Source organism: Diospyros lotus, chromosome 10 (assembly GCF_014633365.1).
Source record: "Diospyros lotus cultivar Yz01 chromosome 10, ASM1463336v1, whole genome shotgun sequence".
NCBI lineage: Eukaryota > Viridiplantae > Streptophyta > Magnoliopsida > Ericales > Ebenaceae > Diospyros > Diospyros lotus.
In genome coordinates this window covers 12,672,285-12,744,373 of record NC_068347.1, presented here as the reverse complement: position 1 = coordinate 12,744,373, position 72,089 = coordinate 12,672,285, and the positions used below count along the sequence as shown (strand labels likewise).

Genomic DNA, 72,089 nt, shown 5'->3' with positions numbered 1-72,089 from the left:
AGTTTTGATCTCTGTTATCGTAAGCTGTATATCTGATAAGAATCCAGTCATTCGAATAAGCCTTGAGTCATTCGAATGAGTTTCAAAGCATCCGAATAAGTTTCAGTGTTATCGTAGGCTTTTCCCCTATAATATTCCAGTCATTAGAATGAGTTTTTGGGTCATTCGAATGAGTCATGTGATTATCATATCATTCGTATGTATTTTTGAGGTTTTTGACTGTCATTCGAATGAGCCTTGTTGTCATTCGAATGAGCCCTTGAAGATGTGAGTAAGTTGTTGCTTTGTATAGCTTAGCATTCGAATGAGCCTTCTTGACATTCGAATGACCTTCAAATTGATTCGAATAAGGTTACTGTTGCATTCGAATGAGTCGAGTTTTGCCAGTTCAAAAGTTGAAAATTTTCAAAATTCATTCGAATGAATTTGAGAGTCATTCGAATGAGTCCCAGATCAGATCCGAATAGCCTTGAAATATCATCAGTCATTCGAATGAGCCTTCTGTCATTCGAATGAGTCTCTGTCATTCGAATGAGTTTTCTGCCATTCGAATGAGCTTGCTAAAATCCATTTTTTTTCATTCGAATGAGCTGTTCTTCATTCAAATTTCCTCCTTAGACTTTCTCAATCATCCAAATAGTTTCAAATGGCATCCAAATAGCTTCCAATAAATTCTTGATTCAAGTCTTAAATTTAAAATAAATATTCAATTATTCAAATATTGAATTTTTATGCCAAGATAAGACTAAATCCAATATGCCATGCCTATACTTAGAAATTTCAGAATATTTGAATCTCAATATTTCTAGTAAAATCATATACCATGTTTATCAGTTCATTATGACATGGTCAGCATTATTTTGTGAGATTATGTGCATACACATTGTATGAGCATTGAGCATGACTTATGTGGAGCACTACATATCGTGTGCCAGCATTTATATGAGCATTGCATTATGCGCGCCAGGCGGCTTGTCCGCGGGGATCCCACTAGTATCAGTACAATTATATCTCAGTTATGAGTTGCTCGCCTGATGTCGACCAGGGAGCTAGGGGCATATTGCCCAAAGTATGTGCTTACAGTTTTTATGTTTGCAGGACTCAGATCAGTCAGGTATGTGTTACAGTTATGTGGGCCTATGGGCCAAAGTTGCATATCTGCATTTAGTTTACAGCTTATGTGCATTTTATCTTATAAATGCCATCCAGTGATTATTATATCTCTCAGTACAAGTTCAGTAAGTATTTTTATCAGTATCGATATTCTTCGATTCAGCTTCAGTTATTCTTTCCAGTTTATTACTTGCTGAGCTTTGTAGCTCACCTTGTACTCTTCACCATTCCAGGTCCTAGTGGGGGAGTACCAGACGTGGGGCCTAGCAGCAGTGTCCAGTAGTGTGTGTACGTGGAGCCGCTCAAGACCAAAGATGTCTGGGAGTTATTAGTTGTTAGTTAGTGCTTGATCAGTTTAGATTCATTTTAATTTCTAGTTTAGGGAATTTCCTTAGATGCAATTATGATTTCAGTTTTTGATGACTCAGAGTCTTATTACAGTTAATTGATATATACAGTATTGGTATCAGAATTCAGTTATCAGTTGGTTTATTTTATTATCCCCAGTAACACCTCTTCTCGGGCAGTTCTAGGAGAGGGGGTGTGACCAGCGATTGTCGAACCGCTCCAGAATTAGAGATCTATGAATCTCTTCTCTAGTTTGCAGCAAAGTGCACCCTAGGTCATCTCTCACAAGGAGCCTCACCTTCTTCTACCAACAAAGAGAACCAATGCCAATAACAGTTTGTTTAGGGGGGGGTTGTTTTGACAGAAAACTAATTGGCAAAACAGAAAGATGAAGATGGATGAAAAATCAATAAGAGGAGTGCAACCGGCTGTGTATTTGTCTCCTATGTGAAATCTTCCTTGTCCACTCTATATATCTTGGTTTGCTAGATGCTTTGATCTCCGGAAAACAAACTCAAAGTATCCCCAACAACCGTCCAAGGATTAGAATGATTGGAACAACAAAATGGATACAGAAATCTCTTGTAAACAAAATGCAACCATTCACTCTCTATTCAACCTATCCGGACCTATGCAAGAACAACCGTTCAAGCACATAATATTCATTTCCGAGATGTTATACCAACCGGCTATAACATTCTGTTCTCTTAAGCACTTAACAGAATATGAAACCATGCAAATTCACACAAACCTGCCATGAACTCCATGCATTCACAAATCTGCTCAAACTAAACCAAATAGAAATGAATAAGAAACAAACAACAAACCAGATTCTTGCAGCTCATCCGGGACTCAAATTCCACATGGATTCAAGACACACAACCGGTTACAAATGCTCTAGCCTATCATTACAGAAAGGAAAACAAAATGGAACAAAAGATGTAAAAAACAGGAAAGTGCTACAACAACAAAAACGGGCAGAATCCTCTCTATTTTCTCCTCTCTATCTATATGATGATATTCTGAAAATTAATGCTAAGAGGCCTTAAATACATGGCCAAGAAAGGAAAGGCTAGGGAGGCTAGGGTTGGGCCTAGCCCAACTGAAAACAAGTGAGCCCAAGTCTGCTCCTTGAAAGTAGGCCCAAGCTCCTTGAAAGTAGGCCCAAGCTCCTTTAGTTGGGCCATTTCTCTAGCCCATCCAATATTCCCTAAAGCCTGGATCCATAGAGTAGAGGTAAGATAGAAAATAGTGTAAGGACAATTTGAAGCATAATAAAATAGAAACAATGAAATATCAGCAAAAATTGCTTCAAATGGCCTAATAAGAATGAGGTGAAATGCCAAAATATGGTATAAATATGCATGCTATCAATTCCCCCATACTTAGACTTTTGCACTCTTGGGCAAAACACTAGACGCTATGACTCAAGAATAGAAATGTGGAAAAACACAAATTAGATGCAAGGTAGGTAAGTCTTCAAGAATTCATCATTCAAAGGTCATCTTTCCTCTACTTCCAAGAAAACAAGTGACATGGCAATTCATCCAATAAGACAAATCAAAAGTGGAAGCCTCTCACAGGGCAAGTGTATGCTCAAAAATCTCTCAAGAGGTGGTGGTGACTGTTTCGCTCAAATTCACCCAATCACAATTCCGCTACCATAAGCTTGTTTATCTTCTCAATCTCCACTATCCATGTCAAATGCATGCCACAAATCAAAAGGACTTATTCAGGGTTGTAATGTGGGGAAGAAAGAAATGGAAAGACAACAATGAAGGAAAACATGCCTTAGGTCGAGAAAACATTTCATGCAACTCTAAGATCAAGAGATAGAATTTCCAAGCGTTATGAAGAACATTGCATCTTTATTTGGTTGAGTGCGTTTTACGCTCTGTCTCAACTTTGCTTTCTTCTTTTTCTCATCAATTTTCAAGTTTTTTTTTTTTTTTTTTTTTTTTTTTTTTTTTTTTTTTTTTCGAAAGAGGTGAGTGCGTTTTACGCTCCTTCTCACCCTTCTATCCTTTTCTTGCTTTTCTTTTTCTTTTTCATGGATGCAAATGGCCTTTGGCCTTATGACTTGCTCGATGAATTCAATCTCTCTCACTAGAATGCACTTACTATTCCTCTTCCTAAGGTTGGAAGGTCCAAAAAGGGTGTATGAGAATGAAGGGTAAAACTGATGGCTCTAAGTGGCAAGCGAAAGGGATTGATTGAATTTTTTTATTTGTTTGTTTGTTTGTTTTTTTTTTTTTTTTTGTATAACAAAATGGCTAAATGGGGACAAGAAAGAATGCCTTAATCATGTTTGAGTCATGCATGAACAAATATAGGCTCAACCAAGAATCAAAACAAGTTCTAGACTGGAAATCATGATAGGTGAATGCACACACAAGAAAGACAATAGGCTCAAAATCCTCACGGCTGTAGACTACCCAATCAATCTATCAAATTAAACTCATTGCCAAGTCACTCGAAATTAAGGAAGATAAGATCGAAGTTCTAATCATGATGGGTTCTTTTAGACTTAATTGCTTAACTTGCATTTCCACGCAAAACAAACTCAACTAAACCCAAGGAAAAAGAAATATGAAAAGATAAAGAAAATGTTGCCAAAATAAGAATGTTGCCTCCCCCCACACTTAGACTTTACATTGCCCTCAATGTAAACATGCAATTCCAATCAAGAATAAGACAAGTAAATGTAAAATACTAGGGAGAGAGAAACAGCCTGATGTATCAAATGTAGGTGGCGTTGAGGAGATGCAGCTCCTCCACAATATGCTCCTGAAAGCTCTCGTAGAATGGCTTAAGCCGCTGCCCGTTCACTGTGAATTGCTTTGCATTGGACTCGTCCTTGATTGCAACTGCACCAAAGGGAAAAACATGAATAACTATGAAAGGACCAGTCCAACGAGAACGTAACTTACCGGGCATCAACTTGAGACGGGAATTGTATAGCAGAACTTTCTGGCCAACTTCGAATGTCTTCTTCACAATAAGCTTGTCATGCACAGCCTTGGTCTTCTCCTTGTAGATGCGTGAGTTCTCATATGCGTCCATCCTAATCTCCTCAAGCTCTTGAAGTTGGAGCTTTCTTTGGGACCCCGATTGACTGATGTCCATATTGCATTGCTTCACCGCCCAATATGCCTTATGCTCCACCTCCACCGGCAAGTGACACGCTTTTCCAAAAACCAACCTATAAGGGGACATGCCGATGGGGGTTTTGTAGGCCGTGCGGTAGGCCCAAAGTGCATCTTCTAATCTCGTGCTCCAGTCTTTCCTATTGGGCTGGACAGTCTTCTCCAAAATCTGCTTGATTTCCCTATTTGAGACTTCAGCTTGCCCATTAGTCTGTGGATGATAAGCAGTCGCCACTTTGTGTAATACCCCATACTTACGAAGTAGGGTGTTCATCTGTCTATTGCAAAAGTGGGATCCTTGGTCGCTGATGATGGCCCTAGGCATGCCAAACCTGCAAAAGATGTGAGAACGAACAAAATCTGCAACCACAGAAGCATCATCAGTCCTGGTGGCTTTAGCTTCCACCCACTTAGAAACATAATCCACAGCTAACAGAATGTACAAATAACCAAATGACACAGGAAATGGACCCATGAAGTCAATGCCCCAAACATCAAAGATTTCACAAAACAATAAGGGTTGTTGAGGCATTTCATTCCTACGTGATATAGTGCCTGTGTGTTGACAACGTGTGCAATTCTTACAGAACTCATATGAATCCTTAAAGAGTGAAGGCCAATATAATCCAGAATCTAGGACTTTCCTAGCTGTACGTTGGGGACCAAAGTGACCACCACATGCAAGTGTGTGACAAAAATTTAAGACAGATGCAAACTCATGGTTAGGCACACATCTCCTAATGACCTGGTCACTACACATGCGCCACAGATAGGGATCATCCCACACATAATACCGAGCCTGACTCTTAAATTTATTTAGCTGTTCCTTCTTAAAATATGCAGGTAATTCAGAAGCAACTAAATAATTTACCAAATCAGCATACCAGGGCTCAACACCATGAATGTGGTATAATAACTCATCTGGGAAATCATCCCTGATAGGCTGGGAGTCCATGACTGTGGAATCTGAAGAAGGAGGGACTCGGCTCAAATGATCAGCTACTAGGTTCTCGGCCCCACTCTTATCTTTTATCTCCACATTGAACTCCTGAAGTAGGAGCATCCACCGTATCAACCGGGGCTTAGCATCGGGCTTCTTCAATAAGTATTTTAGGGCTGCATGGTCAGAAAACACGACAACATTAGAACCCAGAAGATAGGAGCGAAATTTATCTAAAGCAAACACAATAGCTAAAAGCTCCTTCTCAGTCGTGGTGTAGTTTGCTTGAGCAGCATCCAAGGTGCGCGAGGCATAGGCAATGACATGTGACTTCTTCTCCACACGTTGTGAAAGGACGGCGCCCACTGCAAAGTTGGAGGCGTCGCACATCAGCTCGAAGGGTAACTCCCAGTCGGGTGGCTGTATGATGGGTGGAGAAATCAATCGACTCTTCAGTTCCTCGAATGCTCGCTTGCACTGCTCATCAAAGTGGAAGGTCACTTCTTTCTGGAGAAGGTGGGAAAGTGGAAGTGCAATCTTGCTGAAATCCTTGATGAACCTCCTGTAAAATCCTGCATGGCCAAGGAAAGAACGCACCTCCCTCACAGAGGTGGGGTAAGGCAATGAAGCAATAACATCAACCTTAGACCGATCCACTTCTATACCCTTCTTAGATAGAACATGCCCTAAAACAATTCCTTATTCTACCATGAAATGACATTTTTCGAAATTTAAAACAAGGTTCTTTTCAATGCATCTCTCTAGGACTCTACCCAAGCTAACCAAGCAATCATCAAAAGAAGTGCCATAAACTGAAAAATCATCCATGAACACTTCCATGCAATGCTCTATAAAATCTGAAAATATACTTACCATGCATCGCTGAAAGGTACCTGGAGCATTACATAGACCGAAAGGCATTCTTCTATAAGCGAATGTGCCAAAGGGGCAGGTGAAGGTGGTCTTCTCTTGATCCTCTAGGGCTATGCAAATCTGAAAGTATCCGGAAAAACCGTCAAGGAAACAATAGTGTGACTTACCAGCTAACCTCTCCAACATCTGATCAATGAATGGGAGGGGGAAATGATCTTTTCTGGTTGCTTGGTTCAGCTTTCTATAATCAATGCAGACTCTCCAACTGTTCTGCACTCTCATGGGGATGAGCTCATTGTGCTCATTTGGGACCACCGTGATGCCCGTCTTTTTTGGAACAACCTGCACGGGACTCACCCACTTGCTATCAGAAATAGGGTAAATAATACCGGCTACAAGTAATTTACTTACCTCCTGTTTTACCACATCAAGGATGGTTGGGTTAAGTCTTCTTTGAGGCTGCCTTGCTGGTTTTGCTCCTTCCTCCAATAAAATACGATGCATGCAAACAGATGGGCTGATTCCAGTTATGTCCGCTAAAGTCCACCCAATTGCTTTCTTATTAATTTTCAGCACATCCAGCAACTTTCTCTCTTGGTCAGGCTGCAAGTTGTTTGCAATGATGACTGGCAGCTTCTCATCTTTCTCCAAGAATGCATACTTGAGGTGCTGAGGCAAAGGCTTGCACTGAATGGTGGGTGGCTGCTGCAAAGAGGGGGCTGACCTATTTGACTGGAACTCTAACTCCAAGGCACTATCAACCTGCTCAACAAGGTTAGCAGCACTATCTTCCACTTGGGAAATGTTAGCATCAAAATCAAACTCATGTCTATGCAAAAATTCAGCAATCTCTAAGCATGCAGCACATTGACTCTCTCCATCACTACAATTAGTGCAAATAATCGTATCTGGGAACTCATGCACAGTGGGGATTTTATCAATTAAATCAGAAGACTCAGAACATGCTTCATTCACTAACAGGTCAACTCTATTTACTTGAAAAGTGGAATGATCCCCGGCAACGGCGCCAAAATTCTGACCAGCGATTGTCGAACCGCTCCAGAATTAGAGATCTATGAATCTCTTCTCTAGTTTGCAGCAAAGTGCACCCTAGGTCATCTCTCACAAGGAGCCTCACCTTCTTCTACCAACAAAGAGAACCAATGCCAATAACAGTTTGTTTAGGGGGGGGGTTGTTTTGACAGAAAACTAATTGGCAAAACAGAAAGATGAAGATGGATGAAAAATCAATAAGAGGAGTGCAACCGGCTGTGTATTTGTCTCCTATGTGAAATCTTCCTTGTCCACTCTATATATCTTGGTTTGCTAGATGCTTTGATCTCCGGAAAACAAACTCAAAGTATCCCCAACAATCGTCCAAGGATTAGAATGATTGGAACAACAAAATGGATACAGAAATCTCTTGTAAACAAAATGCAACCATTCACTCTCTATTCAACCTATCCGGACCTATGCAAGAACAACCGTTCAAGCACATAATATTCATTTCCGAGATGTTATACCAACCGGCTATAACATTCTGTTCTCTTAAGCACTTAACAGAATATGAAACCATGCAAATTCACACAAACCTGCCATGAACTCCATGCATTCACAAATCTGCTCAAACTAAACCAAATAGAAATGAATAAGAAACAAACAACAAACCAGATTCTTGCAGCTCATCCGGGACTCAAATTCCACATGGATTCAAGACACACAACCGGTTACAAATGCTCTAGCCTATCATTACAGAAAGGAAAACAAAATGGAACAAAAGATGTAAAAAACAGGAAAGTGCTACAACAACAAAAACGGGCAGAATCCTCTCTATTTTCTCCTCTCTATCTATATGATGATATTCTGAAAATTAATGCTAAGAGGCCTTAAATACATGGCCAAGAAAGGAAAGGCTAGGGAGGCTAGGGTTGGGCCTAGCCCAACAGAAAACAAGTGAGCCCAAGTCTGCTCCTTGATTGTAGGCCCAAGCTCCTTGAAAGTAGGCCCAAGCTCCTTGAAAGTAGGCCCAAGCTCCTTTAGTAGGCCCAAGCTCCTTTAGTTGAGCCATTTCTCTAGCCCATCCAATATTCCCTAAAGCCTGGATCCATAGAGTAGAGGTAAGATAGAAAATAGTGTAAGGACAATTTGAAGCATAATAAAATAGAAACAATGAAATATCAGCAAAAATTGCTTCAAATGGCCTAATAAGAATGAGGTGAAATGCCAAAATATGGTATAAATATGCATGCTATCAGGGTGTTACACTTCCCTTTTGTAAGATTCATAGTTTTGTTTTACTTTCCTCTTACTATAGTTTTGTTTTTTAAAAAAATGGATCTTTAGCTCTCGAAAATTCACAAATACTGTCCATCTCTCCCACAAAATGATTTGAAAAAGATTTATGCCACTAGGTGTGAAACACTTAGGCTTTTGATGTGTAAAAATATCTCTAAAGATATTCGTTGGTTGATTAAAGCAAAAGTTTGATTTCTTGGGGAAACTTCACCTAGTTTTAAGAACTTTCCAGGATTGGGAAAGAGTAGTTTTTCGAAAAAATGAAGAGCGAAAAGATTAAATGGTTATCACAAATGTGCTCGATGGACTTGTAACACACGATGCAAATCTGTGGGGTTTACTTCCATAAATCGAGAAGATAAAATTAGTTTCATAAAGGATAGACTGAGTAAGGAGTCTTTGGATGATATCTGATTAACTCTTGAGACGCATTCGTGTGGAATAGTGCAACGAGAACTTCTTGCTTTATGGACCCAATTCAGAAGTGACCACCAATGCTATAGTCTTGGGAATCTGATTATAATTGACCCTGTTTGCCAATCTATAAGAAAATTGGATGGGAAAACTATTCCCACTTCATAGAAGGTGTTTAAGCCGTTTCTGGACGTAAAATCAGAGGAAGATGTGAGCCACAATCACAACTACTTGTATATACGCATGATTTTTGTTTGTGTTTATTTATTGTTGAATTTCTATGTAACTACTTTTGATTGCCAAACCTCTTTAACCAGTTCTACTTTCAGGGCATACATAAAGAATTAACATAAATGGAAGGCCAACTAATTCATCGAATCAATACCATATGTGTACTATGTGGCTCTCAACTTGGGAGTGATATTTGTTACACATTTGTAGCAAGCGAACTTGGCCTAAAATTGGGAGAGAGAAAAATTAATTTGGTATATGGATGGGGAAGTCGTGGATTGAATGGATGTGTTTCACAAGCTGCACATCTTGAAAAATCATATATGGTAGGTGTAATGCCAATCCCTTTGGCTGATCCACAGATTTTTGGGTTTACACACGGTCAACTTATAAGAACAACTTCTATGTTTGAGCGCATGGCTTGTAAGATTTATCAGTTAGATGGCTTCATTGCTTTACTAGGAGGTTTTGGTACACTTGAAGAAATTTTTTGTATAATCTCTTGGGCTAAGAGCAATCTCCATACCAAACCCATTGGACTTTTAAATATTAACCATTTTTTTTATGGGTTGCTCTCTTTTCTTGATCAGGCTGTGGAACAAAAGTTTATTTCTCTTTCAGCAAGAAATATTCTCATTTCCGCATCCACTATTGAGGAGCTGCTAGAGAAATTACACGCTTATGTTCCACAACACGATCCTTACGAGTCTCGGATAGACTGGTCTAAGGCAATTGGAAGCAAGCGTCAAAGGGGTCCGATTAATTTAGATTTATCCGTCTAAGGAGGGGAAGTCTATGATAAGATGGCTGAGTAAGGAGTACTTTTATGTACTCTTAAGACGCATCTGTTTATTTTGACTTGCATGAATTTATTTTATGTTATGTTTAAAAAATTATGGAATGCTGTTAGGTAAGTCTATGATAAGATGGCTGAGTAAAGAGTACTTTTTGTACTCTTAAGATGCATCTCTTTATTATATGACTTGCATGAATTTTTCTTATTTCAATGTGGAAAAATATATATATATATATATAGGGTATTCTCACTCGTTTGTTGAAGATTTAGCAGTTCATAGTAAACTTACAGACTTGTGGAGTTACAGGTATTCCTAACAATCCTATTTTATTACTGTAATTCAAGTTGGGGGGAAGTAAGGTATATTTATGAATTATCTGGTCCATGTTTAACTGTGAATTTGCAATTGCATGTCTGTAATTTTGTGTGAATTATTTACTTTTATCTACTCCTATTAAAAATTTAAAAAATTATGTGTGCTTTAAATAACACTATCCCTAAAGCTTTGAAGTTATACACTAATAGCCAGTTGAATTTGCAGTATGAATCATGAATGCATTAATTTTTTATTTGAAAACGTAGATGTATGGGATTAGAATAAGTGATGTACATGCATCGGGTGTTCAATAATTTAGAAATTGGTTTATCGTTCATAAAGTTAAAGGCAATGGTAATTAGCTAATGAGCACACTGCATTATCCCTCAACAGAAGTGGAGACTATTACTTGAGTAAGTGTTTGAGCCTAATGATCGTTGATTCTGAGTGGAATAACACTTACTCTACATGTGCTTTATTATTGATCTCGACTTTTCAATAGTTTCAAAACATCAATTTGCTTTGAATGTCTAGTATGATAGCGGATGAATTTGGTTGGTTTCAAACTCTAAATTAGTTAACTAAGTAACATCGTTTGGAAGAAGCATGATAGGGTGATCAATTTCTTTCAATTTGGACCTATTAACCCTTTTCTTTCTTTACATTAACCTCCCTTGCTAGCCCATTTGAGCTGTTCTTACCACAATTTCTTTTCTTACCCTCATCTAAACCGTAACCACATGAAGTTTGTCTTAATCTTGTGTGTTTTTAGGAATCAGTCTATCTTGGCATTTTCATATAAAAAAAACAAAAAAAAAAGAAAAAAAATAAGGAAGTTCTCTTAGTTATTCAACATAAGTGTTTCAAAATAAATGTTAAAGAAAACATTATATCAAGTATGAGATTAGTGTCAAAAAAAAAAAAATTCCGATACACCCTTTGCACACTTTACCATTTTCCTTGATAACCCGTTTTAACCTCATAGCCCCATTACAACCTAGTCTGGTCCCTCTTGATGTTATAAATCGTGTGATCTCAGGATTCGAGTTAGGAGTAAGGAATTCTGTTTAAATTCAGAATTTATTTATCTATGTCATTATTCCAGTCATGAAGCTATGTTAAATTCCTTGTTCTTTCATGAAAATACATTCTTCGTATTTGGGATGACACCGAGTTTGAACTTGTTTTGCATTTACTTTTAAAATGGTGCACCCCTTTGTGTGTACGCCAGAGGAATCATTTTTTTTTTATTGGAGGGAAATCCATAGTAAGGTTTGAAGTCGAAACTTTGAGGGAGTAAGGTAGAATAATGGTCATCCTAATTGCCATTCCTAAGATTGTATGACCTTTGATTGAAATCTGATTTAGAATATTTGATTGTATGACAGATAGCTTGTTATGTTCTATGTATTTTAGTTTCGAATTTGAAATTTTTACATTCATGCGATTATTGTGAGTAAATCTGGCCAGTGTAAAGTCTAATTGCTATGGGACTAGCAATGTTTAAGTTGGAGGGTGTGATTAGTGATCAATTTTGTAAAAAAATTGTTATAATTTCACCCTTATTTTGATCTTAAAATGGTTTAAATTGAATACTATTATGCATTTTGTGATTGCATGCAGGTTTAAAAATATTAATATAAAAATATATATAAAATAAATATAATATATATAATATATGGAAGGCCCAAGTCTCACAAGTTGCTTACATCATCATTTACATCATGAGTTGGAATGATGTCATTGCTTACATCAAGTCACGAAATTTCAAGAACTACACTTTGGCCCTAACTTTTTAAGTAATTAGATATTTTATTTATCTTTGTATTTTTAAATTAGGTATTTTGTTTTTCTTCAGATATTTTATATTATTAAATTATATAATTGAGTGGTCTCCATTGCATTTTATGGCCTATAAATAAAGCACTTGGGGTGCATTTGTAACTATTCAATTTTTCTATAATGAAAGTATAGTTGTGTTCTTAGGATTTCTCTCTCAAATTTTTCATTTTAGTTTCTATATAGTTTTGTTCTTAGAATTTTTCTCTCGAATCTTCAACTTTTGTTTCCATATAGTTGTGTTATGTTATTCTTATTGTCTTTTAATTATACACCGCCTATATGGTCGGTTAAATATTGTCTTTTAATTATACACCGCCTATATGGTCGGTTAAAAATTATCTTTCAATTATTGTTTTTCAATTATACACTGTCTATATGGTCGGTTAAAAATTATCTTTCAATTACTGTCTCTTAATTATACACCACTCATATGGTCGGTTAAATATTATTTTTTAATTCCCCTCATTTAAATTCTTGCCAATTTATTTTCAAATGAAGATGAGTAACTAAATTCAATATTGGGTTAAGGCAAGGACATTGTCCAACGCCAATAATTCCCAAAGAAAGTTGCGCTTCAAATGTGTAATATTAATCTGATTCAATTTAAGTAGTGTGCGTATGATGTATCTTTGAATTTGGATTGGAGTATAAGCCTAACATAGAATTTCCATGCCATGTATGGAGATTGCTAGACCTGAAAATGTTTTCATACCCAAGCCCAAATGATTAATCAGTATCTATAAATTCTGTCTGTGGGATATAGTTCAATTTATGGTAATTGCCGAACTTAGAATTTTCATACCGTGTATGAATATTGCTTAAACAAGAATTATCATTATCTTGAACTAAAATCACTAGCAGATTTGCAAAACTTAATTTAGATAAATATTACCGATCTTTTCTATTAAATCGGGAATTAATTAGTTTTGGCACTGAAATTGTCTTAACCCGAGCTGTTTAAATTCAATGTTAGTTTAGTTTTAGTTCTTGACTTTAGATCATTTTAATCACCTCCTAAAATCAAATATTCTGTGACTTTTGTTTTCATTCATAAATAATCTCCTTGTGAACCGACTTGGACTCACCGAAATATAAATTTAAAACTGTACTACACGCACATTTGCACACTGGTGAGTATAATTTCTCTACACCTGCTTTAATAAGAGGATAGACGTCTGATGAATTTGGTTGTAATTTTGATAAATAAATGTGCAGGATAGTGTAGCAGTCAAGAAGCGAGAGAGAATAGGCTTTGTCGGGAAAAAATCAAAACTTCATCAGAGTTCGGACCAAACTAGTAAAAAAACAACAAGGTAAGTTCTGATCTAACTTGATATTCCTGTAGAGGGATGAAAGAGGAGTGTGTAGGAAAAATGGGGGTCGAATTAAAATTAAAACGAGAGAGTTATGGTCGAAATACGAAAATTGTGCAAGGCTGGCCGAAAAATAAGGGTGGCGTGTGGGCCACATTTCCCAGGCGCGTGTGAGAGTGTGGAGGCCCTTTTCTGTCTAAACTTTTTCATATGAACTCATCTTTTAATTCCCTACAACTCTGTGTAAAAATATCTTATTTTTAGCTTACAGGAACTGGTGTTTTCTATAGAAAAAACTGTCGAATTCGCCATTAAACAGGCAAACTTCTACTCCCTTGTTCCCTTGATGCAAGCTCCCTCTCCTCTATTTCTTTTATGCAAACTCTTAACTTTGTCTAAAGTTATTCTCTCTTTCGACTACATGTAAGTTACCGTTGTGAGTCTTTCTTATATTATTCTATTCGTTATGAACGGTTTAGTTCGATTTATTTATTTGGCCTGTAACATAAGTTCCGGTCGAGTCGTGTCCATACTCTAAACGAGGGTTTTGAAACGCCCTCAAATTCCTAAGGAATGATGTGTTGTTTTAGGTTTAGGATACGCGAGGAATTGTGTCTTCTTGCAAAACGGGATGATTATGTTAAGAGTCTGAATGGGTGAGGTGCATGGGGAGTATGGGAAAAGCTCATGAAATGCTAAGTTTAAAGAATATAAGTAAATATTGGATATGGGTATTAAAGGGTATGAGGTTCAGAGCCACTAACTGTCGACTGTGGGTTGTGACAGCCGATGGCTTGATGTATGGGCGCCAGTTATCAGCTGTTACGATAAGAGAGAGACAGGCCAAAAGAACTAGTGCTACCGGATTCCCACCTTAACTTGTGCATATCATGATATTGTGTGATGCATGGGATTGGGATTGCATTCATTGGGAGAAACATGCTTTGTGTGTGATGGGGTGTGTGAGCATTGGCATGACCCAGTTGGCCTAAGTGCCAGTTTGGGTACTCTAGGTGAGCATATGCATTTAGAGCATTTCGCATGTGTGTATTCTTATACAGGCATATCATGGCTTGATGCTCGGTTTATAGGGGCCTTGACATCACGTTTATGCTGCAGATGCCATTGTATTTCTTATGCGTTGCATTGCATGGTGAGGATGAGTGGTTATGAGAGATGGGTTAGGCTCACAGCGTAAGACTGTGAAACAGGTCCACGGCAGCGGCATGTTATGATGAAAAGTTACATATGATAGGAAAGGCCAATTATGGCGATATGTTATATATGACAGGAAAAGCATGTTATGAATGTCAGGAAAAGCCGACCAAGGTCAGGAAAAGACAGGTTAGGAATGATGATATGATAATCTATATTAGGCTGCTCGCAAGTTTGTTTTAGGGACTTAGGCACCATTATGTGTTCTTATGTGGGTCCTAAGGACCCTCTATGTGCAATTACTTTATGTTTATGCATTTAGAGCTAATACATGGCATGATGTGTTATTGGATTGGCATGGAATACACGTGGTATGGGGAAAATGCTATTCCTAACTTATTGCCTTCATATTATTATGCTTGCGGGCCTTGCTGTAACATCCCAGAATTTTGGAGACAAATAACTATTATTAATTCTGGTGTTGGAGGTAATTAATTAATGTTTGGGAATTTAGAAGAAAATACTAAGTTATTTTGCTTTGAAATATTTATGAAATTATTAAATTGGGGGTTATATAATTTCTTTGCAGCTTTTAATATCGAATCGACTATAGGGAGTGCCCTGGAGCCTAGATGTCCAATGAAAATGATATGGTAGTGACAAGTGTACTGAGTCAGAATTTATGGTATTAAAAGAAATTGGAATCAATATAATTTTCGGTACAACTTCGATTTAAACCGAAAAATTGAATGATTGTAGGGGACTTCCGGGAACTCCACGGAACCCTGAGGGGGCTCCGATTTTTCATGACAATCAACCTTGAGGTGGGTTCGGGATGAAACAAGGGTCCTGTGAGGGCGCATGGATAAAATCGACCTTATCGAGTAAGCTTAGATTATTAATTTTGGGTTTTGATAGTTTAATTCAAATAAAATTGTTATTTGAGGGTGTAATTGCAAAGTGAAAGGTTGGAATGAGATTAAGAATATAATTTATGAATTTATATATAATTATATAATAAATTATATATAAATAAAATATATAATATATATATATATAAATGTGTGTGTAATGATGTGTGCGTAAACTAAGGAGAGAATTCGTGGATTGAGAGCACATAGAAGCATGAAAAGGAGGGTGGAAAGTAATATATAAATATATTATTCATGTATGTGAAGTTGTGGGCGTGAAACTGTGGGTGGTCTTGGAAGACTATTATATGTAGAACTTTGTAAAACCTTGTGCATAGAAATAATATAATATATATATATATGCTCGAGGGGAAAGCAAAGCATGAAAATTAGTGGGCATGTGGGAGTATAAGTAGAAGCCTTGTCTGAGAAAGAAAGGGAGAAAGGAATTCAGTGAAGTAAATGAAGAGATTGGGAGTGCGAGAAGAATTTGAGAGAAATTAAGGAATTTTTGGAATTAGTTGGTATTTAAAATAGTTAGGAAAGTAGGTAAAATTATTGAAAGTGTTGTATGTCTAGTTTATGGATTTTTCACGATTAGATCTAATTATTTTAGAGCTGTAATTTTTCTACTAAATGTTTTACTTCGCAGTAGGAATGCGAGAATGTTGAGAAACGGTCATTTGGAGGCAAGCTCCTTACCCTCTTCCTATGTTCTGTAATCCCTATGCAAATCTCTGTTGTTTTTCATAATTTATTCTCCCTTACCATGATTCGATTTCATGTATTAATTATGTAAATACGCGTGATAACCATCTTATAATATGCGAGTTGTTGTTGAAACTATATACGTGATTCCTGGAGATATTTATTTCTAACCGTCACAGGGTTTTGTATCGCCCTTACTTTCCATGGGAATGATGCCAAACCCGTTAGGGTTAGGTTCTTAGAGAGTTGGGGAGACTCAATGTAATTGTGGCAGTCAACTGACCAGCTTCCGTTCAATATTTAATATTATCAAATATACAGGATCAGCCAATAATGTGAGTAACGAATGATGTTACCCGTAATCCTAGAAGTAAAGTGGTACAAATACTTATGTCGTATAGGGGTTCATACCTTGACCCCAGAATCATATGAGATATCAATATGTCAGCCTGCAAATATTGAGGCTAATACCTTATGCTGTAAATGGGTTGGGAACGTACTAATATGGGTTCAATGACGTGATTTGCATAACGTGGAACATGTGAGCTTTTTCCTTTAAACTACTCAAGTAAATATTCCCATAACAACTGTGTAAAGACCCTTGCATATATATGGTGGTGTGAGTTGCATATGATCATGTATGATATTGTATAAAAGTTTATGATAGGTATTTATCCCCTCGGCCTCTGAGCGAGGGCACTGTTATCGCTGTGTCGGTGACGTCTGAGCAGGTTAGGCGTGTGCTACCATGCCAAAGAGGGTGACGTATGCTTAATGAGTAGTAAGAGTGATGACATTGCATATGATATTGTTGAGCATATTGAACTGAAGGGCTATTTGTATTTTATTGAGCATGTGCATGATGTAAAGAAGTAGTGTGAACGTGAACGTGCATGTTGATACACGGTATACAATATGAACTTGGCTCAAATAGCCGTGTGCATAATTATGAATACGTGTGTTAATATGATGTCTCATTTATTTCATATATGCTTGCTGAGTTTCATGGCTCATGTTGTTTTAATATCATTCCAGGTTAAGGAAGGAAAAGTTCAAGGTCAAGCTAGTGGTATTAGATCCTTGCCGATAACCATGTATACGGGGCATTCCTGACCTAAAAGATCATTGGTGGTAAGTATGGACAGGGGCTCAGATGGGGTGTTTTGTTATATTTGTTTAGCTGATGTTATGGGATGTACGTACAAGCCCTTGACATGTGTAATTTTTGTCCGTGTGCTTCAGCTGTTGTAAATAAATATTGAGGTGAAAATTTATGATCGTTACACTTGCGACTCACGTTGCTTGTGCCATTCCAAGTAAGAGCAGGGTACCAAGCAAGGATGGGGTAAGCAATACTGCAGGCAGGGGTTAGACGTGTACAAAGCAGTTCCAACCAAAAGGGCCTGGTGATGTTTTTTTTTAGTGTGGATGTTGTAATAGAATATTGTGTTAGGTTTAATATTGCCTAATGTAATTGATCTCAATATATGTTACTAATGTATTAAATGGATTGATAAGGCAATAGAAGAGTTTTTTATCAGAAGAAAATATGTTAGATGTTGAATTTTCACAGACTCTTGTAGGTGCCAACTATTTTGACGCTCCCCCTTGTATTTCTCAGTCAGGGTTTCTAAGAAAGAGGTCGTCATGATTTTTTAGTAGTCGTGCTGGCATCACGTCCCCCTCAAAAAAATATAAATATTAATTATAAAAATGAGGGCGTTACAATAACTCCTCCTGCGTGCTACCACCTCTATAGGGAAATCTCCGTGCTACCACCTCTATAGGGAAATCTCCCTTAAGTGTAGCTAGGTTACAATAACTTTAAATTCTTGACAACTTTTTCTAGATAGTCAACAAAATGGTTGGTAAAAAGCTCCCCTTTTAGTGAATTATAAGTTGAAACCATATATTTTTCAGGTAAAAAAAAAATAATTAGTAGATATTAACTTAAATTTAATTAAAATAAAAAGTAAAAATTCATAACTTAGAAAAATGAAATGTCTGGTAGGACCCATCATTATGGGTACCATTGTCACCTGGAGCCATCACCAGTGATGGGTTTCTTTCACCCAGCGTTAGATATTTTATTCTAAATGCTTAATTGTTAAATATTTATTTCAAAAGTACGTAAGATCTAGAATTCCGGTTTGATGAAGAAGAATGAATCAGGGTCATGAGGACCGAGGATAAACCATTGGGGCTGGCGACAAAATTCTATCCCCCAAGAGAGAGGACAGAACTATTCATGCCTTTTTTTCTAATTGAGGTTTAAGAATACAAAAACCACCATATATATATATAAGACTAAAGCCTTAGACTATAATTCTCAAAATAACAATACAGAATTTTATACCAATCCCTCTCTCTCTCTCTCTCTCTCGAATTCTTATCAGTTTTCTCTATAATTATCAAAATAACAATACTGTGATATATTATTTTAGTAATTATATGAAACTAATTATAACCCAAAGGTTGCATATGCTTTATGAATTAATAGACTAGGAATGGTATACGCATTGACAATTTACATACCAATCCCTCTGTATATGCGCTTATTGTTTTATATGACAGGAGGGTTTTAAAGAAGACGAATTAATTTTGAGATACAGATATATATCTAGATGAGACTAGAGTTTATGTAAAATGAGGTGAGCGCCATTCTGGGGTTGAACCGTGACAACGAAGCAAGGCGCATGAGTGTAGGCTGGAGAAAGCTGGAAGGAGAAGCGTTGCAATATCATGGAGACGACCATTTTTGCTTCCATCATAGCAAAGTTGTTGCCGATGCATGTTTGAGGACCCCAGCTGAAGGGGAAGAAGGCGAGTTGTTGCTTCTTCGATGCCTTCGCAACCCCGCTTGAAAATCTCTCTGGCTTGAACTCTTTTGAATCTTCGCCCCATATTTCCGGATCGCGATGCAGGAAGATCAGAGGGAGTTGAAGCCGAGTTCCGGCCGGAAGCTTCATTTCTCCTATGGTCGTGTCTTTCTCGGCAACTCGAGTCAGTGTGGGGACTGGTGGGTACAACCTCAAAACTTCATTCAGTATCATGGTTACCTACCATACGAGCAAATTCTTATGATCAAACATCACATGCACGAACGTAAATTAAGAAAAAATAACGCAAAATTAATTCAATGTGGTTTAGACTTAAGATGCCTACGTTTACAATCCCACAATAGTAGTACGTCAAATGGACTCAACAAGTAAAAATGTAGTTTCTGAATGAAACAAACTCTCTCGTGACAAGGTGTTTGGATAGACAAAATTCTAAACTCATCCAACCAAATGGTCTGGTCACTCACTTTTAGATGACTATATAAGATTATCAAGTCATGACATACACTCTGAGTGTACAAGCTAAATAACTTAATTAGTTATACTAATAAGCCTATGAATTTAAAAACACTAGCTAGGCTGACCCTACGGGTTATCCGATCGCCATTCCCCACCTTGGCTTCTCATTCCTCCTAGATTTTGTTATAACACAATCTAACTTTGTTTTGGGAAAACGAAAAGAAAAGGCAACTAAATTAGGCTCTGTAAAGCAAAGCCAAACAGATTTTTTATGCAACTTTCATTCCAAGAACAGTAGGTACTAAACTAGAAAACACTTACAATTCGAAGGTGGCTCAAACCATCATATTCTGGTTTGTTCTTCCCAAAAACCTTCAGAACCTCATCTCTGGCTCTAGCTTGCCAGTCTGGGTGCATGCTCAGCAGGATCATGGTCCAGGCCAACACGTTTGCAGTGGTCTCTTGGCCGGCTAAGTACAGCAGCTTGCACTCATCAGCCACATCTTCCATGCTTATCCCTGCCTTCTTGTTGTTCCCATGTTCTTTGATTTCATTAAGGTTAGCGTTCAGTAGTATACCTAGTAAATCATCCCCCTCGTTGCTCTCTCCCAACTTGAGGGCTTTCTCTCTTCTACTGATGATGCCCATCACAAGGCCCCGCATTTCATTGTTAATCTCCTTCATTTTCCTGTTCCTTTTGGTGGGTATAAACCTACTCATCAATGCACTAATTAGTAAACACCATACAGATTAAGATGTTTATTTAACACTTATCATCTAATAAAATGTCACATAAAAATTCTGTTAGGCTACATTTGCATTTGAATAGAAGGATTTTACACGATATATATTGTTTCAAATTTTATTATTTAAAATAATTGCATTTCAAATGACACCTATGGATGGAGAAATCATTTTGTACCTCTAGGCACCATATTAACAGCAATGTTTCGCACCCCATACCTAAGAGTCAATTTTTTGTCACCACAATCACTCAACTTGGATTTATGTTAAAAATTTAGTCTATTTTTTTTATTTTTGTCAAATTTTGTTCATAAAAACTGATAGTATATATGTTAATATAAAACTCTAACTCACTTATATATTAAAATTAACATAAACCCCACAATCAAATATCTTTTGGTTTATATTAATTTATTCGACATCAACTTCATCAATAGAATTTGATAAAAAAAAAATCAAAAGAGTGATTCAAATGAGAAATACATATCTAAGTTACATAAGGATGGATACTTAGAGTCATTTGATTATGAATCATATGACAAGTGTGAATCATGTTTATAAGGAAAGATGAGCAATGTGCTTTCTAATAGAAAGGGAGAACGAGCCAATGAGCTCTTGAGCTTAGTACATTTTGATGTATGTGGCCCGATAAACATACATGCTAAAGGTTTTTCCTACTTCATCACATTTATCAATTGTTATGCCTTACAAACAGTAGATGGTTTAGATATGGAGAGACACAAATGGCATATCTAGGTCAAATACATGGGCCAAAATCCAAAGATCCAAGGCTAAAAGGGCCAAAAGTCCAAGTGGAAACTAAAAGAAGTCAAGATCCAAGTAATGGTTGAGTGGAGTGCACCCCACTCGGTCATGGCCTTATCCACTCCAACACCTAAGAAACTCATATTTGAGGACGATATTGTCAAGTCATAAGTCGTCAAAGAAAGTATAAAAGGAAAGAAAAGTTGAAAAAGACCACAAGGTCGAATGGTGTTATTGTCTAATTACAACAATTAAATTTATTTGTCTTAGGGAACAACTTTGCAAAGTCCAGGTGAGAAGTCAAGGTCTGCGGCACTATAGGGGGTAGTAGGTGTCGGGCTCTATCCGTTGTCCGGGAAAGCTAGGAGGATGCAGGGAGTTTTTGGATGGCTTCTGAGAGTCTTTGATGACCTTGTTCCTCGAAGGGTCTTCGGATGGGTGACATTAGATGGGTTTACAACAGAGGAATAGTTATAAGGCACGTGAGGAGCTTTCCCACATGGGCCCTCTGATGCCCAAGTTAGATGATGATGCCATCAAGTAAAAGTATGAATGTATGTATGTGACATGTTCTGGATGGGAGTCTTCAGAGGGGTAGTCTCTCAATGGGTTCAAGGTGGATTGGGGTTGAAGTCTTGAAATCTTGAGCCTATTTGTGAGAAAGATCCGTTTGTTCTGTAGTAGTCAAGTATTTATAGATATTGCTTGTGGGGTCCATGTGTAACACCCCAAATTTCTTGAGCGTGTTATAACTTAGGATTTCGGGAATATAAAAAGTTTTCATATCACAATAGCCATCATACATCACACAATGTCTCAAAAACTCTAATTTTTACCTTCTCAGCTTAACAAACCCAATAATCGAATAGCTAAGACAGGTATTAAAATTTCAAATGCGGAAGCTAGATCGAACCTGATATGGTTTACAACCATAATGCTTTATTTATCATAAAATTGTTCAAGACGTCTACAAAATGTATTACATGGACATCATCTCTAGCAAGTGATAACTAAATATCTTAAACATATCCAAAATTACATAGGTTCGCACATAAACAAAAATATGCTAATCATGCTACAGACAATAATTTAAGCTAATTCTTCAGCTACCTTATTTCCCTTAGAGCCGCTCGTCGAACCTGGAACGTTTGAATATTCCAGAGACATAGTCCAATTAGAAGATAAATCTTCTACTGAGAAACTCTAAAAACAGTTTATATTGATGCATGATTAGGTATAAAATGTATGAGAAGACAAGGAGAACTACTCCGAGATGCCTCGTGAACACGTCAGCCTTCTCCAACGAGAGCTTTCTCAATGGCGCATGCATAGCACTCTCGGGAGGTCCCTAACCATGTCACTTTGGCCCGACCTCGTAGAACTCATGCAAGCACCACATTCGTTGTTCTTTAGATTCACGGTCTTCCCCACGAGAGCTTTCTCAATGGCGCACGCATAGCGCCTCTCGGGGGATATCCGACTTTTTCCCTTGGCCAACAACAAATAGGTACAACAGTATGGCCACACGAATTTTATAAATGCAACAGTTAAAAAGCTAACAGCATATTTTTTTCAGAAAAATATAGTTCATATATGTAACATTATTTGACGTAAGAGAATAACAAGAGTCTGTGTACAAGAACTTCACAAAATACGTCTCATGCAATAGAAATCTCTCATAAGAGAATAAAAGATAAGATTTGGAGTATAGGAGTCTCACCTTGTTGATTTATCTCTTGGACAGTATAATTTCACAACAAACGGCCTAGGTTTCTACAGAAAACACGTGTTTTGGTAAACCTAAGCTCAAATATTTTTATATGGGGTTGAGGGGCATTAAAGTAGGGAAAGCTCAAACACGCCCTCACGCACCTCAGGAAGGTGGCTCATGCACCTTCACGCGTAGCCACTTCCGGCGCGTGTATCTCACGCTCTGCTACCAGATTTCGGACAACATTGCGTTGTTTTTGTATTTCGGCCATATCTCTCTTGTTTTAACTCCGATTCAACCCTCGTTTAAACCTACGCGACCCTGTCTTCCCCCTCTACAGGATTATAAAAAAAAATTCAGACTTACCTCACTTTTTTTCTAATTGATTTTGGCGAACTCCGGCGAAGGTTCGTAACTCCGACGAGGGCTCGTAACTCCGACGAGGCTCATTCTCCCCGGCTTCTCCATCGATTTCTTCCCGCCTTCTTGCCGAACTTCCTCCTCTCTCTCTAGAGAAATCTCCTCCTCTTAGAGTGCCTCAACTCTCAAACTTGCTTGGAATGATTTGAGAACAACCCATGGTTCCTTTTTATAGATTTCTTCAACCAATCACATTATGCCACTTGTCATAATCTAAGCCATGGACTCCAAAGACTCAAAGATATATTTGAATGGCTTTTTAAATCCAAAACTAGAATGGATTTAACTTTTGAAATCCAAGCTAATTCCCCAATTTCTTCCAAATGACATTTTGACCCTTATTTCAAATTCTCAAACTTTTATATTTTACCACATAAGCTCCTAATTTCATCCTTATTTCATTTGGATAATTCTCTAATTACAATTACACCCTCAAACATCAAATTTATCAAGATACTTAAAATCTCAAAATTAATAACTTAAAATTACTTGATATGTACGATTTCCAGGAAGCCCTTACCATCATTCGGTCTTTTTAGGCTACAACTTAGTTTAACCGAAAAACTGTCTCTGATTTGATTTCTTTCAGCGTCATAAATCTCACCTCGAGATGTTCGTCAAAGATATACTTTTGTCCTTAGGTATCTAAGCTCTAATGTACTCCCTACGACTGATTTTGTCATTTGTTGCCATTTCAAACATATTTTTCGGTATTTTAAACTCACTTAAAATACGTGGCATCTTCACGAAAATATGGGGTATTATACCATGTGGGAGATGAGATGCTGATGTGAGTCTCGACTCTTCAAGGAAAATGCATCAGATGAGGCTAGAGGGCCTGGAGGTATCTTTGGGGATAGAGTGCCCCAATGAGTATCTTCCGGATGGGTTTGAAGACTCCTTGGAGTCATCGGATGGCTTGCACCCAAAAGACTTTTCAGGTGAGTCCTAGCCCTTGAAGGATGGTGAGGGTTAGATTACCTCGGAGACTCTCAGAAGGCTCTAGGAGACTCTTGCCCAAAAGACTCTTTGGGGTCATCTAGGTTTTTGGCCTTCTTGCGATATTTCTAGGATTTTGGAATTTGTTGGATTTGATTTTCCTAGGGCACCCCACAACAATGGCTCCCCACTTTTGCCTTTGGCAACAAGACAAAGGGAAGAGTAAAATGTGGGTTCTCGACACCTTGAAAACTAGGATGCGACTCAATTCGAATTTATGCTAGATCTATCAACTCATCGAAGGGAAAGTCTCCATATGACTTTGTGGAAAAATCGGCTTCCTAAGACTCTATCTATAAATAGGGGTGGTCCCTATGTGGTCCATATTTTTGTCTTTTTTTCTCGAAGAGCTTGAGTCATCTAGAGAAACCAAAGAGTCTTCTGAAGCTTTCGAAGACTTTCCAAGCCTTCTGACTCCTCTAAAGACTCTAAGTCTCCGGAAGACTTTGCTCCCAAAGACTTTTCTCCCAAGAAGCCTAACTCTTTTGGGGTAAATGCCATGGCTTCTTCTCAACCATCTTCTAAACCACAAACGGGCATGTCAGGCCTTGTTGAGGTCTTTATCTCACCCAAGCTATAGTACTCAGTGATAAGGAGTGAGCTTGTAGACATCAATGTGCAGGCTTTTAGCATTCGGTGATCACGGAGGCTAAGGAGTCTTAGTATGGTGGAATATTCGACCACGTTTGAGGGAGGTCGCATAGCGATTCACTTAGATAGTTTAAGAGTTGGGCTTAGACTTCCAATGCACCCTTTTGGGATACAATTTTTGGAGGAGAAGGTATTAGTACCGACCTAGTTGCACTCGAATGGCTGGGCCTTATTTGTAGGATTTTTGTCCTGTGTAGAGAGCCCAGGGTAGAGCCAACAATTGCTTTATTCCATTGCTTCTACCACGTCCGGTCCATGAGGGGGGAGAAAGAATTCATAGCTATCAAAAATGTGAATAATAAGGCACCACAAAAGGTGAATGGTTTTAAGACTGGGTAGTTGATGGTTCGTCCACCCTGAGGTTGGAAAACATCACGATTCTAACACACAGAAGAAATAAGAAGGGCAGTGCACAAGTGGTCAAACATGAAATCGATGGTGCAGGAGCACTAAGAGGATGTTAATAAACTAGCCTAAGGGGGTTCATGTTAGTGTTAGTGACCTTAATGTTAGATTTAGATGACATCCAGCATTTGTACTATAACGACCCAACTCCTAGAGCTCCCACTAGCATAGGAGATTTGTGAGAGAGTCGCTAAAGAAAAGGTACATAAACAAAATCAACAAATAATCACACAATCTTCACATCACCTATAAGATCAGAAAAATATATACATGTCCTCATAGTAATACATCACTCTTTTTCCAGGGCCTAATTGCCCCATATATAACAAAATAATGAGAAGGGCAACAAAGAATACAAGAAAATAAAATTCATCCCTTTACCCTAAAACAACCTCCTAGGATCTTCGGTTTGGAGTGACTCTGTGCATATATCTAATCTAGCTCAATCACGGCTAGACTCATTACCCTCCCTCGCTTTCCCCTTGGCTACGCCTAGAATGATGCAAAGAACGAACATGAGCTACAAAGCTCAGCAAGTATAAATAACAAATGAAGGCATAATAAACTGAGCCATGATAAATCAACAACAAGAGTAAAAGAATATCACCTCCCCTAGGGAGGGACCACAATAGATATCATCATAGACAAAAATAAGAATTCCCACCATGGACAAAGTCATGCAAGTCATGCCCCTACGCCAAATCTCACACCAATGAGTCAATGAATTTATTACATTATCAAATGTGGACCATTTTCCACCCATTTCCTAGTTCATACTAGGCAACATTATGAGTTGAAGCTCCCACGGTCGGCATAAGCCCACCGGCATAATAACCACGGTCGGGCATAAGCCTACTAGCATGATAACCACATGATGTTTTACATTCTTGTGATTAGTTTTGATGATGAAAAACAACATTTGGTTTTGTTGATTTTGTTTTGATGATGAAAAACAACATTTGGTTTTATTGGTTTTGATCCCCAAGCATGAGTCAAGTTTATGGTTTTCAACAAAAATCAATTTCAAGTACCTATGTGAAAATGAAAATTGAATGATCTATAATTTTTTCTAAGTCTGAAAGATTAGTACATTATAAGGAGACATATATGAAAATGTTTTCATTTTGAAAAATTATTTCTCGGTATTTTGATATCTAATATTCATTGGTGTTAAAATAATTTTTAATGAATTTTTCAAGAAATAGAATGTATGTATTTTGGGAGTGGTGAAATTGCTAAATCCTGAATTTGTACTAAATCCAAAATTCTACTTTCTTATTGTTTTGGATTTTGATTTTTTAGATATTTTTATTGAATTCAAATGGGGGGTACTTTCTTATTTACATTTATGTATTAAAGTAAATGGAAGGTAAAATATAAATAAAATATCTTGTAATGTATGCATCCCCTGAAAGATGGCTTTATCTGTTAACAGATACCTCATCATTTGTTGATCGACCTTATATTCTTTTGTGAATTTGTTGACCGATGCCTATGCATCTATCGACTGGCAGAACATTTGCACAAGGAACTATCTGTCGACCGACTTTTAAATTTCACCCATCTGTCGACCGATGACTTCAATATGTCGACCATTTGTGTCGTAGAAACACCAAACAACTAGTTTTTCCACTCACCCAAAGTGGCTTTTCCACTACCAATGGAAAGATTTGTGAATGGGCTCTCAAGGCACTATAAATACAAGTTAAATGGGTGATTCAAATTAACCAAGAGATTACATTACAAGCTCCCAAGTGCTAAGATCATTGTTGTGCTTCATTGGTAAATCCATTCTCTTTTCAAGTCATTGTATTTATTTTGTAAATTCATTATCAAGCCTTATCTTTATTTTTGAGAGAATTTGTAATTGAGAATATTGTTTCTCATATCCTCTCTTATCTTATGTCTCTTTGTATTTTTCCTAGCTTGTTTTGCTAGAGGGCCTACATTGCTTGTAGGAGGATATTGATTCCTTGCTTGTTGTGCTAGAGGACTTACTTATTGAAGTAAGGGGTTCAAATACCTAGCTTGTTGCTAGAGGGATTGCTTGTCTAAGCAAGAGGTTGTAATTTCCAAACTTGTTACTAGAGGGCCTATCTAGAGAGATAGGAGGTTTTTAGTGGATTGATTCAAAAATCTTTAGTGAGGAGCTAAGGTAGTGGATTAGGTTTGGTTTAAGCTGAACCACTATATATCGTTGTGTATCTTTTTTGCTTGTGCTCTTTCTTTCATTTATTATTCCAAGCATTTCAATAATCCTCACTTGCTCTAAAATCTCATTTTTCATCAAAAGCTTTTTCAAGTTCAATCAAATTTTTAAAAACAACCCAATTCACCCCCCTCTTGGTGTTAGTGCCATTGCTATTCAAACCTAACACCACGGTCAGCCACAAGCTCGTCGACCTGATAGGATATCCTTAGTTACCTCATAAACACACTACCTTTTAAAAGTTTAAATGAGCACACATAAGCCCATGTATATAACATGCATTATCAAAAACATATACCGTTTCCTTATCCCACGGACACTTTGTGAAGCACCTTTCCTTGACATACTTATGTGCACCAAAAAGCACAAACAAACCCATTCCCTTCCTTTACAAAAAATATGTTGACTAATGCACGAATATTGGAATGCACACATTTCCCACCCTCCATGAATAAATCTCAAAGTTTAATAGGTTTGAGGGCTTGCTAGGAGGTCCTATGATGAGTTGGGCAAGGTGGATGCATCAATTAAAGAGTCAAGCAATAGGGGAAGTAATCGGTCGATAAGTAAGAAAAACAATCGACAATTCTGTGGGTTTTGGGCAAAAACGGTTGACAATAAGGAAAAACAGTTAACAGGCAAGGGAAAACAGTCGACAACCTTTGCTAACCGGTCGACAGCCTGAAGTTCACCCTCTCAGTATCTAACAGTTGACAGCTACTGGGCGAGACCGATTGGCCGTTCCTTAAAAACGGTTGATAGCTCCCCAAAAGCGTTCGACAAGTAGAAACCAAGAAGTTATAAAACAACCCCAAAATGCATGCAAATCACACCAAATTCATGCATGCAACTTCACCCTAACAACAAATGCATCATTCCTTTTTAAAACATGGGGAGAAATAAGTCCCCATCTAGATGTTGCATACAATTAACTGGAAATTCAAGAAAAATGACACGAAACGCAAACAATCGAATTCTTTCAAAACAACCCCCTTCCAAATGAAGTGTTTTTCTAATTTCCACCCAGAAATGGGTATTTTAAGAACTTTAATGGAAGGAAAAGACCAAAATTTCCTAGCAACAAGAATCCTAAGTCGAAACTTGCCATTTAAAAGAAGATAGATGAGAACTTGCCTTGATTCCAATAGATGAGTTTGGGAAAAAAGAAGGACCAAGCTTAGCCTCCAAGTTTTCACCAAAAAACCCCTAGTTCCAACTACTGATCCCTTCCTTGAAGCTTTAAATTGAAGAAGAAGAAGAAATGGGGATGGAAACAGGAAAGAAGAAAAGAGGAATGGGATAAGAAGAGGAAGCATATGGCTTGCTCTCTAAGACACCCATTTTATACCATCTCCCCTTTCCCATTTTGCCCTCATACAATTATACATATGCCCACTTAGTCCTTCCTTATTGGTTTCATTTCTTTATCTATTAATTACTTGTAAAATCATATATATATATATATGCTTGCAACACTTTAAAAATCCAATTCAATTTATATCCCAAAATAACACTTGCAAAACATTAATATCAAAATACCAAAATAATCTAGACTCATGATCAGGTCGTTATAATTTTTCCCCCTTTTAAAAGAATTTGGTCCCCCAAATTCATACTTGACTAGTCAAACAACTAGGAGTATAAGCATCTCATCACCTCCTCTCGTTCAGACATAGCCTCGTCTGGCGAATGTCGTTGCCACTAAACTTTCACAAGAGGGATTGTTCTATTTCTCAAGACTCTCTTTTCATTCCACAATACACATGGGTGACTCCTCATAGGATGCATCCTCCCCTATCTTAATCTCCTGATAATCAATAATGTGCTAAGGATCTGACACGTACTTTCTCAGTATCGAAACATGAAATACACCATGAACACCATATAACTAAGGAGGTAGAGCGAGATGGTAGGGCTATGTTTGCCACCAAGGATCATGTATATTGGGGCCAGACACTATTTAGCAGACTATGTAGAAAATTCGGACCAACATATTAGCGACCTACATGGTCTACCGTATAATGCTTTGTAAGGTGGCATTCCAATACTGGAGTGGTAGCTATTATTATAAGCGAATTCTATCGAGGGTAAATGGTCATCCTAGACACCACAAAAATCCAGTACATAAGCCCTCAACATATTCTCCAGAGTCCGAATAGTCCTCTCTAACTACCCATCAATCTGGGGGTCAAAAGCAGTACTAAATTTTAACTTAGATCCCAAGGCATCATGTAATGCTCCTCAAAAGTGCGACGTAAATCAAGGATCCTGGTCTGACACAATACTAGTGGGAACACCATGAAAATGCACCACCTCTTTAATGTATGGCCTTGCTAATCGGTGTAGAGGATAAGTATTCTTATCGATAGAAAATGGGTTGATTTCGTCAGCCTATCCACTATCACCTAAATCGCATCATGTCCTCTCACCGTCCTGGGTAGGCTTATCACAAAATTCATAACGATATGCTCCCACTTCCACTTTGGTATCGGCAACACCTGTAACAACCCAGCTGGTTTTTTATGCTTTGCTTTCACTTGTTGGCATACTAGGCATGGTGAAACATATTTTGCTACATCCATTTTCATTCTTTCCCACCAAAATTGACATTGGAGATCTTTATACATCTTTGTAATGTCAAGATGAATAGTGTATCAAGCTTTATGAGCCTCAGATAAAATTCCCTATGTAAGTTCTTTATCGTCAAGCACACAAATCCTTTTCTGAAATAATAGGAGGCCATCACCCCTCTGATAATATCCCAAACGAACGAATTTCTCAAGGTCACTCAAAATCAATGCCAACCTCTCATCATTGGGTTACTAGACCTGAATTTGATCAAGTAGCTTGGACTGTATCTTGATATAAGCACAGTTTACTACAGGCCACTCCTCAGTAGAAGAGATAGACGACTCTCCAATCCTCTCTAGCAACATCCACTCTAGCACCATCATGGCCACCACAGATGCGCCATGTCTACTCAAGGTGTCGACCACCAAGTTGGCCTTTCCTGGTGGTATAGAATCTTGCAATCATAATCTTTCAATAGCTCCACCCAGAGCGGTTATCTCATGTTTAATTCTCTCTGGGAGAGAAGGTATTTCAAACTCTTATGGTTCGTATAAATTTCCAGCATTTCACCTATAACATCCCCTAAATTTGGAGTTAAATAATAATTATTAATACCGGTGTTTGAGGTCATTGTTGTTTATTTTGAGATTTAAGGAAAAATAATAATTCATATTGATTTGAGGAAATGAGAAATTAAGGCACTTAATTAATTTATTTGGGAGTATTTATGGAAATAGTAAAATAAATTAATTTAGTGGATTTTCAAAAATTTAGGGTGCAAGTGAAATAAACGAAAATTGGAGTTCAGGGGTGTGTGTGTGAATTCTGGAAGTTTGGGGGCTGTGGTGTGAATTTGGAAAGTGGAATGAGGGTTCTCTTAAATATTATAGGGTAAGGAGGCTGTCAGCCCAGCTGGTCACGCTTGCGCGTGTGTTGGGTGAGGTCGCGGGATCGACCTGAGGGGGTGGTCGCACGGCAGGCGCGAAACAGGCCACGTAATGCGCCCTGGGCCGCCCATTTTGCCTTGGCCGCCAAGTTGTTGCGCTATGCATGTTATTTGAGGCCATTTTTTGCCCAAATTTCAGCCATTTCATGGCCATTCCGAGGGCTGAAAGTGGGGGGAAATTGGAGAGAAGAAGAAGAAGAGGTGGCCAGCAGTAGGAAAGAAGGAAAAATTACAGAAATTGGAAGAGAAATCAGAGAATTTTGGAGTTATTCGGTGTATAAAACATCCCGGTAAGTGAGTAAAATTACTAGAAGTATTATATATTAAAACTATAGGTTTCTCACGGTTATAGAGTATGCGGATTATGTGACTAGATTTAATTAATTGGAGCCACAATCCTATTATTTTATGTAGAACGTTTTAATTCACAGTAGGAGTGTAGAAAATGCAAGAATCAGCCAAATAAAGGCAAGTTCCTAACCCTCCCCTCATGTTCTTAATTTCCTATGAGAGTCTTTGTGGTTTCTCGTATTTTAATCTCTCCCTTACCGTGACTCGATACCACCCATTAATAATGCAAATATGTTTGGTAGCCATTTTATAATATGTGAGTTGTTATTGAATCTATGAATGGAGAGCTTGAACTATGTAATACCCCAGATTTTCAAACTCAAAAATGAGGTAATACCTGAGATTATTAGGTTCTAATACTTGAGAAAATAGGTCATTTCGAGGGATCATAGAAGTCTTGAATCAAAGGTTCAATTTTTGAACCAGGGGCAAAATTGTAAACATTGAAGTTCGGGTAAAAAGTGTAATTTACCTAAAATCTTAGGGTACTAGTGTAATTTATCCATTTTTTTGAACCAAAAAGTGCAATTAAAAATGGTCTGGGGACCAAGTTGCAAAGGGTCTAACTGTAATTAACCGAAAAGTTTGGGCCAATGTGTAATTCTTGGAAACTTGTGATTGGATCATTAGGGGAATAAATTGAGCCAACTAACCATTGGAAGTCATGATAAGGCACAAAAGTCAAAGTGCGAGGTGGCAGGGGCAAGGGTGTAAATATTTGGGTAGGTGCATACGTGAGTTTACATTTCAATTCAATTTTGGATTCCAAATCTTATTTAAATCAAAGCCTTTGCTTAGCCCCCAAGTTAGGGACACATGGAAAGCAATGAATGGATTGCTTGGAAGCTAAGATAAGGCCTTATGATTGCAAAACTCAAATTACATTCCATTTCACCTTTGGATAGTTTTAAAGTCCAACTCTTTGCTTAATGTCCAAGTCTTCTCAAAGTCTTCCCCAAGTCTTCTCCAAGTCTTTTTCTTAGCCTCCAAAGTCTCTAAATCTTATCCTTAAGGACACATGGCAAGTAACTATTGGGCACTTGGAAGATAAGATAGAATCACATGATGGCTCATAATGACCCGGCATCGCCTGATTGGCCAGGAAAAACTTACTTAGCCTCCAAGTTTGGGAAAGTCTCCAAAACCTATCCTTAATGACACGTGGCAAGCATTCATTGGCCACTTGAAGATAGGATTTGAAGCCTCATGATGACCTCTCAAGGTGGTGACGTGTGATTGGCTCAGGAAGTCTATAAATATAAGGCCTTTGGGGGTATTTTTTTGGGCGTTCAATAGGAGGAAAAGGAAAGGAGTTGGAGAGAGAAAACGCTACCAAAGGAAGGAGAAAATTTTGCCAAGAATGGGGAAGGAACTGCCTCGCTGGAAAGTTCAAGACCGGCACCATAGGTCGTGCCAAACGACGTCAAAACCACAAGAAAACCATTCCCGCTCGTCGTAAATAGTGCTTCTTAGGGTAAACCTTCAAGGTGAGTGGCTTCCGCATGCTTCTTGCTTCTTCTTGATTATCCTTGATCTCATTTGTGTCGGGTTGGTGGCTTACATCTCATGTTTCCTTGCTTCCGAGCATTTCTTTCCTATTTTGCTTGCATCACGGAGTTTGTTATTATGATTCATCGATGGGGTTAAACATGATTACTCTTGCGCGTGGCTTGTGGTTTGCGCATCATATTTTCCTTGATTTGTTCACCGTGCCTACTTGATATTCCTCAGTTTGTACATATTCCTTCTACTTTGTCTTCAACATGTTGTTTGGTGACAATAGCTATTGGTGGATCAGGAATTTGTATATGATGATTGGTCGCTTGTTGGTGAATTGTCACGATGATCGGGGGGCAATCCCATGCCTAAAGGTGGGGCCATGCCTATAGGTGGGGTTGAGGGGTTGGACTCCGATCACGTGCCTAAATGTGGGGCTTAGCCTACAAATGGGGCTGAGGCATTTCACACAAGTGTCGACAAGGATGATGGAGGCTAAAGGGGACTTCTTGATATATTGCATTTTTTGCTCTTGCATGCACTATTTCCTTTCTTTCTTACCACTCACTTAGATGTTATTATCTAACTTCGGGCAGTTTATACCCATGGAACATTCAACATTCCAGGTATATCAGAAATGCCAGGTGTTTTAGGTTCCAGTTCGAGCAAGGGCAAAGAAGTGGAGTTGGGCTAGCTTTGGGTTTTGTAGCTAGCTTCAAGTTTTATTCTATTACGTACCCTTGTAATCCAAATGATGTATTGTAAATAGCAGCTAGGATATTCAAGGTTGTAAGAAGTGTGTGTGGATGTCCTACAGTTGTACCTATAGTGGTGTGTTATGTTTTTGGAGTACTGGAAGCCATGTGCATTTATTATGCTTGTAAAGGGAATATAGTGGAAACCTCCTTTCTTTAGCTTTGATTAAGCTTTTAAGTTCGATCCAATGCTTTCGTTGATTAAGCGTTTCCATAACACCCGTAGGTGATGTTAGCTTATATGTGATATCATTGTGTATTTGGTAAAATGAGGCGTTACAAACAATATATGTGACTCTTGGGGATATTTATTTCCAACATTCACGGGGCCTTGTATCGCCCCTACTTCTTTGGGAATGATGTCGTATAACAGTCGGGGTCCACATAGTAATGTATTGTCCGGTTCAGGTCGCAACTAATCTCCAGTTTTATCGCTCTGGGATTTAATCTCAAAACGCGCGTTGCTATGTAAAACACCCTCCACACTTATATGCCCAGTTCCCCCCCCCTTTGCATGGCCAATGTGGGATTCGCCTAAGGTGCCTACACGTACCCCTTGATGTGGGAATTTATTCATACATTTATTGGTTATAATTGAGTAGTGTTTTTAATATTTTATATGTGTGTTTACTTAGAATTGTCTAGTGTTTTGAGTTTCTTTTATATATATTTAATTTTTAGTAATTCTTGTTATTTTGTAAGAATATTACTTGATGTTTGGGTTAAAAATAAAATAAAAATAAAAAATAAAAGATATTATAAATTAATATTACAATATAAATAAAAATATTATAAATAATTAATATATATAATAATTAATATTATAATATAATTAAAATTAATATAATTAATAGTATATTAAATATTAAATATTAAATATTATATTATCTATTATATTATGTATATATATTATATATGTGTGTGTGTGTGTGTGAAGGGGCGTGAAGTTGTAGAGATGGGTTGGGGCATGAAGTTTTAAATATAATAATATTATAAGTGGAATTGGAGAGACTTGGGAGGCGCGAGGAATTTAAGGACGGCCCAGCCATACGCATATGGATATATATAAATAATGATATAAGGGATTTGGAGAGAACTTGAAGGCAGCAGCGGAACTTGAAGGGAGCGGCACAACGAGAGGATTTTGGCAAAGAAGGAAGTGCGCACGCCTCCTCCGAAGTAGCAAGCGGACACGGAAGAGAGAAGATGGAGTAGATTCCTCTAATTCAGATCTGAATAGATGTGAATAAAGGAATTTCTTCTTTCTTATTAATTAATTTTTTTATTGCATCTATTGTTATTTTGGGTTTTAATTAATTTTGTCATGAACTAATTTGTTAAACTAAGGCTATGTATTGGCCGAAACTATGATGATGTATTTTTTATAATTTTATGTGATTGAATAAATTGAGTTGTGTGGTATTGGATTTAATGCTTGTGAATAATTGACCACTATTTATATGATTTGATGTCTAATCTTGAGATCAAAATGAGATAGTTTGGGGATTGCATCGTAGGTACCATACACCATAAAGTAAAACCGACTAGAAATAGAATTCGGTTTTTTTATGTGACTTTTAACGATACGCTAGGAATTTCACAAATTGTAATGTGTTTTCATTTGGTTAAACTTTCATAGAAATATAGAAAGTTATTAAATGAGAATAAACTCGTTATAACCTAGAAATAGAGTAACGAATGCGTTAGGAGATTTCGCCGTCACATACTCAATTGACCAATTCATTCGCATAAAAATCTATGATTTGCATTGCATAGTTAGGTTCATACATGTGCCTTAGTTATTAAAATCCACTTATTTCTTTGATTCAAGTTGTCTTCCAAATTAATTTTATTTTATTAATCTAATTAATTAATTTATTTTTTTTTCTATTCTTTATTAAATCTGAAATTTTTATTGTCTAAATAATAAAGAAAGTTTAAAAATTTGGTATTTGAAATTTTTCCTCGTGGGAACAATATTCTTACTTACTATTATATTACTTGTTCGACTCGTACACTTACGGTATATTTTAGGGTGATCACCCCCTTAGGGACTTAGCATTCTCGTTGAGGCTTGCCCCACCATCGCGCTCAGAGACTCGGGGGTTGACTCTGATACCATCATGTAACGGTCGAGGTCCACATAGCAACGTATTGTCCGGTTCAGATTGCAATCAATCCCTGATTTTATCTCTCTTGGATTTAATCCCAAAACGCGTGTCGCTATGTAAAACACCCTCTGCACTTATATGCCCAATTCCCTCCCTTTGCATGGCCGATGTGGGATTCGCCTAAGGTGCCTACACGTGTAGGAGGGTTATGCAAAGTGGCTAGGGTTTCCTATTTTGGGCATGAATATATGTGATATATGAGGGTGGAAAACAAGTTAAGGTCGGCCTTTACGATTCTCTCTCGACCTAAGTTGTTTTTCCTTCAAGAGAGTCTAGAAAACCTATCTCCTTGTCCCTTCCTCCATTGCTTCCCTTCTTGTTCATATTGCTATAGTAGCAATTCTACCATAACAGTGAGACTATTATTGGGTTGGAATTTTCCAATTCATTGAACCCATTTTCAACCCAATCTCCCTCACTCTCTCTGGTTAGCACATAGAGTGAGTTGGGGGGATTCAATAATTAACCGGAGCGTGAACTGACTAGGCCTCCCATGTTTTCAAGAGTCAGTTTGGTCTGACCAAAAATTTGTTCGGGAGTTGTTGTCCAATGAGGATTCTAGCCTTTAGATTGGGCTTCTAAGTGTTGTGAGGTATATTTACTAAACCCTTTATGGAATGACTTAGTTTTGCATTGTATGTGGTCATTGGAAATTGGTCATATAAAGTGTTTTTGATGTTTAATTCTGCTGCTTTATATGTGTTTTTGAAAAATATTTTTGAAAATCAATTAAACCCTTGCATTGATACTCCAATAGTTGGCATTTCTCTTCAAGAGATATTTCCCTAGCGCAAATGAGAAAACTAGCCAAGGTTGAAGGAGAGAGGACGATTACATTAGAGACAGCTGCGAAGCCACTGCCTAACGATTTATTTGATCTACCCTAGATGAATCTTTTACCATTGCCACCATCTGCACAAGCTTCTAGTTGTTATTTTAAGGAAGGAGAATTGTTGAAGTCACTTTCTCCACTGAGCCTAGGGACTTAGCCTACTTTAGTGGTTTTCGGAGTAGCAAGCTTAGCTGGAGAGATATCACAGCCAACATCGGGTTGTGTGTGGGCTACCACTTCCTCAGCCAATGGAGTGATTGCCCCGTTAGGACCTAGAGATGGAATTAAGGGCAAATTCAGCCTTATTTCCTGCCATAGGGCACATTCACCTAGGAGAGATCCACCTCTGATACGATAGCTTAAGGGGCATGAATTTAGAGTGCACCCAGGGCTCCTAGACACAGATTCAATGAGGGAGCCTAGTGTGGGGTGACATGGTGCTGCCCCATGATGAAGAAGATTTCTTGTGGTGCGTATTAAAGGCTTTGGATTTTGTGGAGTAGTGCTTGGTCGAAGTATGGGCACTTTTGTGTTTTTTTAACACTTACTCCTTTATTTGATACAATAGCTAAAATTTTATTTTCATTTTGGCTTTGCTGGTAAGGGATACAACAACCGACGATTACTATTGCAAGTACTCTGGCCAATTTGGCAAAGGCAGAGGTAAATAGGAAAAAAGTTGATAGAAGAAGGCCTTTGTCTTCAAACCAAATGGAGCCACCTCTAACACAAAGTTAGAGACTTTGAGGGCTATTAGGATCAAGCCCGAGACCTTGGGCGAGACATTGAAAGAATAAGGGGGAAAGGAATTCCCTCATAGATGAACTTGAGCAAATAAAGCGCAAGTTGAAGGAGCGGTGCTAGATCGTTGCGGCCCTCTAAGATGCCAATGTCGCACTGATACAAGAGCATCATCATACCATAAAGGAGAAAGATTGCTTGTAAACCCAGTTCCAAGAGGTGGAGAGGAAACCCAAGGAGGCTGCCCACCAATTAGAGGAGGTCAATGTTAATGACATCCGTGTGGCGCGCGGTAAAGGAGTATCGACTCTCCCAAGCATGCTAGACAGAGAAAGTTTGTTATGCCACGGGCTTCATAAAGTACGACTTCTATTTGTCTCGTAGGAATTTAGATATGATATGCCCTGAGGATAATTTTTTGGAGCTGATTTTCATAGCGGGGGCGATTGAATGCGATATCCTTGATTGGCCAGAGTTCTGGGATCTAGACTTGATGGCGTCAGAAGATTACATAAGCACTAAGATAAGTGATTTGCCTAATCCCGCCAGCCCCTGGAGTCCATATGTGCCTGAGCCAGCTTCGAAACCCCAAGTGCCACAAAACCTACCACAACTAGAGCACCAAAAGAGATTGATGCTTTGGGAGATATTGATTTTTTAAGCCTAGATTTTATGGAGGAAGGACAAGCATGGATGCCTACTACCCCCCACTAAAGGAGGACCCTCTAGAGCACAGCCTTAGATTAGGCTTCTTCTATCTTTTGATATTTTTGGATATGTTTTAATTTATTTCGACTATTGTATTTTGAAGCTTACACATATACTAATGAAATGAGTATCGTTTTTTAGCAAAGACAAACGCTCAAATTGCTAAGTGCATAGGTTTAGTGTGCATGTATGCATTTTGCACATGTATGTAAGCATTTATAAGAATACAACATAAATGTAAAGTAATAGAATATTAAAAGAGGGTAATAGGTTACCATCAATAGTGTATATGATGTTTAACTACTTTAAGCAAGAATTGTGCATTCCACGAGTACCTATTTCTTGAGCACAGATAAGCACACAAAGAAAAACGATTCCCCAATGTAGTTATTCTGGGTGATGTCGACTCACCCCAACTTGTGAGGGGTGAAGCAGTTGCGTATATAAAATTATGAAAGTATGAAATGATTACAAGGGTGGCGGTGTACCTACCAGGGTACTGTGAGGTATCTAACCCTAATAAATATTTAATAAGATATATAATCTCGATAAGAATCCAGAATAAGCATAAGATATAGAGCTTCGTCCAGCATCCGATATGCAAAGTCAGCAGGGATACCACTACCGCCACTTACAGCTAGGGCTTATGAAAGTGCCCGAGTCTCCTAACTGCCTTAAACTTGCAGGTCCTATCTGTTGCTTGGTCTTCGCAGCTACTCTCGGTCTATTATATGCTTTTGCAAAACCAAGAAGGAGGAAGTCAAAGCCCATAGAGTCCCCTTGTAGAAAGGTCTAGTCGATAGGGAGCGGTGTGTAGTGGAGGGGCAGAGTATTAGTGGACCTACATGAAGAAATGTTTCCTAAACCCCATTCCTTCTACCAATATGAACGAATGTGCAGGGAAGAGATCATTAATTTTGAGGGGGCACCACCCTCATCTTTGCTTTGTATGCGGGACTTGGGTACCAATGTTTGTACCTTATGTAACACCCCACTTTTCTCAAGCATGGTGTTATCCGAGGATTTTGGGAATATTTGTTTTTTCAACATACACTCAACCTAAATCATTCCCAACAATCCTGTTCTACCTTCTCAGCATATCAAACTTAAAATGAGCAAGCTAAGATAGGTAAACATCACATATGCAGAAGCAAGATCGAAATCTCAAATAACCATAAATTCCTCATTTGTAACCAAGTAACGTATCGATGTTTAACATGACATCATCAAAATAATACACAACATTTGAATATCACAATACATGGTCAAAGACCTACTAAACTTTCAAAACGTAAATGATGGCTACATCTCAATGACCTCTTTTTCCTTGGCGCCACTACTTTCACCTGAAACTTTTGAATAGTCAAGGGACATAGTCCAAATTAGATCCTGAAACATCTAAGTAAGAGTTGAAAATATTTTCGTAAATGTATGCAAGACCATGAACAATAGACATATCCCGACATGTCCCAACTTAAGAGAATTCCACACAGCGCTTAACCCATACCACGGAAAAAGAGCAATCTCTCTAAAGGAAACATAATCACATTAACGCATTGACACAACACAACCCTAGCTTAAGAGGGGCAACATCAACGTATCTCTCTTACACCTCGAGAATAATCGTTACCACTCCCGACACGGGAGGGTCAACATCAATGTAGGAATCCGACTCACCACAATCACATTAGAGATTATGTTCCCACTCAAAAGCATCCCGAAACACTAGCCATGTCTAACACATGTGCCAATGCCATAACCACAACATGTAATGATGCATTACATAAAATGACATTTCAATACACACTTTTAAATGCACATGAAAATAAACAATTTGGATAAACCATCTAATGAAATCAACCATTCACATACCAAAACCATTACATAAAACAAAATCAAGTATAGGGTCGGACCACTTGAAATAAACCAAGTTCTGATAGTAGAACCACCCACCTTAAACGTACTCAAAATACCTCGATTCTTGTGCCCAACCTCGATTTTCGTGCTAGGTCTCAGATAATCATACTATTACTCAACCTTGAGCCTTAACGACCATTAGACATTAAATTCATTCAAAAGAATATCATCTATTGTTTTCATAATTTTCTCATAATTTCTCCTCATTTTCTCCTTATTTTCTCCTCAAAAAATTCCAAAATAAATATCTCCTCAAGGTTTTTTCAAAATTTTTCTCCACCATAATTCATAAAATATTTTTCTAAAACTATCAAGAAAAAATTCCAAAAACTACCTTGTCCCCATGCACCCTCACGCGCTAGCTACACGCCTACAAGTGAAGACCCGCGAGTGTAATGCATGCACCGGTCATCTTCTTCCTTTTTTCGGTCACCAGCGATGCTCCGATGACCAAAGTTCTTGCACCACCTCGAAGCCCTCCTCAAGTTGATCACCTAGGCACCCTTGGGTGTCTGAAACAACCATTGGAGAAGCCCAAAATGAACCAAAAATAGTCCAGCTCTAGCGATGCTACCCAATTTTTCGGCCACCTTTAAAACCCCTTCAAACCTTCATGAAAACAATCCAAATTCTCCAAAACTGGCCCTGAATGCATGGGGAACAAAAGCCCCTTATCCTTCTCCCTCAATTTTTCCTCAAACACTCAAATTCTCGAGTTTAATTTTTGAAGTATTCGGCCACCCCAAACCCCCTATTTATACTTGATTTCTAACCAATCTGAGCCGTGTCTAGCCAAATTCGGGCTCTTAATGGCCTGATACGACCTTAAATCACCTCAAATTGTGATGATTTGTCACAAACAACCCTTTCCCAATTTTCTAGCAACCGTCAGCCATACTTGGCCATACCTCATCAAATCACGGCCATTCTCGGCCATACCCCATCCTAATCAACCCTTCATGCTCTAGGGCCCACTTCTAGCCCCTGAAACGACCCTCTCATCGTCGAAAATAGGTTGGCCAGCTATAACACCCTGCTTTTCAATTACACAAGGAAGTAATAAGATATTCATTATATGCTAAAAACAACCTCGGGAGTTATTGGAATTCCTTTCTCAGCGAAAGTAAGGATCGAACCTGAAATTCTAAAATAGCTAGGATTTCCATAATGTCACCTTAAGTCAAGTCCATAGAATAAACACACACACATGCATCCTTATAGCAGTTGTCCTGTCTCTCACAAATTCCAAACATACATCTCACACCTTTATAGAGTTACAGAAGCTTCATACATACATCCATACATTCTATAATCTAAGTATCGTAGCCATTATTTACAATACAACAATCGTGCTACAAAATCATATAAAACGTTTCAAGAAGCCTTAAACAAAACATCCACCACCTCCTTGCCACTTGCTCGAGCTTGCACCTATAACGCTTACCACTTTTGTTATACCTGGGATGTTGAATATCCTAAGGGTATGAAACACCCAAGTTAGATAATAATGTCTAAGTGAAATGGTTTATGAAAGAAGAATATATGTGTGCAAACACAATATGCAGTATGAAACCTTCCCCTGTGGTAGCAAAGCCAGGGTGTTGCAGTCACTCCCGCAGTCATCATATGGTAACTCATAGCAAGAGCATGAGATTTAGGCTCATCGCAAGAGCACAAGATCCCCCACGATGTCCCAACAACTAGCCACAGTCACCAAAATGACATGATATATGACAAAGCAAAAGGAATATGCATAAACTAAAGGAATTATGACATACAAACCACAAAAGCATGATATGTAAGCCAACACCCACACACAAGTGAAGCAACAAATGCTCAAAGTGTCACAAACACATGTAGGAACCACTCACATTAGCTTCTTACCCTTCATTTGCACCGTTTATGGTACGAACATCGTTCATCGAGGCTATTTCTGCAGAAAACATAACCTTTTTGTAAATCAATTTGAATTATTTTTTGATAGGGTGGTGGAGAATAGAAATAAGGGTAAGCCTACAAAATTTCAAGGCCAGAGGGGCCCACACGCGTTTCCAAAAGGGTGGCCACGCGTGACCACTTGCAGTAGTCCAGGGCACGTGTGTTACACGCATCGCTGCCCTTTTTTGCCGGAGTTTTGGGCTGTCGATTAAGACTGCCATATCAACCCCATCCGAGCTCTGTTCCACCTCCCGTCTGAACCTACGGACTTCTCTTTCAGAGCTCTACAAGATTATGTTGAGAAATCAAAATTACCTTTTGATTTTTCTAGCGGCTACGGGTGTTTTTCGATGATTGTTCATTTTTTAATGAACCTCTCGTTCTCCTTCGTTCCTTCACCGATCTCCCTCCTTTTTCTTGTAGAATCTCTCCCTTTCTCTTAAGAACAAAATATTCACTGGAAACCTCTCAAATCCACAAAGGTTTGGCCCAAACTTCTCATCAATTGCTCAAATCTTTCACCTAAATATCCTATTTATAAACTTTCTCATCCAATCACGTGTTGCCACTTGACCGGTCATTATGAGTCTTATCTGCCACCTCAAGGGAGTCATTATGAGGCATCATCATGACTCCCAAGTGGCCTAAAAGTTTCTTTCCACTTGTCCTTAAGGATAAGGTTTTAGCAAACTTGGAGGCTAGGTAAGTTTTCAAGCCAATCACGCGATGCCACATCAAGGGGTCATTATGAATCATCTTGTGACCTTATCTTATCTTCCAAGTGATCAATGGTTGCTTTCCATATGTCCTTGAGGATAAGGTTTGGAGACTTTGGAGGCTAAGCAAAGACTTGGAGAAGATTTGGACTTCAAGCAAAAACTAAGACTTGGACTTCAAAATGATCCAAAGCTACATTTGATTGAAGTTTGAAATCCATAGATATTTTGAAGTTCATATCTTTTACACTAATTCCCAAGACTTTTGGTCAATTTCACTTTTACCCAAACTTCAATAATTACGACTTTGCCCCCTGACTCAGAAAATAAACCTTTGTCTCAAGGCTTCTATAATCCCTTGAAATGACCTATTTCCTCAAGTATTAGAACCTAATAATCTCAAGTATTATATCATATTTTAGTTTAAAAATCTGGGGTATTACACCAGTAGTGGCAGCGGTTGGTGGGCGATGGCCATGGCTTTCGTTTTAAAAAATACATTTTAACCCTTTTTTTTTTCTTGTAATTGTTGAGTGTAGATTTTGATGATTGATGATTGGCATGTGTGAATGTGAATTTATATTTTATGTTCTAACAAAGCATGAAGCCTTCATAAGGCTTACAAAGCTATTCTTTAGTGATTTCATGACACAGGTTATATATGGAAACTTCTTATACTTATATAGAGATTTCATTATATATGGAAACAAGTTTTTAGAGAGCTTTCTAGAAATTTGAGTATTTGAGCTATGAATGGAAAGTTCTTCTTAGAATGGAAAGTCTAGAAGATATATTGAATCCTTGTTCATATATGGGAAGTTCAAAAGATATATATGGAAGTTTTTGAGGAGATTGGAGTAGTCCACTATATGGAGTTGCCATATATGTAACTTGGCGACATGGCATTGTTAATGTGGCATTTTGATGACATGGCAGCCACATGGAGCACACTCATCAAGGTTACATCTTCTCGTTGGTCTAAATATGGTAAGAGAATCATGGAGTAAATTTAAAGGTTCTTAGAAACTTCTTTACTTAGTTAAATATGGAAGAATTTTTGAATTGCATTCAAATGGAGAAGTTAAAGATTCAGCCCTATTATTCAACATTAATGGAGGAAATTAAGGTTTGAAAGTTAAACCTTGATTGATATTACTTTCCTTTATTGCTGATTCTATCTCATTAAAAGGATCCTCTACTCAAATCATGGAATCAATTATCCTACTCATTATGACTAATTGATATCCTCATTATAGCTAATTGATATCTTCATTATGGGAGAATATTCTAAGGATATCTTGCATATATTCAGCTACACAAATTGATTCTCTTCTTGTTGTCAACATTTTTTAGTATGGAAACTTGATCAATTAAGGGCCTTTGAAGTTATAATTGATATCTTCATTATTGGACAAATTTGCTTCATTATCTGAGAATATTTGGAAGGATTTTACACCATTTGGAGGTTTAAATTCAAATTTCAAATTAGCTATGCTTGTTATGGAAGCTAAGGGGCCAATTGCATAATCAAAGGAGTTTGAAGATCAACTAGAAGTTAGAATTGATCATTTGTTATTTAATTTCGATTTTGCAAGAATTATGAAGGGTTTGGATGATATTTTTAATCCTTGAAATCAGCCATGCATTATTGGAATTGATTTGCTCATTTAAGGCTGATTGGAGATCTACAAAAGTCAAAGGTCTTGGAGATCTACAAAAATTCAAAACGAAGGGCTAAGATTGGCTTGAAGACTTGACACATGGAGGGCTGAGATTGATCAAGGAAAACCAACTCTAACACTATATAAAAGGATCTCTTGAAGCCTTTGGAACAACTTTTTTTGAAGCCCTATTATTCTCTACATCATTGGCCAAGATTTTCATTCTCTCTAAGTCTTTCTTTTCCTCTATCTTCTTGAGAGAAAACTAAGAGAGTTCTCTACACTTCATTGTATTATTTTTGAGAGAACCATATTTCTCAATCTCTACTATCTTGTAAAGAGCGTACAAAATCCAAACTAGTGAGTGTGAGACTCCAGAAATAGTTTGGCGGTGGTGAAGCCAAGTGAAGGCTTTGGTGGTTGTAAGAAAAGTTTCATATAGTGGATTTGATTGAAAATCCTAAGGAAGGGAATCCTTAGGTAGTGGATGTAAGCCATAAGGGCCGAACCACTATAAATCGCTGTGTCCTTCTTCTCTTCACTCTTTACTTATTCTTGCTTGATTATACTTGTTTGTTTTTGTTTTTGTGTGGCCAAATCCTAAGGCCTACATTCTTGTTGGCTATTATATTCCGATTTGCTTTAATTGATCATTCTTTGTACTCATTCAATATTCCATTTGGTTTATTTAAAGTCTTGTTATTGTGTGCATTCAAATCACATGTTTTTCACCAAGTTGTAATTTGAAGAGTATATTGGATCTAAGCACATACTAGCACAGCTGGCGGATATCATATTATCCATCTAGTATTTAAGTGCTCCCGTACTCTCAACTACAATTTTGGTTTATATTAAATTTGTTTTCTCATATATATACGTGCATAAGTTTTGCATTAAAGTTTTTAAAAGGTGTCAATTCACCCCCCCTCTTGACTAGGTTAGAACTCAACAGTAATTTCCATTTTGGCCCTTGTTTGAAGTCCCTAAACTTTGATATCTTACCTCTTGAACCCCTAAATACCATGCTCTTCATTTGTCCTAACGAATTTAAAAAAATATCACCATTTTTCCATTGGAATTTAAAATTACATTTAAGCCCAAAACTTATGTAAAATCACGTTTTGATTGTGAATCCTTTTGTTTCATCCCAAAACAACATAAGGGTTGATCCCTATGCTAAATATGAACCTAGTTGGGGTTCTGTTGATTTCCCAAAAGTCCCTTGTGACTATTTAGTCTCTCAATTTATAACTTAGCTATACCAAAAATCATTTTGGATTTGATTTCTTAAGGCATCATAAATCCCGTATCGAGATGCTCATCGATGTCATACCCTTTTCTTTAGACATCTAAGTTCTGAGGCATTCCCTATTGTTGATTTGATGATTTATTTTATTATCAAACTAATTTTTCAGTATTTTGAACTCATCCAAATTACATCTCAACCTCATGCCAACATGGGTATTACACCTTATGTAGGCCCCAAGGTTTAGGGAAGAAGCACGTATGGTATATGGCATGTTATGTTACTGAATTGACATGAAATGCATGGGGTGTAGGGAAAGTTTTAGTTTAGGTTTAATATCTTTCTTCTTATGTTTGCTAAGCTTTGTGACTAACCTTTGTTGTTGCATCATTCCAGGTAGGTGTGTGGCTAGGCAAGAGGAGCCCGAGGGCCTAAGGGGGTCAATGTATAAGTGTTGTGTACAGGGTTATCCAGATCGTGAAGATTCTGGGGTTGTGTTGGGCCAAGAGGTCTAATTCTTATAATCCTCACTAGGAGTTTTTGATTGGTTTATGTATGAGACTGTTTGTAATACTCCATATTTTTGTGAAGTTGCCACGTATTTTAAGTGAGTTTAAAATACCAAAAAATATGCTTGAAATGGAAACAAGTGACCAAATTAGTCATAGGGAGTGCCCAGGAGCTTAGATACCTAAGAATAAAGGTATATATTTGACGAGCATCTGGAGATGAGATTTATGACGTTGAAAGAAATAAAATCAGAGACGGTTTTTCGATTAAGCTAAGTTGTAGCCTAAAAAGGCCGAATGATGGTAAGGGGCTTTTGAAAAATCGTACATATCGAGTAATTTAGAATTATTAATTTTGAGATTGTAAATATCTCAATAAATTTGATGTTTGAAGGTGTAATTGTAATTAGAGAATTATCCAAACGAAATAAGGATGAAATTAGGAGCTCATGTGGTAAAATATTAAAGTTGAGAACTTAAAATAAGGGTCAAAATGTCATTTGAAAGAAGTTTGGGGTATTATCTTGGATTTCAAAAGCCATTCAATTATAGCTTTGAGTCTTTGGAGCCCATGGCTTAGCTTGTGACAAGTCGCATAATGTGATTGGTTCAAGAAATCTATAAATAGAGGCCATGTTTGATCTAAAATCATTCCAAGAAAGTTTGAGAGTTGAGGCATTCTAAGTGCAGGAGCTTGATCTAGAGAGAGGGGAGGAAGTTCTGCAAGAAGGCAGGAAGAAATCATAGGAGAAGCGAGGGAGAATGAGCCTCGCCGAAGTTACGGGTCTTTACCGGAGTTCACCAAAATTAGTCAGAAAAAAAACAAGTTTAGTCCTTTTTTTTTATAATCCTGTAGATGGGGAAGAGAGGGTCACGTAGGTTCAAACGGGGGTCGAATCAGAGTTAAAATGAGGAAGTTATGGCCAAAATATGAAAACGAGGCGAAACTATCCAAATCTGGTAGGCCGCGCGTTAGTTACACACCGGAAAGTGGCTGCGCGTGAAAGCTCGTGAGGTGCCCATTTTCCTTCAACTTTTCCATTTTTTTCCCTAAATTAATTCCCTTCAACCCTATGTAAAAATATTTGAGGTTAGGTTTACCAAAACATGTGTTTTCTGCAGAAACCTAGGTCGTTTGCTGTGAAATTGTATCTTTCAAGAGATAAACCTTCAAGATGAGACTCCTATACTCCAAATCCTATTCTTTGTTCTCTTCTGAAAGACTTCTATTACATGAAACGTGTTTTGTGAAGTTCTTATACGCAAACTCTTGTTATTCTCTTACGTGAAATCATGTTACATATATGAAATGTATCTTTCTGGAAAACATATGTTGTTGGCTTTTTAACTGTTGCATCTATAAAATTCGTGTGGCCATACTGTTGTACCTATTTGTTGTTGGCCAAGGGCAAAAGTCAGATATCCCTTGAGAGGTGTTATGCATGCGCCATCGAGAAAGCTCTCGTGGGGAAGACCGTGAGCCTAAGGGACAGCGGATGTGGTGTTTGCATGAGTTCTATGAGGTCGGGTTGATGTGAGATGGTTAGGGACCTCCCGAGAGGCGCTATGCGTGTGCCATTAAGAAAGCTCTCATTGGAGGAGGCTGACATGTTCACAAGGCACTTCGGAGTAGTTCTCGTTATTTTTCTCATACGTTTTATACTTGATCATGCATTAATATAAACTATTTTTTTTGGAGTTTCTCACTAGAAGATTCATCTTCTAATTGCACTATGTCCCTGGAATATTCGAACGTTCCAGGTTCGATAAGCGGCTCTAAGGGAAATGAGGTAGCTGAAGAATAAGTTTAATTTGCTTCTTGTAGCATGTTTATCATATATATGTTTATGTACAAACCTATGTATGATTTGGATATGTTTAAGACATTCAGTTATCACTTGCGAGAGATGATGTCCTTGTAATACATTTTGTAGACGTCTTGAACAATTTTATTTATGATAAATAAAGCATTATGGTTGTGAACCATATTAGGTTCAATCTAGCTTTCGCATTTGAAATTTTAACACCTGTCTTAGCTATTTGATTATTGGGTTTGTTAAACTGAGAAGGTGAAAATTAGGGATTTTGGGATATTGTGTGACGTATGACAGCGATTGTGATATGAAAAATTTTTATATTCCTGAAATCCTAAGTTATAACACGCCCGAAAAGTTTGGGGTGTTACAGTGGCCATGTTGTAATCGCTGCACTTGTTATGTAAAAAAATAGTGAGGAAAATGAAAGCTATGTTGATTTAAATTTTTGGTTGCAGCCTCCGAAATTAGGGGTCGTGACATGCCATGAGAATCCATTTTGGTTATATGTTGATGGAATTTTCATACGAGATGGGTGTAAATGATCCTTGGATTTGAGGTTGTTACGGTCATCTCATAAAAAAACCAGTATGCTTTGACATCGTTTTATGAGCCTAGACAAAGGCTGAACGTGGGCAATTGGAGAGCGATCGGAGTGTACTCCACTTGTTCATCCTCATCAAAGTTCGCCCTATAAGGCCCCACTTTCCTGGGCGCTATAAACTAGGACAATTTGGGGATAATATTTTTTTTTCTTTTTCCCTTTCAAAAAAAATGCTAAATCACATCGTTTATCAACCCGAAATTCCATTCATTCTGAAGATAATCATCAAAACATGCGGAAGCTAAAGATCGAACCTAACATTACAATATCCATAGTCTCGATAATACATCAGCATCTTTTAAATGTTCAAATGCTAAGTAGCAGAAACTTAAATACATCAACTTTAACATCATAATCACACTTCATAGTGCACTTGCAAAGTGCCCTCGCATGCTTCGTCAGTACTTGGTTCTGCTACGACAACATCTGGAACGTTTGAATATTCCAGGGGCAAAAGCCCAAGTTAAATGATGAATCATCTAAGTGAGTGAAATAAAATCATAATTTTCGTGCATGTATGAAAATGCAACATGTTCTCATTTCCTTCCGTGAATCGACCGCACCTTATGCTGCCCCTCATTGCTATGGCTTCCTTCCCATGCTGAGGTCAATGAGTGCAGTAGTACCGATCCACATTCTTGTTTGAGCCGGGATGCACCTTATTGCTACCCCTCATTGCTACGGCTTCCTATCCATGCTGAGGTCAATGAGTGCAGTGGTGACAACCCGCACTCGGATGCAATGCATGATCAATAATATTACCATGAACGTATGCATATTTTCATCATAACATATGGTGCAATCTACGTGATGCATAACATATCCAAGCATGTCGGTATGGAAAAATCATTTAGAAACTGAGTTGGGATAGGACTATTCTCATGAAATCAAGTCTTTGGAAATATGACTACTCACATAAAACTAGGTCGTAAGTTGGCATACTCACATAAAATCTTTAGAGAAAAACTACTCACGCTAAACTAGGTTTTTAAAATAGAACACTCACATAAAACTAAGTCGTATGTTGGCACACTCACATAAAATCTTTGGAGCATAACTACTCACGCTAAACCAGGTTTTTAAAATAGAACACTCACATAAAACTAAGTCGTAAGTTGGCACACTCACATAAAATCTTTAGAGCATAACTACTCACGCTAAACCAGGTTTTTAAAATAGAACACTTAACTTTGACAAATTTGATGATCCTCGAAACACGTGCTTTACCTCAATTTACGTGCAAATCCTCAAAATTCAAACCAACATCCAATTCAAGCCTTAATGCACCCTAGACATCATATTCAATCCACAAATACCAAACCAATTTTTCTCACATTTATCTCGCATTTTTCCTTTGATTTTTCTCTATTTTTCCTCACTAAAATTCTAAAATAAATACCTAACTCCAATTTCTTCCAAATATTTTTGCATAACAAATCTTAAAATAATTTTCCAAAAATATAAAAAAAAATTTGGAAAAAACCTGCTGCTCACGCGCTTGGCGCGTCACTGCGAGTGGGATCTGGCGCGTGAAGGCCACGCTCCAGTCTTCTTCTCCGGCGACGACACACTAGAGCTCGGGTTTTTTCAGCCTGGCTTGATCTCCTGCTTCAGTCGATCACAATGGCTTTCTTGGAAGCTCGAAAGAAGGCTCAGAAGGGCTTCAACCGAAGCCTCAAACTCTTGGTCGACACCACCGTCTCCTTCTCCGGTGACCGCTCAAAACCCCTCCAAACGCAAGCGAAAACCCTTTATTTTCTTTAGAATCAATCCTCACCCTCTCTAGAGAAAAAGCCCTCTATCAATTGCTCTAAATTTGGCCTTAAACACGTCCGATTGCAAACTTAAATTTGGCGAAACCCTCAGCCCTTAGATCTCTATTTATAGGCCAAATCGACCCTCGAAACCTTCATAGCCGCCTTCACCGAGGTCTCAAACATCCCAAACCGCCCTTGGACGACCAAAAAGCATCGACAAAGCCCCCCAAAATCATGATTGTAGGTCGGCCATGGCCGACCCATTCTCGGTCGAAATTTCTTGAAATTTCGGTCGCACGCTGCCTCGATGCCGGCCCTGATTGTTCCCCTCGCATGCTCCGACCAATCCCTTGGACTTCCTGCGGTCGGAGGTGACGAAATGGTGGCCGGCCAAATTTGTTGTCGGCCATGGAAGCTTTCATCTTCCTATTTTCTAGATTTTGCACTTAGACCCCTCTCATTTTGACAAATTCCACTTTGGCCTTTCTTACAAGCCCCTTAGCTTTCCTTTATTTCTAACTAGACCCTCAAGATCCAATATTGACATTCATGCCCCGAGGATTCAGAAATAATAACATTTAGGCCTCTCTCAGGCTTTTTCAAAAAATTACACTTAGGCCCGATAGACTTATCTTATTGAAATTCTTTTCGTTTCCACCCGAAAACACTGAAGGGTTGCTTGACTTGAAAATTCGAGGCTCCCTAAGGGTTCCATCATCTTTTCGGAAGCCCCCTCTGATGATTTGATTTTATCAGGCCGAGCGAAAGTTGTACCAAAAACTATCTCCGGCCTGATTTCTTTCAGCACTAAAAATCATATTTTGACTTGAGAATCGATGATGTGATCTTGCTTTTGATCTTTCGAGCTTCGGGATACTCCTTTCGATCGATTCAGCTAATCACCGCTAAAAATCTGATATATACGACCTTGAATCTAATTATTATGAATTATGAAACATTTATTTATTTATTTCAAAAACGGGGTTTTACACGCCCACTCCCATCTCCTAAGACCAATCATGTAATGTGCTACCTGCAAGAGCCTCTCTTGTAGCCAAGAGACCATCCTAAGGTGTCTCTTGAACCAAACCTAGGAGTTTCTTTCCAAGACCCTCTCTAGGACCCACAAGAATATGCCAAAATTCCATAGAATATGCTAAGAATATGCCCTCTTGAAAACGTGGGATGGTTTCCATGTTTCCCCCATCTCCCTCTTCTATAAATAGGGGAGCAATTCACTCCCTCAAGTAAGTTCATTCTAGCACTCAGACTCTACTTTTTGCACTCAAGCACTTGAAGACTGACTTAGACATCGAAAGGTTTGCACAAGGACATCCATCCCTGCCCTATCTGATTGTTCATCTTAGCAGGGTACTTGGTCACAAAGGGGTCTCAGTCATCAAGAGGGCACTCGATCATTAGGGAAATCAGTCATCAAGAGGGCACTCGGTCATTGGGAGATCACCTGATCATTAGCTCTCAGACTTATAGGTCTCCTAATCATTTACGCTCAGACAAGCCTTAGGATCACTTGTGCTTTGATTTGAAAACTCTAGGGATCACTCTATAGCTGAGGCCCACTCTCCCACACTATAAATTAATTGTTTTTTAAACCTACTAGTATAATTTATTGTTTTTCTTGTTTATACTATATTTTACAAATATGATTAGATGGCATGAACTCATTGGTTGGGTGGCATGGTGTCACACAGGCACAAAATAATTTCACAAAATAATTTCACATATGTTTGTGTTTTTGCAAATCCTTCTAGTCCTTATGTCCAAATGGCAATGAATTTGGACCCAAATCAAAATACTTTTAACAGTTACCTAATCAAGCAATAATATTTCAATTTGAAATGTATATCTACCCAAATTTGTAATTATATAACAAGGTAAGAGAAAGTTAATTAAGTACCTCCATCCTGGGATGTAGCCGGAGAACATAATTGGGGCAGTATGATGAGCAAGCTGCTTCTGAAGTTCAAATATTCGTCGGCCTTCGTCGTAACAACTTCCGAACGCCGTGCGAGAAATCACGTCGGAGGTCAAGTCGTGGAGCTCAGGCAACACGTCCATCTCCCACGTGCAATTGTTTTCCGGCAACAACTTACTGTCCCATCTGTGGATCATTTCGCTGCAACTCAGATGCATTGCTGGTAACATTCGCTGTTTAATAAAACACCCATAATAATAATAATAATAGTAATTAGTCTTTCCTCATATGTATAATCTCTATTCTACAAACGAGGCTAACCAAATACAGTGCCCGATGCATGGCGTAGTATTGGGACCCGAACATAATTGGGAGATGGAGTAATTGTGTTAAGTTAATTACCTTCAACTTCTCAGAGTAGAAAGCCGGGGTCATGATCTTCCGGTGCTTAGCCCATTTCTCATTCTCGTAGCTGGCCAGAACACATAGCAGCATCTTCTGAAGCGGAGTTGGGCTTTGCTTTTTGAACACATTGTTCTTCACAAGAACTTCGTTTACTAATTCAGGCTCCATAAGGGTCACCCTCGGCGTCGGTCCACTCCACCAGAAACATTTTTTACCTGAAGAATAGGTAGCAAAGATCATCGTCCTCGTCGTGCTTTTTTTTTTTTATACTTTTGGGTAGTATTATTACTATTGCAGAGCCATCATATATATACTGACCATAGGTGGCGATGATATGATGGTGGAAGGGAAGGATGCGCGGCAGAGAGTCGTCCGACAAGCCGATGGGTCTTCGTCTTGCTTCATCTCTCATCTCCGTTATGTCTTTGAAGTCTCCAAGCAGCGGCCGATAAGGGTTTCCGGTAAGGCCTTGCTGCCGGAGCAGCCTCTCCAGCCTCTTCGGCCCCAACCACACCCACTTGAAAATTCTCCACAGCCAAAACAAGAAGAAAGCCAATTGAAGCAAAGGAGATCGCCAGTGACCCCGCCGCTGCTTCCATTTTCTCCAGCCAAATAGCGAGAGAGAGAGAGAGAGAGAGAGAGAGAGAGAGAGTATATGTGATCTCCTTGATGATGTTAATTAATACAAGTAGCCGGCCGGGCGTGGCCGGTTGTATTATTATAAACCCTTACGGTCATCATCATGACAATGCATCTCTTTTCCATGAATTAATAACCAAAATTTTAAATTATTTTGAATTAAAAATTAACATCTGTGTATAATTAATCACCAACTCTTAATTTAAAAAGTAATACATTAATTGGATGAATGCATTATGAATGTGCAACTTGGAAAACTAATACCGGACAAAAAAAATTTAAACGATGGAGATTGTTTTCTTTCTTTCTTCTTTTTTTTTTCTGTTTCTTTCTCTGTAGGATTGATGAAAGAGATTTGAAAGCATTGGATTATTATTATTTTTTTAATTTTTTAATCATAATGACAGCAGATTAATTCCTATAAAAGTTGAATTTCTTATGATTGATATTAAGTCCCAGAATACCGAGTTAATATTTTGATGCCATTTGATATTTTGAGTTCTACTCTTTCTATAATTTATTGGCTTATATTACACCCACTTTTATTGAGAATAGACAAAATTCAGGGAACACTTTTTTATTTTGAGAAATTATGTTAACCTTTATTAAGATTTAAAATGCACATAATTTAGTCTATCATTATTTGACCACTACTAAGTTTTATATAGGGTAAATTTACCACTATATATATCTCTTAAATTTTGGCTCTTGAGGCCAAACACCTTATACTTCATTTTTTGGCAAATTGATCTTTGAATTTTCTCAAAATAACCATGATATCCCCTGTGTTGCTGAATTGTAATAACTAAAATTTATTTTCAAGAAAGCTCAATAAAAGTCGGCAGGGTTAAGCAAGATAGAAGAAGGAAACCTGTCTGGAGAAAGCCTGCTGGAGGAATAAGGCTCGATTTACTGTTCGGGAAAGCCTAAAGAGCCAGAATAACAGTGGTCTGGGAGAATTAAAGAAGAGCCAGATGAGAGTAGTCCTAAGAAAGCTGGTCTGTTTCCATTATCCTAGAGAGTTGATGGGTACTTGGAAAAAATGTTTGCAAGGCAAAAAGTAATTAAAAGGTATGTAATGACACGTGATCGGGGTTTTAGATTTTCGTGACGTTAAAGTGGTGTGGTTGATGTTTTGTGGTGTATGAAAAGCAAGGAAGTAACAGTTGTCAATAGAAAAAGGAGTAGCTATCAATCGATGAAAGCCAAGGGCACTGTCGATCGACAGATGCTTGGGGATCTATCGATGGATGGATAAAGTTATCGACCAAATGTGTGAGTTTGTCGATCGTTTGCGATGAGATGGCTATCCGACTGAGGTGGTGGGGAGTTTCTACAAGTAAAGAGCATGTGAGGGGTCTTTTACATTCTTCTAATGCCCCTTATGTGTATATGTCAGGGCCCGCTCCCAGATTTTCCCGCTAGCACAGGAAGTCCAAGAGAATGTCTATTCAAGATGGATACAGATACTCAAAATTTTCAAGAAATTTATCTTCCGAATTTGTTCACTAACAATAGAAGCCAGAATCAATTACATAACATTCATTACATCATCATTTTGGGCTTACCACCCATACATTTTGAAAATAAAAGGGCACTAAGGCTTTAAAAAAAAAAATAATCCCTCCACTTCTTGCCCTCAACATACACCCATGAATCTTTGAGGCCGAGACATCTCTGTACACATCTAACCAGAACTCGCCCCAAAAATATCTATCTTCCATTACCTGGAATGACAAAAGAAATAACATGAGCCATGAGGCTTAGCAAGTATATAGCAAAGGAAAGAATCCATAGAACGATATATGAAGGCATAAATAATTCAAAGCCAATGAAAATCATTACCCAACATCTAGTTACCCATTGGGTTTATGCCTTCTAGACTGGACAACAACATCCTCAAAGAAACATACTTTCCCATGATTCATTAAAACCCATATTGCAAAGTGAGCCATAAGGCTCGACAAGTAAACATATATAATACCGGAAACACGGATAAGGGATGGATACAAAATAAAGTACACCTTACTCCGCAATACAATTTAAACCCATCATTCAATTCTCATTAATAATACTATTCCATAAGCAACCGTATATTACCACAAATGGAGCAATAGAGTGTTAAGGCATGGATAAATCAAAGTGGAATAGACCGACTTCCCAAGTACGAGTAGCATTTCCCATTAGTTCCCATCATTTAAATCATTCCCATGCCATTGCCATTAAGCATTTTATACATCGATTCATTTCTCATGAATATATAAATCTTCATACTTCACATTGGCTATCAAAGTCCTTTATTCACATTAGCTCTCAAAGCCCTTTATTCATGTGCATTAATGCATACATATATATATATATATATAAAATCAATTTGCCACACATTGGCTTGAGCATCGCCTACCGAGTTTATGGCTACCTCACCCACGTCAGGCACTCTTTAGGATATCCTTTTCCTTTCCCATTTGTGGAACATAGCTGTCGCGCCAAAATAATAGCAATAGGGGCGCAAATCGTAATGCCATGCAATGTTCATGGAATCTCACATAAGTATAACATACATGCTCCATTATAGAAATGTACACATCATGCACATTTAAAAATTTCAATAACATATTCACTCATGAACCCATGCATGCACATATGCATATCTTCAATCACTTCCTAGCATTTTGGAGGGTTGAGTAATGCTAGAGGAAGCAATTAATAGCAACTTAGATAAACAATCATGCTTAATTTGGATTAAGGAAAGTCTTGACCAATTCAAATCATAACCAAAGTATATGATATTATCTATCAAATCAAATCCCTCGAAGTCTAGTTTATGACTCTTCAAACGGATAGAAATTCTGAATTTTACATCAAAAGTTATTGTCAAAATAGCGCAACATGCGCAGTGTTGAAAAAGTTGATTAGTCGACTTTTGGGGAGGCAATAGTTGACTTTTGGGGAATGAATAGTCAACTTTTGGGGAAGGAATAGTCGACTTATGATGAGTCGACTGATCAACTCCCATTAGTTGATTGGCCCGAGGTTGGCACCAAAAATCTGAGAAAACAGACTTTTGATGAGTTGACTAAGCCCTAAAAATAGTTGACTTTACGCACACAGAACACACGAAATGAACCCAAAACACCCCAAAACAAACACCACTAGCTTCCTAACCCACAAATGTCATTCCTTGAATGAGAAATGGGGTGAACAAGCCCCAGCGAGACTATCACAAGGACCCGAAACAAGCTTTGACATAACATACGGTTTGAAGAAAATATATAACCGATTCCAAAAATCATTTTTATCAATGAGAGGACCAAGAACGATGAAACATTACAACATCACAATGGAAAATAAGGGAAGCTTGCAAAAATAAAATAAGAGTGCAATAAGAACTTTCCTTGAAAGATGCTTAAACCGAAGAAAAGAAAAAGCCTCCTCAGTTGCAACCTTAAAGCTCCCAACAACAAGAGAAATCTAGAAGAAGAAGAAGAAGCAGAAGGAGGAGGAGGAGGAGGAGAAATGAGAAAAAGAACTTTCTGCCGTAAGGGAAGAAAAATGGGTTGCACGTCCATCCCAACCACCCCCCTTGCAATTTTACCCTTTTGCCCACCTTGTACACCCACACAAAATTCAAAATATCCAATGCCCCTTTTTTGAAATTTCTCATTTCATTTTCATTTCTTTTCCATTTATTTCCTTCCACTCATATAAATGCATGGGCCCAAGCCCAAATCATTGGCCCAATGGGCAACCCAACCCATTTCATTTACTTAAATAGAATACCACACAACTTGCACTTGGGCTTAACCCAATTTTAGTAGTCCAATCCACTTTAGCCCACTAAGTTGGACTTTTCAATCATTTTCATTTCCTTTATTTCTCTTCTTTTCATCAAATATGATAATAACATTTATAATTTTATTCACATAATTTACTTACATAAATTCGCCACACACATATAAAAAAAAATGTTTTCCACATTTATTCTAATAGGCAAAATTACCAATGCTCTAAAATAAAATACTCATAACGTTTAGGCCCACTAACGGGTCGTTACAGTATAAATATGAATTGATAGGGAAAGATTTCTCATGAAATAAGAGAGAAATTGGGAGAAGGAAAGAGAAGAAAGAGAAATGGAAGAAGAAGAAAGTTGTGGCTAAAGCTGTTGGTTGATCTCCATGGCTTTAAGGCAAGTTCCCTAATCTCTTTTGCAAGCTCTTTTCTTGTTCTTAACTCTTGTGAGAGGCTGGTTCGTTACCTCTTGTCACTACAAGAATTGTAACATATTGTGATAAAATAATTATGATGGATTAAATTTTGTCACGAAAAGTATCATTTCTGTGACAAAATAGAATTTTCTCATGCAAAATTCAAAAAGTAAGTAAAGTTATGACAAACAATATTTTGACATAATATTTTTTCATAATATAGTAAAGTAGATAATTTATAATGACAAAATAATTTTTGTTACAAAATTTTGTCACAACAAGTAGACACCAAATTTTTGGTGCCAATTCAACTTACATAATATGACAAAATAATTTCTCACCAAAAATTTTGTGACATTATTTAATCATAAAGGATGTAATTACAAAATGTTTTAGTCACAATAAGTAATAATTTTTATAACAAAAATAGTTTCTCACAACATAGTATTATAAAAAAAAAAATGACAAAAATATGTATATCGCAAGAAATTCAATTTTTTGTGACCAAAATAATTTTATTAAATTTAAGTTTTTCATAAAAATAGGTCATATTATTCATAAAAAATAATAATATAGTGACAAAAAAAATTCAAAATATTTTATCAAAATAAAAGACATGTAGTGACAAAAATTTTTGTCATAAAATATTTAGCCCCAATATTAATTAGATATCCTGAAAAATATATTAATAAATTATAAAAAATATTATAAAATTAAAATAATAAAATAATATTTAGCTTTTGGCTAATTTAATTTTTCTTAAAAATTTCCTTGTGTCCTTTCCTTTTTTTAAAAATTTTATCCCACCTTTGTTGTTTTGATTTGACACAAAATTTTAAGTTTTTTTATTTAAAAATAAAATCTAAGAAATTTGACTTTTTTTATAATATTTTGTAATAAAATATTAGCACCAAATTTTTTGTGTCAATATTAATTAGATATCTTGAAAATTAATAAAATAATATTTAACTTCTGACAATTTATAATTATCGTTTTCCCTCCTTTCTTTCCTTAAAACTTTTTATTCCGCCTTTAGTATTTTGATTTCACCCAAAAAGTTAAGTTTCTTATTCAACAACAAAAACTTAGGAAATTTGACTTTTGTTTAATATTAGGATATTTTGTCATAAAATATTGGTATCAAATTTTTTGTGCCAATATTAATTAGAAATATTGAATAATAATAAAATAATATTTAAACTATTATTAATTTTTAATTTTCATAAAAAAATCTTATCTTTGAAAATTTTAAGAAAATAATATATTTAATTTTCATTAAAAAAATTTGCAGTGAAAGGAAAAAGTTAAATATATCAAAAATATCAAATATATAATATAATAAATGAGGTGAGAGAAAATGTAATACCCGGTATTACATGGTGATAGAAAAGATATAATTTTAGATTATTTTGAAAGGATCTCAAGTGCTATGAGAAGTCCGAAAGTTGGTTTCAAGAATTTAATTAATAAAAATTGTTGAATTGGTGGTAGGGAATGTGCCAGGACTTGGATGTCCAGGGAAGAGGGCAAGAGGTTGGTGAGTATCTCAAGGTGAGGATAATGACACTGGTAGCAGTCCGATTGGGAATAATTTTCAGAATCAATTCTGTATAAGCCAGAATGGGTACTAGTACCGAATGGTCGTAGGAGACCTCCGGGAAGCTAAGGAGACCCTAGGGGTGGTCCGATTTTGCGAGTAAGACAATTCTAAGGTGTTTTCGGGTGGAAAAAAGGTCTCGTGCAAGCGCAAGGACAAAATCGATAATTTTGAGTAAAAGGCGAATATTAATTTTCTAAGAAATCGAGTTTGATGAGGTTCGATGATAATTATTTAAGAGTTGGAGGGTCCAAGTGCAATTATATAAATTTTTAATTGTAATTAATAAATCTCTTGAGTGTAATAAGGAGAATATGGGAGTTTTATATGTAATATATATATGTATATATTCGTGTACGAGTGTGGAAGCTTCAAGGAAGCTTCCTATTTGAAATTTGAAATCAGAGAGATAGCTCAGGAGGCAAAGAGCCGAGAGCAGGGAGGAGATCGTGACAGATCGAGAGAGAGGTCGCGAGAGAGAGAAAGGGAGAGAGCTTGATAGCCGAACAGCCATGGGCGAAGGAGGTAGTAGCGGCTGGGGTGGCTCGCGATGAGGCGCTACGATGGAGGCCAACGACCGCGATTGAGGACAACGACGCAGCAGCAACATGGAGCGGCAATTCTGACGGCTTGAAAAAGCTCCAGCGGCGGCATTGGAAGCTTCAGCTGCTGACATTGGCCACTGGTTGCAACGGTGGCTGGTCGTACGCAAGCGGTGGCATGCGAAGATGTTGGCCCTAGTAGTGGCGGCCGATGGCAACGAATGCGAGGCCGATGATGGCAGTGTGAGCAGCAGCGATAGTAGGTGGGCCAGGTGGCGGTGGCCAGCGGCTATGCGCGGGAGCCCTGCGCGTGCGTGGTGAAGATGAAGGGAAGAAGAAGAAAGCGTGGGAAAAGCAAAGGAAGAAGAAAGAATAAAAGAAAAAAAAAAGAAAAAGAAAAGAAAAGAAAAATAAAGGAAATAAAGGGAAAAAAAAAGGAGAAAAATGGGAAACATAGTAAAAAAATCCAAACAAATTCTAGAAATTAAATTGATGCTCGAGGAGCATGCTGGAGGCTCGAAAATGGAAATTTGGGCGCGAGGTGGCAGCTCAGGAGACAACGCTAGGTGGGCGTTTTCCCGATTTCTCCTCCAAATCAGGTAAGGAAAATTTATAATTTCTTTTCAAGTAATTTGCATTATGTGGGATGTTGTGGAATAGTGTAATGTGAGGTGATAGTTGGATTATACCTGTGATTAAGGTTGTTTGGAGGTTATTGATCGGTGGTTTTTGCGGTGTGTGGAAAAATCATAGGCCCTGGATTAATACCTGATGTGGTTGGGGTTTATGTGGTTGCATCTAGGTTCGACCAGGGAGGTGGTGATCCTAAAAGAGCTCGAGGTTCAGGCTGGAGTTTGTGCCGTGGCAGAGAAAATACTTTGAGCCAAGTAAGGGATAACCTAAGTAATGAGGTCTTGCTTGCATTTTTAAGTGCTTCTTATGAGTTGCATGTAGTGGTAAACATTTGCATGACATGTGTTCTAGTGTACCTATGGCCATGCATCTGTAGGACTAGTGGTGGGAAGGGTTGGTTGATGCCTTAATCTATGGAGGTTATGAGGGCATGGAAGACTACCCGTTTGCATTGCATTTTGCATTACATGCTCTCTCATGCTTCATTTACTTATGCATCTCACCCTTACTGAGTATTTATGACTCATGAGGTTTTACCTCATATTATAGACAATGCAAGTCTAGATGCAAGCAGGGATGGTGCTGGGAGGCTGTTATGGCAACTAGTATTGTTGCCCGAGATGCGTTGTTGTGTATTCTCCTGTATTTTCTTATATGTATTCATGTGATTAAATGTAAGCGTTATTGAGCACTAGATGTATCTAGTTGTTGTAATTATCATAGTGTGATAGATGATTGTAAGATTGCATGATGTATATATAGCTTTAGTTGTTGGGGCCAAGTTCAGATCAGGTAAAGATCAACAAGGTAAGTTCCCATAAATCCCCAATACTTACTAAAGTGTGTGTTATGCTAGCTTTATGCTTGGGTCACATTTGGCTTGCTATGAGGCGAACGGAAGAAAGGTGAAGCTCACTCGGGTTTCGGGTCCCAGTCCACTGTGTTTTCTTGTCTGTGTTTGGGACCGATTCCTTGAGTGGAGCGGATGGAAGGACGAATCCTAGTCCCCACCTAGGGCGTTTCCTGTTAAAACATAGTCCAACCCTTCAGTTGTTGGTTTGTCGGGTGAGTAATCCAGGTGATTATTCACCGGTGGCGCTCGTAAGTGGGAGCAGGGCATTACAGAAAATAAGGCACAACACCCCCACATAGCATGCCCATTGGACCCCACACATGGGCATGATGCGCCCATGCACCCCCTAGCGCCAACCATACCTATGTTGCGCCCCTCAATGTGCCAACCACACCTATGTCGCGTCTCTATACGCACCAAGCACACCTATGCAATGTCGTGTTAGGACAAAGCTATGGATTCAATAGTTATATTTTAAATAAATATTAATTTGATGCAATAATTTAAATTATTTTATTATCATATTTTAGATTATTATCATAAATTATTTAATAATTTTCATAATTTAAAATATTTTATCAATTATTATAATCTTAAATTATTTTATTTTTATCAATCAAATAATTATTAATATTATTTTAATAAATTATTTTATTTGTTATTTAATGATTAAATGTTTCAAAACAAATAACAAAAAAAAAAAAAGCCAAAAAGCGAGAGATGCCCCACCTGTTTTACCCTTACCAAACCCTTTCCCCAAATCCTTCTTCTCTAAACCACCAAGCAAAGCCCTTTCATCTCTCAAAGTAGATTTAAAACCCTTCCCCAAATTGACAATAGAATCAATCAAAATCAATGAGTTGATTTGGTTCTCCCTTACATCCCATCGTAGCTCGATCAACCACCGCTTGAGGAGGCGTATCACCAAGCCATCTCCATTTCAGACCTTTGTGGTGACCACCGCGACCAAGTTCTGGCTGACCAACGCCATCATCCCCCACCGTTCTTCACCATCTTGGCGACCATGGAAGAGCTACTGGAAACCCCTTTCGCTACCACTGCCTCTCTTCCATCCTTGTCCGTCTTACCACCACAATTAACTCCGACCTCCACCTTAAACCACCAAAGCCCTGTATCTCCTCTGCTAAGGCGACCAAGTTTAACGTTGGTAGGATTCCGATGACCTTTTAGTTTCTGATGTATATATATATACACACACACACATATACATGTACACGCACAAAGAGGTATATTTTAAAAATTAAAACCTAGATCTACTAAGGGGTTGATCCAATTAGAATAATTGAATTTAAATGTAATTCTTTTATTATAACACCTTGTATTTCGTAGTGTTAAGTAAGTTCAAGAAACTGGAGATCAACTTGAGGAAATAACACATTTCAAGGGATTGCAGAAGCCTTGAGAGAAAAGTTTAGTTTATGAGCTAGGGGTAAAATCATAATTATTGAAGTTCGAATAAAAGTGTAATTTACCTAAAAACTAGGGGTATTAGTGTTATTAACCCTTTCTCCAGGAGCATAAAAGAAACTAAAAGTTTAGGATGACCCAGGAACCAAGTTGCAAGTGGTCTAAGCGCAATTACCTGAAAAGTTTGGGCTAAGCTATAATTCTTAAAAACCTGTAACTAAACCATTAGGCAGCGAACTAAACCAATTAACCATTGGAAGACATGATTGTAGAAGATTTTAGAAGATTTGGAATGATTAGAGAAGATCTTAGAAGATTTGGAATTGTTGTGCCATGAAAAAATGTGAGGAAAAAATGAGAATTTTTTTCTAAAATGAATGAAAGCGTGATTGGAAGTTTGTCGCGAGGGCAAGCCTCGCGGTAATGCTATCCGCGAGAGCCAGCATCACAATAACTTCGCGGCAAGCACCCCCCCTCTCGATGAAGCTTAAGCCCTACTCAGCAATCGCCATGTGTCAACACCAGCCATCTTTGAGAATTGTGCCCTATAAATACCCAGCTACAAGATATTGAAAGGGACTTCCAATTTTAGTAAAATTTAGACACTTTGACAACATCTTTACTGTTTTCATGAATAGTCATTGGGATCCGATAATGACTTTGGCATCGGAGGGTCATCGTGGGTGAAGATTCCTGCGAGCCTTCTAACCCATTTTCGAGTGTCAACAGGACAAAATCTTGCGGTGAGACCTTGTAGCGGAGTTAAACCCTTGCAGCAAGATATTGCGACGAAGGCAAAACCTTGTGGCAAAGGAAAATCCTTGATACGAGATCTAGCAACAAAGGAAAATCCTTACGGCAAAAACCTAGCGGCAAAGGCAAAATCTTGAGGCAAGACCTAGGGGCGAAGGCAAAACCTTATGACGAAACCTTGTGGTGAAGCCTTGTGGCAAAAGAGCTTGTGGCGAAACCTTGTAATGAAGACCTTGTGGCAAAAGGGCTTGTGGCAAAGACCTTGTGGTAAAAAGAACTTGTGGCGAAAAAGCTTGTGGCAAAAGAGTTTGTGATGAAATCCTTGCGGCGGGTATCCTTACTGCGAACTCCCTTGATGCAGCTTCTTTTACGACAACCTAACTTCACCAGACACCAAACTCGAGTAGACCCCCACATCACAAATTTTAATTGTTGTATTTTTTGCAACAACATGAATGATTGGAGAAGATTTTAGAAAATTTGGAATGATTAGAATATCTCAAAAGATTTGAAAAGATTTGGGAAGATCTTAAATGACTGAAATATCTTAGAATATTTGGAAAATATTTGGAATGATTAAGAATATTATAATATAATATAACATACTTAGTGGTCAAGTTTCAATGCCTATAAAGAGGAGGTCTCATTTGGAGAAGTTGGAGAAAGAAGAAAGATTGAATATTAAATTTCTTGAATATATACAATGGCCAGGGTACATTGAGACTCAGATTTAAGAACTATTAAAAGCCTAGCATGAGAATCAAGGTTGGACGCCAATTTCAAGAAATTATCGAATTAGGTCCAAGGTGAGTGTCCTACCTAAAACTTGATTTTGTTTTATACAAATGGTTTGATCTGTGATAGGTTTAATTTCATGTAAATGGTTCATCTAAAATGTTTATTTACATGTGCATTGAAATTCGTGCATTGAAATGTCATTTTATGTAATGCATTATCACTAAAAGAAAAATACTATTTAGCGACGGAAAAAAATCCATCACTAATTAGCGACAGCCTAGCGACGAAGTTGTTGTCTCAAAAATTTAGCTATGGATTAGCGACGAAAAAGGTCGTCGCAATTTTTTTTTATAATTTAGCGATGGAAACTCGCGTCACTAAATAATTTTAGGAAATTTAATTTTAATATAAAATTTTAATTTAGTGACAGATTTTCCTTCGCTAAAAGAAATTAAATTCATTATAATTTTTAGCGACGAATTAATTTCATCACTAAAAGACATTAAAATTAAAATTTAATTTTTAATTTTTTAGCGATGGATTAATTTCGTTGCTAAAAGATTTGAAAAAAATATAAATTAATATTAAAATATTTTAGCAACGAAATAATTCTATCGCTAAAATTAATTAGTTTAAAATTTAATTTTAAGTTTTAGCAACAGAAAATTTCTTTGCTAAATTTAATTATTTAATTTCAATTTTTTAAGCGACGAAAAAATGCCGTCGCTAAAAATGAAAACTTAAAAATTAAATAAATATGCTTTTAGGGCTGTAATACAAATAATATTTTATCTCTCAGTGATAAAATAAAAAAATTATAAATTAAATTATAAATTTTAATGTTATAATACAAATAATTTTTAATAACAAAAATTTAACTAAATTTAAAATTTTTCAACAACAGAACAGTTTTGTCGCTAAAATAGAAGAATATTTGAATTAAAATTAAAAAAATTTAGTGATGGTATAAAATTAAATTTATTTCAAATAGCGACAAGCAGATGCCAATCGTTAATTCTGTTCGGCTTTAAATATTTTTTTAAATTAAATTAACTATAAATAATATATATATGCATAGGAAAATAATTTTTATACTAAATAATAAATATAAAATAATAATATATAAATAATAAAAAAAAACCCTTGAATTCCATACATTGTACTAAATACCAGGAGTTTCATGTAATTCTATGAAACTCACTCCATGTAACTCACCTATATATTTATCATAGTAAACTAATATACTAAAAACTTAAATGTACTGTTTGATTGGTGGATTAAATAGTATTACTACAAAGTTAAAAATGAGATAAAATAATGCTGGCACTAAATAATATTGCTTCACACTTATATTATAATTATTTTGTATTTAGTGTATAAATGAGAAAACATTACTTACATTAAATGATAAACGGCTAAGTTTCTCATTTCCCAAAAGACATAAATATAATTGAATATATTATATTTTTCTACATCGTTCGTTATCCTATATATTACTTGCTTTTCACAATCTTCACTTAGACATAGTATTCTTAATTTTAAAACCGAACATATTTATAATAATAAATCCTAGTTCTCACCACCAATTCTATAAGAATAGTAAAATCCACATTTTCTTTTTCTCTTTAATTTTGTATTGCATATTTTAAATTGGAACAAATTCGTCACTACATTGGAAAAAATTTAAATCTTTTAGTGATGAAATTCTTCTGTAGATAAAATTAAAAAAATTATAAATTAAATTATAAGTTTTAGTGCCGAATTATTCCATTGCTAAAATGTGAAATTCATAAAATATTTAAATTAAATTTAAAATCTCATTTGACAAAGAAAATTTTCATATTTAAATGTAGAATTTATAAAAATTTAAAATAAATTCAAAATTAGTGACCTAATATACCATCGTTAAGTTGAAAAATATTATGATATAAGCTCATATCCATTTGAATTAAAGGCAAACAAAAAAAAATATTTCGATATAAGACAAATACAAGTAAAATATATCCAGATATAAGACACAAAAAATAAAACATATCTTGATACAAGACACAAACATATATCTGCATATTCAGATATCCTAGAAGGCACTAGATCATTGTTTATGTGTACAAAAATTATTAGTACAAATAAACTTAGAGTTGCTCATAAAAATTATTAGTACAAATAAACTTAGAGTTACTCATAAAAATTATTAGTACAAATAAACTTACAAAATTTATTAGTAACTCTTAGAGATCTTTTTTCTTTTTGAAATATATAGGAGCGAAACAATCAATTTATTGATATTAGAAGACCTAAAGGAGTATTCTAATGTATCATTGATCATGAAATATTGATTGTTTGTTGAACCTTGTGAATTACGTGAAAGTAGGATACTCCAAATTTGGGGTTTTATTTATTGCTTATATATATTATTTTATGTTTATTATTGAGTATAAAATATATTTTTCTCTATATACATATTATTCGCTAAATAGCAACGCGACGGGCATCTTCCCCCCTTTCCCAGCCATACCTGTAACATCCCACATCGAGTGATAGGATGGACCATAACAACTTAGCCTGATCAGCCTACACGAACTCCTCAGGGATCACCCATCCTTGAGCTTTCCCATCTTAAGTATGTTTAACCCGAGATTTCTTTGCCTACATTCAGCCTAAAGGGTACACAGCTGGTGTTGTTTCTTTCCTTACTTATTCTCGATATATACTACCATTCTCTGAGCTTTTTGAGTACTACAATCTCCCCCATTAAGCACATGACGTCCTCGCCATGCAACCTTACAACTGGTCCCAGCTTTCCCCTTTGAAGGCTACATCCTAGAAGCTTGGCAAGAGCTGCTCCTTGTTTAGGTCCTCATGCCCTGGCGCCACTCCTCGCCCTCATCAGACTGCCTTCTCCAAGGGTCAGCTCTGATACCACATGTAAAATTTCCCATCGAGCAATAGGAATGACCGAAACAAGTTACCCTGATGGGCCTACGTGAACTTCCTAGGGGTCACCCATCATTGAGTTTCCTCAGCTCAAACATGCTTAACCCGAGAGTTCTTTGCCTACATTTAGTCCAGAAGGTATCCAGCTAGTGTTGTTTCTTTTCTTACTTATTCTCGATATATACTACCCTTCTCTGGACTTTTTGGGTATTGTTGTAACGACCGATATTTTTACCTCAATTCAATAGCAGAAGCAAACTGATTAAAAATACACATTTTAAGGGGTGGAAGCGCAACTAACTGTTAATACATACCTCGGGGTAGTACTATACTAAAACATATCGATAAACACAGTAAAACATGAAACCAACACCCCTGTATCCAACACACCCTCAAGATCTTTTTGATCGGGAAAGCCCCGTACACATGGCTATTGGCAAGGATCTGATACCACTAAACTTGACCTCGAACTTTCCCTTCCTTAATTTGGAATGATGTTAAAACAGAGTGAGCCACGAGGCTCAGCAAGCATATCTGAAATAAAGGGGGCATCAATGGAAATTACATCACGATAGAATCACACGACTAGCCATAATGAGGATTCCCATATTTGTTCTCATGTCATTGCATAAGTTATTGCATATATCCATTATACTTTACGTCACATACCCATGTCAGGTTCCATAGGCTCGTACAACACATATTCATGATTATGGGAATGGCCAATCAGGCCCAGTTCATAATGTATGTCGTGCATTATTATACACGTTTATGTTCACATTGCCTTTTTACATCATGTACATGCTCAATAAAATACAAATAGCCCTTAGGCTCAATATGCTCAGTAATATCATATACAATATCATAACCAACAATACTCATTGTTGGTCCCTTAGGGTATGGCCACTCAAGAGGGGGGTGAATTGAGTGAATAATTTTTTTTTTTCAATTTTAATAAATATTATTGATTAATGATTTTATTGAAAAATATATATTTGATAAATATAATAAATTATATTTGAGATTAATAATTGGATGCACTCTCACCCTACAATTAAAACACAATAAAATTTTTATATATATATTTTTATTTTGGTGAGAGGTTTATACTCGTTAGTGTACGAGTGCAGTTGTAGTCTAAGTTTAAATTTGTATTTTCTAGATGGTCCAAGTCGTCCACTGAGAGGTTTATTTATGGCAAAAGAAAAAGAATGTCACACACACACACACGCATGCATTTGGACGAATTGGCAGCAAGATTTTTTATGGATTTTTAGATAATAGATACTAGGAAATAAAGCAAGACATAAATTGAAATAAATACTGAATGTAAAAATATGAAATTGGATAACACTTGAGTTAAGATAATTTCAGCACCAACCCACTGATCCCCAATTTTTAGCAGAAAAGATTAGCAACATTAATTTAATTTCAAATATGAGGGTTTGTTATTAAATGCAATTAGAAATGATGATAGTTCTAGTTTAAGCAATCCTTATACATGATATGCGGGATTCTAGTTTAAGCAACTACCATAAATTCGATTGCAATTAATACACAAAACAACTAAATTAATCATCCGGGTTTGGGTATGATAGCGTTTCCAATTCTAGTAACTCTCATACATGGCATGAAAGCTTTAAGTTAGACTTATGCTCCAATCCAAACCTAGTGATTTCTCAATAATTATTACACACCCATACTGAAATTTAAATTAATGTCACTCATTTAAAACAAAGCTTTCTTTAGGAATCATTGGCATTGGACACTGTCCTTGCCTTAACCTAAGATTGGATTTAGCTACTCATCTCCATTTGAAAGTTAATTGATAGGAATTTAAATGGCGTAATTTAAATAACAGAATTTAAATGACAGGAATTAAAATAGCAGAAATTAACCGGCCATCTAGGTAGTGGATAATAAAACGACGTGAATTAAAATTGTAGAAATTTAAAGGTATAAATTAACCGGCCATTGAAGCGGTGGATAATAAAGTAATAATAAATGACATAAGAATTCAAGAGAAGAAAGAAAGAAAGTAAGATCACAAGAGAAGACAATAGAGAAAATAAGAGAAAACAAGAGCAATTCTCAAAGAGAAAATCTAAGAAAATAACTAAGATTTGATTCAAGAATAATAATTCCCCTTACAAGTGCAACCAATTAAGCTATTTATAACCCACAAAATACAATACAAATCACACAATTTCAATTATTCAACTAGACATAATTATATCTAATGGGCACAAACACACCTAAAGTTAAATGGATTTTAGCTAAAATACACACCTAAAGTTAAATGGATTTTAGCTAAAAGACACACCTAAAAAAACACTCATAAAACAAATATTTAAAAATAAAAATAAAAAAATAGATTTTTACAAGTTGGGTTTTAGGTCTTCTTTATGTTCGATTTGGGCCTTGGAATTAAAATGCTTGGGCGTTCTTTGCAATTAAAATGCTTGGGCCTTCTTTGATATTAAAATGCTTGGGCCTTCTTTAGTTGGACTCTATTGAATAGTTGACCCAATTGCACTAGATTTTGAGTAGTAACGTTGGCCATCCGATTGACTCTTTAACATCTTTAATTACTCGGCAAATGTCAATTTCTTTATATCATCCTGACAATAGTACATAATATGCATAATTATTCAAATTAAACATTAATATAAGATAAAAAAATAGAGATATAATTTATTAAGATTTAGAAAAATTAACTCCTCATCATACCGTCAAACTTAAACATTGCTAGTTCCTTAGCAATCAGACTATACACCTGTCAAGATTTATTCGCAATAACTGTATGAATGTAAAAATTTCAAATTCGAAACCAAAATGCATAAAATCGAATAAGTAATTTAGTATTCTAAATCAGATTTTTAGTTAAAGGTCATACAATCCCAGGAATGGCAATTCGGATAACCAACACACAGACTTACTCCCTCGAAGTTTTGACTTTAAATCTTACTATGGATTTTTCCTCCAATAAAAATGATTCCTCAGGTGTACACATAAGGGGATGCACCATTATAAGAGTAAACGCAGAACAAGTTCAAAACTCGGTGTCATCCCAAATACAAGGAACGTATTTTCAAGAAAGAATAGTGAAATTGACATAGTTTCATGACTGGAATAATGCCCTAAATGAATAGTTTCTAGATTTAAACATGATTCCCTACTCCAAACTCGAATTCTGAGATCACGTGATTTATAGCATTAAGAGGGACCAGACCGGGTTGTAATGGGGTTATGAGGTTAATAAAGGTTGTCAAAGAAAAGGTAGAGTGTGCAAAGGGTGTGTCAATTTTTTTTTTCTTCAGAATTTATTTTGAAACAATTGTGCTGAATAGCTAAGAGAATTTCTTTTCTCTTTTTTTTCAATTTTTTTTAAGATATGAAAATAGCTAGATAGACTAATTCCCAAAAAAACACACCAGGATGGAAAAAAATTCATATGATTATGGGTTAAACGAGGGTAACGAAAGAAATTATACTACAAATGGCTCAAATGGGTTAGCAAGAGAGGTTAATTTAAAGAAAGAAAAAGGTTAATAGGCCCAAAATGAAAGAAATCGATCCCCCTATCATGCTTCTACAAAATGATGTTACTCAGTCATCTAATTCGGAGTTTGAAACCAGTCAAATTCATCCACTATCATACTAGACATTCAAAGCGAATTGATGTTTTGAAGCTACTGAAAAGATGAGATAAACAATAAAGCATATTTAGAGTAAGTGCTATTTCAATCAGAATTAACGGTTATTAGGCTCAAACACTCACTTGGGTAATAGTCTCCACTTCTGTTGATGGATCATACAATGTACTAATCAGCTAATTACTGTTACCTTTGACTTTATGACCGATAACCAATTTTTAAATTTTGAATACCCGATGAATACAAATTTACTTGTTCTAATGCATATACATTTTCAAATAAGAAATCAATGCATTCATGTTTCGTATTGCAAACTTAACCGGCTATCAATGCATAACTTTAAAGCTTTAGGAATAGCGTTATTTAAAACACACATTTTTTTTAATAAGAGTAGATAAAGATAATCAATTCACACAAGACTACAAGCAAGTAATAGCAAACTCACAGTTAAACATGAACCAAATAATTCATAACTAGATCTTACACCCCCCAACCTGAATTATAGTAATAAAATAGGATTGTTAGGAATACTTGTAACTCCACAAGTCCATAGATTTACTGTGAACTACTAAAACTCAAACAAACAAATGAGCATACCATATATATATATTTATATTTTCACACCAAAATAAAAATTCCATGTAAGTCATAAGATAAACAAAATGCATCTCAAATGTACAAAAAGTACTCCTTACTTAGCCATCTTATCATAGACTTGCTTAACAACATTCCACAGCTTTTTTTAATTAATTAATTAATTTTTTTTAAGGAACACAACCAAGAAAAATCCTGCAAGTTGTACAATAAATAGATGTGTCTCAAGAGTGCAAAAAGTATTCCTTACTCAGCCATCTTAACAAAGAGCACTCCTTACAGTGATAAATTTAAATTAATCGGACTATTTTGGCGCTTGTTACTGATTGTCTTAGACCAGTCTATCCGAGACTCATGAGGATCGCGTTGTGGAACATAAGCATGTAATTTCTCTAGCACTTCCTCAATGGTGGATGCAGAAATGAAAATCTTTCATGCTGAAAGAAAAATGAACTTTTGGTCCACAGCCTGATCAAGAAAAGAGAGCAACCCATCGAAAAAATGGTTAACATTTAAAAGTTCAATGGGTTTGGTATGGAGATTACTCTTGGCCCAGGAGATTATATAAAAGATTTATTCAAGTGTTCCAAAACCTCCTGGTAAAGCAATGAAGGCGTCTGACTGATAGATCTTACAAGCCATGCGCTCAAACATAGAAGTCATTTTTATAAGTTGACCGTGTGTAATCTCAGAAATATGTGGTTCAACCAAAGGGATTGGCATTACACCTACCACATATAATTTTCCAAGATGTGTAACTTGTGAAATACAACCATTCAATCCATGACTTCCCCCTTCATATACCAAATTAATTTTTCGCTCTCCCAATTTTTGG

The 72,089-nt window shown here is 37.0% G+C and overlaps 1 protein-coding gene across 1 annotated transcript; it reads right to left on the bottom strand.

Moving 5' to 3' along the window:
• Positions 1-18,875: 18,875 nt before the first annotated feature.
• On the bottom strand, positions 18,876-53,295 carry LOC127811104 (cytochrome P450 CYP72A219-like; the record flags this gene model as incomplete). The annotated part of the gene is made up of 5 exons (XM_052350817.1): positions 18,876-19,460; positions 20,022-20,412; positions 52,257-52,507; positions 52,677-52,894; positions 52,998-53,295. Coding segments are annotated over 5 exons (1,587 nt in total), but the record flags the coding sequence as incomplete, so codon positions are not given.
• Between the last annotated feature and the right edge of the window lie 18,794 nt (positions 53,296-72,089).